Source organism: Rhinatrema bivittatum, chromosome 6 (genome assembly GCF_901001135.1).
Source record: "Rhinatrema bivittatum chromosome 6, aRhiBiv1.1, whole genome shotgun sequence".
Lineage (NCBI taxonomy): Eukaryota > Metazoa > Chordata > Amphibia > Gymnophiona > Rhinatrematidae > Rhinatrema > Rhinatrema bivittatum.
This window is the reverse complement of record NC_042620.1, coordinates 192,287,808-192,352,987: the sequence shown is the minus strand read 5'-3', so window position 1 is coordinate 192,352,987 and position 65,180 is coordinate 192,287,808. Positions and strand designations below refer to the sequence as shown.

The 65,180-nt window shown below is 43.1% G+C and overlaps 1 protein-coding gene across 3 annotated transcripts; it reads left to right on the top strand.

Annotated features, from left to right (window-relative positions):
- The first annotated feature begins 34,607 nt into the window (after positions 1-34,607).
- Positions 34,608-64,134, top strand: GPR1 (G protein-coupled receptor 1). Of its 3 annotated transcripts, none has more exons than XM_029606334.1 (4): positions 34,608-34,859; positions 46,396-46,530; positions 50,888-50,937; positions 58,369-64,134. In XM_029606334.1, the coding sequence occupies exon 4, from the start codon at positions 58,393-58,395 to the stop codon at positions 59,464-59,466; it is 1,074 nt and encodes a 357-aa protein (XP_029462194.1). In that variant the 5' UTR covers positions 34,608-34,859; positions 46,396-46,530; positions 50,888-50,937; positions 58,369-58,392; the 3' UTR covers positions 59,467-64,134. The 3 variants fall into 3 exon arrangements, with proteins under 3 accessions (XP_029462194.1, XP_029462196.1, XP_029462195.1); XM_029606336.1 differs by lacking the exon at positions 34,608-34,859 and adding an exon at positions 40,533-41,074 and having other exon boundaries at positions 46,400-46,530; XM_029606335.1 differs by lacking the exon at positions 34,608-34,859 and adding an exon at positions 40,533-41,074.
- The last annotated feature ends 1,046 nt before the right edge of the window (positions 64,135-65,180 follow it).

The following is a 65,180-nucleotide window of genomic DNA, read 5'->3' as shown; positions in this document are numbered from 1 at the left end:
GTGTGTGAGTGAAGGAGAGAGAGTGGAGTTAGCGTGTGCCTGTGTAAAGGAGAGGGAGTGGAGCCAGTGTGTGTGTGCGTGTGTGGAGGAGAGGGAATGGAATCATTGTGTGTTTATGGAGGAGAAGGAATGAAGCCAGTGTATGTGAGTATGGAAGAGAGGGAGTCAGCCAGTGTGAGGGTGCCCAAGAGAGAGTGAGCCAGTGTGTATGAGAGCTTGAGAGAGAGGGAGCCAGCCAGTTTTTATGTGTCTGAGAGCATATGTGAGTTTTGGAAGAGTGTTTATGTGTGTCAGTGTGAACATGAGGATGAATGAGTGTGAATATGAGGTAGGAGAAAGTTTGTGCATCTCCTCCCACTACTCCACACAATCAAAAGTTCCCAGGTATAGAGAGTGAGTGATATTTTTTTTTAATCCTTATTGAATTTAATTAATTGGGTGTTATTTGATCTGTGTGCAGTTTTGAAATATTGTATTAGTGTTTGGGAAATTTAAAAAAAACCAAACAAGTTTATTCTGTTTATTTGCTGTTTTGAAATATTCATTCTTTTTATTAGTATGGTTTCACTAATATGATTGATGCTTTATATTTCTTGATATTGTTTGATGTTTGCTGAGGAAGGATGATGCTTTAGTTTTTCCATACATGTACTACATACGGAGTCTGACTTGTTGCAGTTTCCAGTTCAGTTTATGTCTGTACTTTTCCATCTTTACTTTAAGGTCACTTTATTCTATATTTGGCAAGGGTTTGTCTTTGTTCTGCATTTGTGATTGAGGTTAAGTATTCTGCTAAAGTGTCATTTCAGTGTAGGGATCTGTAGAAGTTTGGTTTGTTCTGTTTTCCTTATCACAGGTATATTGGTGTTTTAGGGCCTGGTGTAATATTTACATTGTCACCTTTTCATAGGGTGGCAACTGTCTGAGTGCTGGCAGTTAGTGCTGTTTTGGAATGGGAGGTTTATTATATTGTAATTGTAATTTAGTTTGCTTATGGCTTTCTGAGGAACAAGTCCACACCCAACATGCGTTACAATAGTCCTAATACCAAATGTGTTCCAAGGGTCTATTGGGCTTTTATACAGGGTTTTCTGGTTCACACCACAGAATACACATAAATATAATATACATGCTGCTGTGATAATTTTATTTCAAAATACTGTACTTTTGAGTGTCCTTTTTCATGTAAATCTTTTATTATAAATACATAATTTGAAATTGTTTGTTGAGAGAGCCATGGTGGGGGGAAGGCTGGGCATAAAGCTGTAAGATTCACTTAGGATGCCTAATATCCTTGCATTGATCCTGAGTAGAAAAAGGATACAAATAAAAAAAAAAACCCCAATAAAACAGAATGAGGAAGGGCCAGCACTGTAATTGTTCCCACAGGGCTGCAAAAATGTTAGCACTGGCCCTGCACGGTAGCACCCTGTGGTGACGCGCTGGCTAGGTTCCCGTCCTTCTCCAGTGAAAAGAGATCCCACACAGTTGTGCCATGTGGTGATGCGTGGGGGAGAAAGGGGGTGCAGGGGAGGCATTTTCAGGGGTATGTTAGGGCAGGATCAGAAAATAGCGCGCATGGATTGTATTTTCAGATCTACATGCATTATTATAATTCTGCCCACAAGAAAAGCAGATGCAAAAGTCCATGGGCAATTTTTACCCACAGCAATTTTCCTTAGAAGTAGTGATAGATGAGTTAGCTCCAATAAAACAAATAGTCGTAAAAAGAAAAAAAGAATTCCCGCCCTGGTGTACACACGATCTACAGCTCCAAAAACTTGCTCTCTGTAAACTTGAGGTTCATTGGAGAACTAATTCAAATCAAGAGACATTGTCTGCTTCTAAAAGTCAATCAGACCAAGATAGCCTGGCTGTCAATACTGCAAAAAAAAAAAAAAAAAAATTACTTTGGCCCACATATCATGGCTTTCACAGAGGCAAACAATTCCCATGAATTGTTTGCCTCTGTGAAACGTTTTACTAACCATACCTCATCCGTAGGAGTATATCCCAGGCCTATAAATACTTTAAGCCTTGGTGAGACTTTTGCTACCTTCTTCTCTACTAAAGTGATAAAGATTTGTGATACCTTCTCAACTCTTGCTATCCCTAGCTCTGACATGTTTGGAATGGATGAGACAAAATGGGACCAATTTCAACCTGTAGCCCAAATTGAAATATTACAAATTATAGAAAAGATGCATTTGGCCCCTTCTACCCCTAATCCTTGCCCTACTGCCCTGTTAAAATCTATCCATGAAGATATCTTTGAAATCACAACCAAAATTATAAATGTATCCCTATCAGATGAGGATATCCCATCACTACTAGAGCATGCCTCAGTACACCCTATCTTAAAAAAATCAGTCAATTCCAAAGATCTCAACAATTATTGCCCCATTTCATCTCTTCCATTCCTGGCAAAAGTTGTAGATAATGCAGTACTTATTAAATGTACTGACGTTTTTGAAGACCATTACATTCTTGACCAACACCAGTTTGGATTCCGTAAATATCGTTGTACTGAATCCGTCCTCCTTTCCAGCCTCTACACAATCCGTCGTGGTCTCGACTCTAGTACAAAATACGTGTTAATTCTGTTTGACATATCTGCAGCTTTTAATACAGTTAACCACCATGATATTTTAATCTTCCATGTGATCAAGGCTGGAATAGGAAGTATAGTATTAACTTAGTTCAGATCATATCTTTACAATAGATCTCAACAGATCTCCTTACAGACTGAAAGATCCTCTTGGTACACCATATCCACTGGGGTTCTCCAAGGATCCACCCTTTCTTCAGCACTATTTAATCTATATGTGGCCCCATTATGTAGAATACTTGTCACTTTCAGTGTCTCATATAAATTGTACGCAGATGACATTCAGTTCTTTTTTCCTCTGAAGTCATCCTAGTCAGCCACCTTTCATTTTGCAACCACCTGTCTAGCTCCTGTTAGGAGCTGGCTGCAATACAACAGGCTATCACTTAACCTAATTAAAACTGAAATTTCTATTCTGAGATTTGCCATACAGAACACACCTCTGAGGGTCATGATATTATGAACACGCAAGCTGTATGCAATCTAGTTATTCTTGACCCTTCACTATCAATGCAATGCACACACACACACTATCAATGCGCACACACACACACACACACATAAAAATTGAATTACAATCATTTTTTGAAAAATTACACCTTTTGAGACATCTAAAGCCAGTATTGGTCCCTAGCAACTTTCATACAGGTCTTCAAGTATTAGTAATTACGAGATTTAATTATTGCAATTCGCTATACGTTGGTCTTCATGCCTCCACAATACGTCCCTTACAAGTAAAGCAGAATACGGCACTACATATCTTAATAGGTATGAATCCTAGTGACCACATAACCCCAGTCCTACAATCCCTTCATTAGCTTCTGGTACACTGGCGAATAACATATAAAACAGCAGTCATTGCACATAACCTACTAATGAATGAAAATGTGACTCTCAGAATTTATACCCCATCTCGATCCCTCCATTCTACTAATCAAAATCTATTGGATATTCCCTCTCCAAGAGAAGATCACCTGGAAGAGATGCGAGACAGGGCATTTTTCAATCACTGGCCTGAAAACATGCAATGCTCTTCCTCTCCACACTTGGAAATGCAAGATACAAAATCTTTTAAGAAGACACTAAAAACTCATCTCTTTAAAGAAACCTTTGAATTGTCTAACTAAACGGATGTGCAGCATTGCTGGACTTTGTTGGATTATCTATATACAGTTTTGTGTTATTGTTTTAGATTATGTTACTTATGTTTTTAATAATTATATGTGTTTCAGTATAACCCAACCTGAAGTTTGGAGGGCGCAGGTAAAAAATATCTTAAAATAAATAAAAAATTAAAAAACCTCACGGGCATTGCACTAAAGCAGACAATTTGAAAATTGCCCACAAAATGTAATCAAGTACTAATACAGATTTCCCCGTCTAGTTAATGATAACCCATTTGTGCCTGGATGTCTCCTTTATGTGAAACTGGAATGGCACTTGTAAAGATTATTTTGCCATAGAGATGATGTATGTAGTGGGTAGGAAAAATAGCAAGCACTTATTAAGGATATCCCCCTTTGATTTAAAGTAATATCATCCAGGATGCAGCTGTTCCCTGAGTTCCTGATTTTCATAATATATCAATTTTTAAGGTCCTTCCTGTATTACAGATACTTCCCGGTTCAGTACCTTAGAGTAATACAGTTAAAACATCCTTCAGCAGAGCACATATAAATTAGTACCATATATTTTTAGGTATGGCATAACATAATCCCACTAGTGCAAACACAACCTGGTCCTTCTCAAAGTATTCTTGCCAGAAAGCAGGGATAAGTTGTGCAGCAAAATTCACAGATTTGTAGGAATCTAACAGGGGCCATGATGCTAAATGCCAGGAACTGAATGAAGAACACCAATTAATTTCACAGAGGCCATCTTTATAATGTCCTACCATCCTGAAGTGGATTTAAACTGGTGCCCTAGATGGGAAAGGCTCTGTACCACTCTCTTGAGTCATCTGGTCCCATAGACGATGATACATAGCACTCCAACCCCTAACGCACATATACCATATATTAACAGAGGTGCCATTTCACTCAAAGAGGTTTGGGACTCCACTTGATGAGCAGCAGCAAAATATCATATTTCCCCCGAAATCTATTGTGATAAAGGAGGATATATTCAGCTACTATTCGCTGTGTTTTGAAACACTCAGTTATTTGGATGGGCCCAAAAAGATATTTGAAGCATGTAAGAGGCAGAGCCAATCTATGCTCTCCGTCAGTGGTTTCACTTCCACTTCTCACCCTGGCCCCAAAGAGTTAATCACTCACCTAGATACGCATTTATTCTGCTCCCCAAGATCTCTACTCTGAATACATTTTCTCTTGATTAGACTTAGCCAGCTAACTTGGGAGGTATATTCAATACTGAAACTGCACTATTGAACATAGCCAGCTAACTTTAGGACAGCACTTTGGCCCGACTAGACTTAGGCCTGGATTTTCTAAGGTCCGGCAGTTTCGGGGGGCGGGATGGTGAAGCAGAGGGGCGGGCCTGCGAAAGCCGGCAGCGATCGCACCTCCGCGGTGCAATCGCTGCTGGCTTTTGCACTCAATAGCACCATCGTAAAAAGTGGTGCTATTGGGCGAGAAACTGGCGGCGAAAAGGGCCCTTACCTTTTCGCCGTCAGCGACGTCTTCGCGGCATCCATCCTGGTGCTGCCCCGATTCCTCCCCTTTCGGTGCGGACGCCACCCAGAACCCGCCCCTAGCTAGGTATAGCACGCGAAAGGTCCCTTTTCGCGTGCGATCCCTTTTGAAAATGACCCCCTTAGTTGGCTAAGTCATCCGGCTAACTCTGAAAATTTGAGTTAGCCAGTTAGCTGGCTAACTCAACTCCTCCCAGTTACACCCCTGGAACACCCTTAACTTAGGCTTAGATTCACCAAAAAGCTATAAATATAGCGAAAATAGTGCTCGCAATAAAAAAAAAGGGGGCGTGGTTAGGCTAATTTCCCTATTCCAGCATTGCACAGGTAATTTCCGCAAACTACAATAAATTTATCACACCAGTGCTAATTTTCACATCACATGCTATTAATCCACTGCAGGCACATTACCAACCAAAAAGGTTTTTATCAGAGAGTGAGAGAGAGAAACCAATATGTAACTTTACTATTCATACCACTGTAAGAGGGGCACTTTTAACTCGCGGTGAGGTTTGGGGGGGGGGGGGGGGGCAGTTTTACACACACAGTCAGAGGTACGAACAGCAAAGCTGACATCACTGAAGCTAGGTAGAGAGTACAAATCAACTCCTCTTTTACCTTTCATTGCTCCAAATGACAGAAAATCTTCACTAATGTCAACTTTGCTGTTCGTACCTCTGACTGTGTATGTAAAACTGCCCCCCCCCCCCCAAACCTACCCCACCCTCCAAACCCCACCCCGAGTTAAAAGTGCCCCCTCTTACAGCGGCATAAATAGTAAAGTGTAATATACACACACACAATATTTATATAATGTTACTAGTGGACCAAACAATTTGATTCACTTCTCAAAACCTTTTTTACTAACAATGTCCGCAACCAGAAGTTCACTAGCCAACCCACTATATTTCAAACAGAAAAAGTGAAGGGGAAAAAACCTCAGACAGCGCACCTTATTAAATGTCAAAAACCTTTTAATGGTTCTTAAAGCCACTAGGCTGCCATCATAGGAAAAAACTTCTTAAAATGATCTTTTATCCAACTTAATCTTTATCTCTATCTTTTATAATCTGTATCTTTTATAATAAATCTTTCAAAAACAGACCATTGTAAACAGTACTTATCTCAAAGAGAAGATCAGTATCAACTCCTGGAGTCAGATCAAAAATGGATATAAACAGTAAAATTACATATTGGGCTCTCTCTCTCTCCGCCCCCTCCCCCCCCCCCCAGCTAAATCCTTTTGAATATGGGCCTCATAATTCTCATAATTTTTACTTTTATTTTCCTTTTATGGAAAATCAAGGGAGCTAGGTTATGCCATGTTCTTTCTTTTCGCTCCATGTGTATTGAGGGAGGGCAGTTTCCCTGCATCATTTGCCTGTGTAAATGACTTTGGGGGCAATTTTCATAAACCTACTGAGTAATTTACCCCAGTTTATTTTAGCCGGATATTCAGGCAAAACTGATCAGCAAATTTTCAGGCTGAACATCCAGCCAGCCACAATGTGCTGCTATTTGAGCAGTTAAATTTAGTCAGTTGGTTCTGAAAATCTGTGCTGACGAAATCCACCTGGGATTGCTTCTGGCCCTACCCCTTTTCTGACTGGCTAAATTTGTGTGCCATGTGATTTAATCTTGCAAGTCCTGAAGTTAACCAGATAAATCTGTGGAAAATCACCTCTTTGCACTATCTTCCTCATGACCCCTTGTGCTTGCATTTCTTTTCATATGGAAAATTGTACCTTCTTGTACTTTCTGGAAACCTGCTAAATATTTGAATGTTCCCATCATATTTCCCCTTTACCTTCTTTCTTCCAGTCAGTAAATTTTGAGTTCCTGAAATCTATCTGTGTATGGTTTCTGTTGCAAGCTCAGTATCATTTTGGTAGCCTTTCTCTGAACCACTTCCGTATTATCACTGTCTTTATGAAGGCACAGATTTCAGAACTGAACACAGTATTCAAGTGACCTGCACAAGGCCAATATTACCTCCATTTCTTTGCTGGTGATTCCTTTAAACACCCAAGAATGCTGCTAGTTTTCGCTTACAATGACTGGCAAACTTCAGGTCAGTGGCCATCCAAGATCATTACTCCTATATGCCTTTCCTCTTTAACAGTTGCCAGTTCTTGTTCTCCCAATTGATGCCTTATGGATTTTTGTGCCTCCGTGGCATGATTTCATACTGTTTTGCTCTGAATCACAGTTTCCAAACCCTTGACCATTCTTCCAGGTTTTTTTCCACCCCAGTGTTTTCTGCTCTGATACAGATTTCTGTATCATCTGCAACAAGTATATTTTTCCCTCAGAGCCCTCTGTCACATCGTTAATAATGATACTGAAAAGAACCAGCCCTAATTCCAAGCCCACTGCACACTTTATCTTCACCATAATGGGCTCTTCCAGTTAGGTTTCTTAAGCAGTTTCTCACCCAGTTAACAGCTTTCTGTCCCACTCCCATGCTAGCTGTTTTGCTTACCATTCTTCTGGAATAGTTTGCCTTACTGAAATCCAGGAAAAGCTCCTCCTCTGATCCACCACTTACCCAGTCTCATCAAAGAGACGTCTCATCAATCAGCTTGTCTGATAGGACCTTCCATTTGTGAAATCACATTACCTGGGATTCCTGTTGTATACTTGTTTCAATTTATTGTACTTTTTCTTTAGCAGCTTTCCATATCTTTGCCCACTATTGAAATTAGACCAAGTGGTCCATAATTATCTGCTTCCTCCTTCTTCCCACTTTTGTTGAATGGGTCTATGCCTGCCCTCTTCCTGGCCCTCGGAACCTCCCTTATCTCCAGAGGAACTGGAGGAAGGTGGACTCTGGGTCCTATTGCCTTATCTACTCTTATTTGCGTAAGTGCTTTAAGTATTTCCTCCTCTATAAAATGGATATGTAATCATTTCACAATCATTTATGTCCCTGTTTCCTGCCTTAAGCATTTAACCCTCCACCTCTTCTGTTAATGCTCAGTAAAAGAACTCATTTAGGATTTCTGTCTGCTGGTTTCCTCCTCTTATTAACTCCACTTGCTCCTTTTGAGTGCAGTTTTCAAAAGCCCAGGGAAATTAGCTGTCTGAAACGGTCTACCCTTTCTACAGGTAAAAGTATGAGCAGAGATCAACAATGTGGGTACTCTTACCGATGGAAAAAGTAGGCAGGCTCGCAGGCAGTATTAGGTCAGAAGAGATAATAAGCATATAGTTTTGGGGTTTCAAAACTACACATGATATTTTGAAGGAAACAGGCCCCCACAGACAAAACAGTGTGCGGGTAATTCTTCCCTACACAGTTTTCAAAGGTAAGATTATGAGTGCACGTTCCCTTTGAAAACAGCTGCAAAGCTCACAGGTAAAAGTACTCACAGACTTTGCCACTGTGCAAGCACGTTTGAAAATTGTCCCTTTAGTCTATACTATTTCCCCTTTTGGCTTTGTCTCCCTCATATATGTAAAGAAGGTTTTGTCACCTCCTTTATCGACTGGGAAAGTTTATCCCCTGCTTATGCATTTGCTAATCTAACTGCCTGTTGCAACCGCAACCTACAGGTCCTGATATGGGCGCGGCCGCTAGCTCATGGGAGAGCGTGAGCCCCTGAACCATGGCACGACTTAGAGAGGAGCCCAGATCCACACCGTGGGAGGTGAGCGCATGCAGCACGGGCGGAGCAGGAACAAAGCAGGACTGGAACTAAAGCAAGGAACTCGGAACAGGCACCAAGCAGGATCAGCCCTCCACTGGACCTACACACACCAAGGAGACCCAGCAACGCAATGCTGGTCTCAGGAGTAGCCCTCCGGCCACTCAAAAGCCCTTTCAGACCTGCCGCTTGGGAATGACAAGTGCGAGAGGCTAGACAGAGGCTGAGGGCAGGAACAAGACAAAGGCTTGGAACTTGGACGGACTCATACAAAGACTCAGGTTACTTGGAAGACTCAGATGAAGACTTGGAACTTGGAAGGACTCAGACTAGGATTCAGGTTACTTGGAAGACTCGGACAAGGATTCAGGTTACTCAGAAGATCTCAGGCAAGGTTTCAGGACTCAGGCGAAAGTACTGGGTGAGAACTGCATCGCAGCGCACCCTACACAGCCGCCCATGGTTGGTCGCATGCCACGCTGAGCGCAAAGCAGACTGCAGGCGAAGTAGTGGAACTTGAGACTGGAACATGTCGAAGATTCAGTACAGGCCTGCAACAGGGCACACCCTACACAGCCGCCTGTGGCTGATCACGGATCATGCTGAAGCGGAGCAGGTTCTGGCAGAGTCTTGGGCATGGATGGAAGCAGGCAAGGAACTCAGAAGACCGGGATTCAAGACTCAGGTTTCAAGACTCGGAATTTGGAACTCGGAACTCATAACATTAAAAACAAGGGTCTTCCGGAGATTTGTGCTGCAGACGAGAAGAAGGCCTTGTACCACGAAGCGCCTTATACAGCCCCCCATGGGCTGTTCACGGACCACGACGGTGGCACACCAGGAAAGGTGGAAGCAGGAAACTGGGAACTGGTTGCAGAAGTGAAGACGAAGGCATCAGGACCAGACATCAGGAACACGGAACATCTGGAACATCAGGACTCAGGAACGGAACCAAGGAACATCAGGACATGGAACAGGCAATGAAGGAGCTCCGACGAAGGATGAGACCAGGAACATCAGGACGAGGAGACCAGGAACATGGAACGAAGAGCCATCTAGACAAGGGAAGACCACAGAGAACCTTGACCCAAAGAGGAACACAGACAACTGTGGATTCTGGATCCAAAGCCCCCGAGGAACTGGAAGTGAGCCCGCTGGCCCTTTAAAATAGATTGAAGAGGCGTGTGCCGGCGCCTAGAGGAGGGCCCAGGGAGGAGCAGAACAATGGACAGCGGCGTCCCTGCCATGAAGAACAAAGAATATTGAAACCCAAAAGAAAGCAGAAATCTAGAATTCAACAATAGAGAAAATATTCTGCTATAATGGCTCTTGTTACATCACTTAATGAAGTTATAAATGACCATCATATAATGTCTCCAGTGTAAATGGCTATTTGGTAGAGCCTTTTAAAGCATAGGGACCTGGTATTTATGGTGCAGATGGCTCTTTTGATAAAGCCTTAAAGCACAATATCCAGCTTAATCATTGGTCAATTTTTGTTATTTTTTGTTACTGTCCTCGTTGTGGCTATCTTAGCTGTGGCTGCAAATATCTCAAGATAGTGCACAATTAAAGAACATATAATGTGCACTTATCTCTTTGTTATGGTCTTGAAGTTGATCCTCCAACTCTGCAGAGTTTCGGAGTAAAAAAAACTCCTTCAGGGAGCTTCAGGAAAACATAGTTATGTGTAGATGATACCAGCTTTAGTTAGCCCGTAAATCTCTTTGATGTGGTCAGCGTTGTGTCAGCTTTGAAATTCCTTTCAGAAAAAAATAAAATAAACTTTTTTTTTAAACTGCAATTATTAATTCCATTCCTTTTCCTGTTCTCAATGTGTCTGGGTCTGTTTTATCTACTCTGTGCTTTTCCATTAATTAATGTGGTTTTTGAGGAACTGCTATCTTCCTGTTGGTAGAGTAACTTCCATATTTAAAGATTTTTTTCTCCTTGTTTTTCTATTCTCCATTTCCTCTTTTTACATTGTCCTAGGTCCCCCATCAATATCAGTCTGCGTGACTAGTTCCTTTACAATTCATCCATCCTAATGAAAATTCTGTGCTGCTGTTCTTTCATCCATCAGGAATCTTTCATATGAATTACCCCTAAGTATTATGTCTCCACTGTGCATTTTCTATGCACAACTTAAACTGATAACTTAATTGTCTTTATTTGCATACAGAGAAGGCCACTTCTTCAACTCCAAAATAACAGGCCGATACAGTAAAGTGCGGCTGCGGTTACCCTGCTTCTAACCCGCTTTCTACTCACAATTTGGCCGCGTTAGTCCAACCCGCAATTCACTATCCCTTTTAACCTATCCTTACCGCTTCTTTAAATCAACAGGAAACCCTTTCCGCCCGCGGCATGTATATGAGATGTAAATGATCGGATTAGCTATTCCCTCCCTTACAGTAACGTGCGCCCCGATTATCGCTTTTTTAACCTGCAGTTTTGCCGCGTGTTTAACCTGCTAACTTACCGCCTACCCTTACCCCCTGCGTTAGTGTGGAGCGTCAGGTCAGAGAGACGAAATTTCACGGGCAAACGATCCCCTCACCCCCCGGGACAAGAGCCAGGATCGGGCAAACTTTCCCCCAGCCCCCGCTCACCTGCCCTGGTCGCGTCCATGGTGCCGGTCTCCCGTGCGGGCGCGCTGACAGCTCCGGAGCAGGAAGGAAGGACCTGTTGTTTCCAAGCATAACCTAAACTCTTGCCTGCCCAACCTAAAATCCAACGTGCCAGGAAAGCTACTCTTCAGATCGCGACTAATCCCATCCCCCAGCCCCCGCTCACCTGCCCTGGCCACGTCCATGGGTGCCGGTCTCCGGGGCAGCCCCAGTCCTCTCTCCCATCCTCCCGGGGGTAGCTGGCGGCGAGAGCGAGAGCAGCCCGGGGCGGATCTCGAGGCGGCTTCCAGCAGCCCCTGCTGGCGAGGGTGCATGAACGCACGCCGTGACCTGAGCACCCGGCTGGATGTCTGAGGTCACGGCGTGCACCCATAACAGTGATAACAGTGACCAGAGATAACAGTGACCAGTGCAGTATGGGCCACAGAAATAAAGACAGGTAAAATGAGGATTTTTCTGCAGGACTGGCCAGATGAGCTGAATTACACAGGCCAGATAGGATAGAGCTGACTGACCCAGGAACCCCTGCTTCAAGACAGAGCCAGCTCCACTGAATATAGCAGAAACACTGAGGGGCCGATGGACGTGGGTTAAATAGATGCTAATCCACCCCCTAATGCAATAGGGGGATTAGCGCCTATTTAATGCGCGTCCAATGTGGAGTGAATGTGAATGAGGCTATTACTCATTCACTCCAATGCAAAAAAATAAATGTGCATCTCAGATGCACATTTATAGCTCAGCTATTAACGCCTGCCTGGAGCAGGCGTTAATAACTGAGCACATTGAAAAAAAAGTACAGAAAAGCAGAAAAAACTGCTTTTCTGTACTTTTTTAAAAGTTAAAAAAAAAGAAAAAAACCCCTCTGCCAGCTGCTTTGAAGACCGACGCCGATAAACATGGGGTTGCATTAGCGCAAGCAACCCTAGCTCCTCCTTCCTAGTGCGACCCCCTAATTTGTTTATTGCATGGCGCCGCCTTGCTGGCGCCGTGCACACATTAAGAAAGCGGGCACTGAAAAGTCGGCGCCCGCTTTCTGCATGTAATATTGCATCGGCCCCTGAATGTGCAGGCTGGCCACCAGTTGACAGTATAACAGAAAACAAGTGTAAGGGACCACTTAGGTCCCTCACTAGCCAAATTGTCCCTAGCCTAGTTAAGATCCAGTAGTTTGCAGACTATCCCTCCAGGCACCTCCACAGAGGCTTGTCTTATAAAAGCCTGCTATACATGAGGAGAAGTGTGGCTTTAGAGATAGAGTTTTGAGAAAGTAAGAGTAGTTGCTGGAAGTAATTCCACATTCTAAGCCCTACAGCCTGGTACCAGGGGAGAGAGTCATAGTCTGGCTAAGCATCTCACGGTCTATCAGGAGGTGTCTGGAATGTGGCAAAGAGTTTTGAGAAGAGCTGTTCTTGAGAGCTGCTTGGGATCCTGCTCCTGCCCGAGAAGGTTTGTTACTCCTGCCTTGGAAGGTGAGGAAGGTCTGTGGCTCCTTTTGCCCAGCTAAGAAGGGACAGCAGTGACTTGGCAGAGAAGAGAGTAGTATTTTTGCAGAGAGCTTTGTTTTGTGTTTTGGGAGGAATGTTTTGCCCGCAGAGAAGGATTTTCTACCCTAGAAGCCCAGTTTACCATCAGAGAGAGGTAGGAGATCTCAGCCCCACTAGGAGCTCACTCTATATGACTCAAGAGTGTTGGGACTTTCTCTAGTGCTTGCCATCCAAAGGAACACTGACTCAGCCTGTAAAACTAAGAAAGAGGCAGTTTTGAAATGTTTATTCTTTTGTATGAAGATTATATGGAGAAGTTTTGTTGTGAATTGGATTGTAAGTATTTTTGGGTACAGCAAATTTTTGTTGGACACCCAACCAGAGTGTCCAGTATGTTTCTTTAGTGGTAAAGTGCCCTCGAGCAAGGACCCCAAGTGTGAGTACTGTGAGCCAAGGGAGATCGAAAGAAGTGAGAGACTGTATGTAGGTCCCCATCCCCTTGAGCCTAGGGCCCCAGAGGTTTATCCTCCTCCTTGTTGAAATGAACCCCGGAGCCAATGGACTGTGTTAGTGTAAAGGAGAAGGAGAGTTGGGAGTAAGAGTGGCCCCATGGACAAACGTGTGCCCCTACATTCTGAGAGGTCCCCAAAGAGGTTACACAAGAAACTATGCAGAATAAAGCATGAACGACAGCATTAGCAAGAGAAACAGGCTGCTATGAAAGCAGGACAACAGTGAACAAACAGAAAAACACCAATGGAGACAGGACATGAAGCAGCAGCTTTTTCCTCTTCTTGCCAATGGACAAAGTAAACAAGTGAAGGCTGGAATCTGAACATAAGGGCATGCCCCTTTGGTGCACAGCTTCAGGTCGAAGGATGGTCCTGCTTTATAGTGTGGACAGGAACCTTTGGTGATGTTACTCTTCCGCGACACTCTTCTTAGCAGACAATCAGGGCCCCTAGACTTACTGTCTCTCAATAGGTACCAACATTTCATTCTCTCTCCTTGCTAGAACTGGCAGGATGGCACTGCTTTATATTGATGACATCACTTTCCCACAATGTTCTTCTCAGCAGACAAGCAGGGCCCTCAATCTCACTGCCTCTCAACAGATACCAATGTTTTACTCGGTCTCACCCCAAGTCACCATACTTTATATCAACATATATATATATTATATATATATATATATATATATAAAACTCCCCTTTGTGCACCCCTTTGTGTTATTTGTTTAATATGCTCCTTGTTATACCTTTTGCTTAATTGTTAAGAACTTTGATTTTGATGATTTTATTTTTGTAATCTCTTAGCCTCAGGTACAAAAATTTTAGATTGTAAGCCCTTTTAGGGGATAGTGAATTACCTACTGTACCTTATTGTAAACCGATGTGATATCTCTTTTTGAAATGAACATCGGTATATAAAAATCATAAATAAATAAAATAAATAAGGTCATGGACTCTTTGCCAAGAAATGTTAAAGATCTGGCAGTGGGCAAGCAGGTACCAAGCTTCTTGCCCACCTACCTTCCAGGGATCCAACACTTTGGTGGATCATCTCAACAGAGTCTTCAGTTTGCACAAGTGGTCTCTACAGTAATCAATAGCTGACACTCTATTCAACTTGTAAGGTCCACCAACAGTCAACCTATTTACTTTGGAAAAGAACAAAAACTTGAAGAAACTTTGCTCAGTGAATTCAGATTAGATCAAGATGCATTCCATCTCAACTGGAACACGGATCTCACATATGCTTTCTACTGATACCTCTGATCGCCAAAACAGTGCAAAAGATGCTACAGGAACGAGCTTGACTGATCCTTATAGCTCCAGCATGGCCTAGACAGATGTGATTTCCATATTTCCTACAAATTTCCAGCAGTTTTCCCTTTTATCTAGAAGCAGATCTTGCATTGTTAACTCAAGACGAAGGAACTCTATTTCATCTGAAATTTCTTGATGGTATGGAGGTTGAACGCACAGTGATAGCTGATCTCTCTTTACCTAGAGAGACTGAGGACCTAATAGTTTGGGCTATGGATTCAAATGGAAAAGATTTTCCATATGGTGTTGTAAGGGATACTCTGATTCCTTACAAAAATGTTTTTCCCTTTTTGTACCAGCACTAGGGCCTGCAGTATTTTAGACCATTCCTAAAAGTTCCCTTCTCCCAAGGCTGGGATTGGTCAGCTTGGCCCTATAAATTGGGGCTGAGCACATGCAGAAAGCAGAGGGTGTTGGAACAGAGCAGGAGTTAGAAGGAGTGTTTTGGCTGTAGTCCCTTGCTAGGCCCTCCCTGGCCTGGAGAGATTGACTTTTTGGAAAATGATTTTTCTTGATACAATTTTTGAGACTTGATCCCAGTTTCGAGGGGACATGACCCACCCACACACACTGCCTGAGTGAAAGAGAGTCTGGGTGCATTACTCGCCCTGCACCCATGAAGTGGGGTGGCTTTTGCATCTGCCCAGAGACGTTTTGAGAGAATCAGTTTTGGAAACTTTTAGACTTTGCTATCCAAGGTCCTAGGAGTTTTGATTATCATTGGAGAGAATGAGACCTGGAATTTTTTTTCAGAAGCCCATGTTCAGTCACCCAGGAGTGTGGGTGTTGTATGTCCCTAGCCAATAGGCATTACTGGCTCAGAGACCAATGAAGTGAGAATAGGCACTGTGAACTTTTGTGTTTTGTGAAGATTCCTGCACTTTGGGGCAGATTTTAAAACCTGCACGCGGGCACAGATTTGTTCGCACAACCTGCTGCAAACAAATCTACGCCCGATTTTATAACATATGTGCGCTACCGCGCGCATGTTATAAAATCTAGGGTCGGCGCGCGCAAGGGGATGCACAATTGTGCAACTTGCGCGCGCCGAGCCATGCAGGCTGTCTCCGTTCCCTCCGAAGCCGCTCCGAAATCGGAGCGGCCTTGGAGGGAACTTTTCTACCACTCCCCCCCCCCACCTTCACCTCCCTTCCCCTATCTAACCCACCCCCCAGCCCTAACTAGGTCCCCCCTACCTTTATTTCAGAAGTTAGGCCTGCCCAAGGCAGGCGTAACTTGTGTGCATCGGCGCACCATCCCCGGCACAGGCCGCTGTACTGGAGGACTCGGGACCGACCCCGGACTGCCCCTGGACCCCCTGACCTGCTCCCTGGACCCACTCCCGGACCGCCACCATGCCCCCGGACCTGCCCCCTTCCCGCCCCTTTTTCAAAGCCCCGGGATATAAGCGCGTCCTGGGGCTTGTGCGCGCCACCAAGCCTACGCAAGATAGGCTCGGTGCATGCAGGGGCAGCTTGGGGAAGCTTTTCGGGGGTTACGAGCGTATGTTACGCACATAACCCTTTGAAAATCTGCCCCTTTATCTTTTGACTGGATTGTGCAGTTATTTTTGTTACAGTAAATTTTATTTGAACACCACCTACTGTGTCCTGCCTGCTTTTTATCCTGAAGGATGGTACCATCCCTGTGAGCCAACGGACAGTGAGTACTAACTGGAAGAGTAAAGAGACTGAAAATGGGTTCCATATCCCCCTGCATACTTTGGACCTGGGAGACTGAGCCTCCCCCCATTGAGAGAATCCATGTCCCAGGGATGAAAGGACTGGTGCCCAAGAACTGTGATTTAGCCTGGGGACTGAGTGTGTCTCCTGCATCAATTCAGCCTGAACACTGAAGTGGGGGCTACAGTGTCAGCAAAATGCCTTGGACCCATCAGCAATTACAGTCTGTTGTTTACTCTTCTTGAATGAATCTGACTTCACTAAATCTTCTGTAAGAGTACATCTCGGTGCCATAGTGGCCTACCATGTTTTGACTGACAATAAACCAATATCATCTCACCCACTGGTATTGAAATTTATGAAAGATATATGGCAAATTAAACCTCCAGTTCCATGGGACCTGAACATTGTCCTCTCTCAACTCATGAAACCACCTTTTGAATCATTAGAATCTGCTTCTCTTAAATTCTTGATATGGAAATTAGTGTTTCTTGTGGCAGTAACATCTGCCAGAAGAGTCAGTGAAATACAAGCGCTGGTTCCCTATCCGCCATACATGCAATTTATCAATAATCGAGTGGTACTCTGCAGTCACCCGAAGTTTCTTCCAGAAATTTCTCAGCTTTCAATATGTCCTTAGCCTACTATAAGAAAAGGACTCAGCTGCCAGACCTCTCCTCTTTGTATCTTATGTTCCTAAAGACTTATTTATTTATTTATTTTTAGATTTTTATATACCGGTGTTCCTATATGAAATAAAGATCACATCGGTTTACATTGAAACAGAACATGAAAATTGCCAAAAGGCATTACATAGAACAAGGTTATGAAACTTGGAACAGTGTACATAAGTTCAAAATTTAATGATAACGTTGTAACATTGATGACCAAAAGGTAAAGGAGGAAAAAAAAAAAAGACTTAAACAATTAAGTTGACAGGTCTTATTGAGCATAAAAATTATAACGTATAAGTGAGACTTGTCATAACAGTCACCAAGCGTACCTTGTCCAACTGGATAGTAGACTGTATTCAGCACTGCTATACAGCTGCAAGCCTGCAAATCATGGGCTCTGTCAAAGCTCATCAAGTTAGAGCTATGACCTCTTTCATTGATCACCTCTGAGAGGTGCCTCTCAAAGACATCTGCAAAGCTGCAACATGGTCATCTGTACACAGTTTTATGTCTCACTGCTGTCTAGACAATTTCTCAAGGACTGACAGTAAATTTGGACAAGCAGTTTTGTGTAACTTGTTCTCGCAGTAGTCTAACCTCCACTGTGAAGTCTGGGTTGCTTATTCAGTGAATGCTCTGCTGCAACCTTGGGACTCCCCACATGTAATGGCTAATTCATCCTGCTTATTTATGTAAAAAGCAAGTTTGCTTATTGTAAACAGTGTTTTATGTACATAGCAGGATGAATTAGCCATGCTAAATACCTTCTCAGCTCCCTGCAAAGTCGACTACCTGTCTAGGATTAGCTCTGATATCGACTGAGGAGGCTCACCAGGCAAGGTCTGCATGGGAATTCCCGCACATGGTCACTAGAACTCAAAGCTCTACTAGCTAGGAGAGACGAGTCCTTTCAGTGCCGCTGGATGATGTCATTCCACATGTCATGGGTAATTAAGAACATAAGAACATTAGAAATTGCCATGTTGGGTCAGACCAAGGGTCCATCAAGCCCAGCATCCTGTTTCCAACAGAGACCAAATCAGGCCACAAGAACCTGGCAATTACCCAAACACTAAGAAGATCCCATGCTACTGATGCAGTTAATAGCAGTGGCTAGTCCCTATCTCCAGAAAATACTATTTACAGTAAGCAAACTTGCTGTACCATTGCTATGAATATAGTATTGAATAAGCCAGATAGAGATCACCAGCTGCTCATTCTTAATTAATGTGGACTGTAAAACTTAAGCTGAGATATTGGCCCAAAAATTCAACATGAGAGATTAAGATTAAGTCATGGGAGTATTAATTCACATGGATCAGTCAGGTTTATAAAGAGTCATTATATCATAGATAATGGAAAGCTATTATGTACTATCCTGCACAAAGCGAAAAGAGGTGACCACAGCAATTTCATTAGATACTGAAAGGTTTTTGGTCAGAATGAATGGAAATATTTGTTTCTGGTTTTTAATTGACTTAGTTTTGGAAAACCTTTTGTGCAAAGGAAACTCGGTGTTACTTGTTATTCAAAGACATTTCAGGGATTTTGACACAACAAAATTGTTTCCTAAGAGCATGAATCAGAGAGAAACTGTTTAGACATCAGTGCAAAAATAGATGCTGTGGTAATATAAACAGTATTTATAGCTAAATAGTTTTAGTAAAAAAAAAAACTTTAATAAAATCATTATACTTTGGAAAAGAAATGCCTCTGTAAGCAGAGCAGATTTACTAGTTGGCAGAGTAGGCAATTCCCTATGGCCACCACCCCAGAGGGATCGCCACTCTGCATGTGTGTAGGGCCATTGGCAGGCGTGGGTGAGGTGGTGCCTGCACAATGCCAATGGAAATAAGCTCTAGTATCATTGAGGGGCCAGTGTATGTCATCGGAGGATAATGCCTTTGGGCCACCTGTGACTTTGGAGGAGAATCCTCCCTGGCTGTGACTTTGGGGGGGTGGGGGAGGGAAGGGAGGGCAGAGTGCACTTTTCTATTCGGCTGACTTAGGAAATTGCCTAGAGCACAGTAATTTTGACAGTGGCAGTGACAGTGGCACCTGAGGCTTTAGTAGACATGGGCACACAGCACTCTGCTGAATGACCGTACTGGCCAGTGTCCTGAATCTCAGGCAGTAGAGAACAGCCCTCTGCTTCCTGCTCCTGTCCCTCCCCTCCCCTCCCAGGCAGGGTACAAGGAACAGGCTAGAGTGGACAAAGCAGAGCAAAGAAGAGCCCCTCCCCTCCTGTTTTCCCCCCATACCTTCCTATGGTACATGGAACAAGAGGGGAGAAAGGTGAGGCTAAAGTGAGTAGGGCAAACAAACAACAGCTAGCTAATGCAAGCTGGACTAGACAAAAGTCAGTTTTTGTCTGCTAATTTGTGGTCACTGATTCTGTTGAGGGTTTTTCTGTGTTCTGTGTATGTGTGACCAAGAGGTGTTCTGCTAATGTGTAGTCTCTGTGTAGCTCTACAAATCACAGGAAAAGATCCGACTGATGAAAAACTCTATGAACAATACAAAGGATCCTCAAATTAAAAAAAAACCAAACTAGTGAAAGAATTCAATTTCTGAATGAATATCAAGTGATTGTTATTAATCTGCACTGATTGCACATAACATGTGACTTAGATCTTGGGTGTATACTGTTTTTTTAGATACATTTTCATATGCAATTTAAAGAACACATCTCTTAAAAATAGTAACTTTTCTTGAATGGTTCGTCTTGAATGCCGACACTGGCACAATATTTCAAATGAGTTGAAAATTTACACCAGAAGTCATTGTTGGCTGATAGCTCAACATTGGTCACACACAGAGATGTTTTCTTTTAATTTCATATAAAAAAATGTATCTAAAAAAAGTATAAATACATGACCATCTAAGCAACCAAACCAGGTGACCTATGATTAAAAAAACAGTATGCACGCAAGATCTAAGTCACATGATATGTGCAGTCAGTGCAGATTGATGACAATCACTTGATATACATTCAGAAATTGAATTCTTTCAACAGTTTTTTTTTATTTGAAGATCCTTTGTATAATTTCTGTGTAGTTCATCTTATTCTGTTTTCTCAATAGGAAGTCTATTGCTAATAATAACTTTGAATGTTTAGCCCACCTTTCCAATTAATGCTCAAGGCAGCTTACAACATTTTTAGAATTCAGGTACAATAAATCACTTCCCCAAAGAGCTTACAATGCAAGTGGGTAGCTGAAGCAATGGGAGATAAAGCAACTTTCTCAAGATAACAAGGACTGCCACTTGGGGGAAGTAGCTTCGCTGTTTCTCAGTCCATTGCTCCAACCACTAGTCCACTTTTTTCCTTGCTGGAATAGTAATGCTGTTCTATGGCCCAGTGTAATATTTGCAATTGTTGCTGTTTGAGTTCTGGAAGTTTGTGCTGTTTTGGTATGGCAGGCAGGGCTGGGGAACAGTTTTGGTATGGCAGGGCTGGGGAACAGTATTTTAAAAACAAAATTGGACATATGAGTTAGTTTCCCTTTTAACCATGAATATGTTTCCGCACTTTTAGGGTGCGCAATTTTTAAAAAGCCCTTTTACCCAGGTAAATTGGTATTTATCTGCATGAATGTTTTTTGACAATTGCCCTCCATATGTCCATTTATGTGTTTTTGCAGGATTGTTCTGAGAGGGGTGGGAGTGGGGTCGGCATGATTATGGAGTTTAATTATCAAAATCTTAGGTGTGGAGGGTGGTGACCTATAGGCCTGAAAGTTAGGTGTAAGGGTGAAGTTTCACCTAGGGTGCCTAATACCCTTGCATTGGCGCTGCACATGAGTAAAGAAAATGTGGTTGAACTTCAGTACACATTTTTTACTCACATCTTATTATATCAGGCTCTGAGAAAGCATAGTTTAAATGATTATCAAGAACTGAAATAGGAACTGTTAAGAGATTTGTTCGATATAGAATGTCCAGGCAGAACCAAACTATCACTATTCCATAAAATATTGGTATTCCTAGAAAAGGAACTGGATTGCAATAGTTTCGGGAGATATGGATGCAAGAGCTTCTAGTTTCTTTGGCATTAGGTAAATTTATTAAATATTTCAAACAGATTAACAGAAAGCCTCTTCAGGAGGTTCAGATGGAAAATCTGGACCTTCGTTCTTTTGTCTAGTTGGGCCACCTTGAAATCCACAGAAGCTATCGTCTGTATTTCATAAGGGCCATCATGCTATTGGGATAGTAAATTTACATTCTGAAGATGGTAATGGTACCAAGACATGGGTCTCCTGGCGGGAGGACCCGCTGAATAGTAGACTGATTATATTCCCAGGTTTGGGTATCTGGGGCCTTCTCCAAACATAGGCATGCAGCTTCTCCCAACCCTTCTTAACCATTCCTGCATCCAGATTACATAGTCAACCAGCTTCTGTCCTAGTGTTGGTTCCAGAGCTGTAGCCAGGCAATGTGGCACCTATGGCCAAGGGAAAAACTGCGCCCTCACCCATTACACAACACATGACACCACAAGCTGGGAGATTCTGTTCGAAAACTTTAGCCTTGCACCCCCTACCCCATCACACCCTCCTCACACACAATTACAAATTATGCATTTATAATAACAGATTTTACATGAAAAAGAACATTCAAAGCACAATTTTCTGATGGAAAAATATCACTTACAATATGTATATTATATTTTCATGCACTGCTGAAGTGCCAATCAGAAAATCCTGCAAAAAAGCAAAAGACACTTGAAATCTATTCAGTATTAGGCCTACTATAATGCGTCTTGGACATTGGCAAGACCCTCAAAGAGCCACTTAAACAACAACAACCCTACCTATGAAAGTTAATACTACAACAACTACATCAGGCCTAAAATAGTAATAAACCCTCTTTTAGGAAAACAGAACAATCTAAGCTGCTATAGATCCCTTCATAGAAACTACACACTAAGGGGTAGATTTTAAAAGGGTTACGCACATAAGTTATGCGCGTAACCCTTTCAAAACCCCCCTACGCGTGCTGAGCCTATTTTGCATAGGCTTGGCGGCGCGCGCAAGCCCCGGGACGCACGTAAGTCCCGGGGCTTTCCTGGAGGGGAGCGTGTCGGGGCGTGTCGCAGCGCCACGTCATTCGGGGGCGTTCCAGGGGCGTGGCCGCGGGCATGGTTCTGGCCCGGGGGCATTTCGGGGGCATGGCCGAGGCCTCCGAAATCGCTCTCGGGCAGGGGAATTGCACGGCGGCGGCCAGCCAGCGCGCGCGACTTACGCCTGCCTGGGGATGTAACTTTCGCAATAAAGGTAGGGGGGGTGTAGATAGGGCTGGGAGGGTGGGTTAGGTAGGGGAAGGGAGGGGAAGGTGGGGGGAGGCTGAAGGAAAGTTCCCTCCGAGGCCGCTCCAATTTCGGAGCGGCCTCGGAGGGAATGGGCAGCGCGTGCAGGGCTCGGCGTGCGCAAGGTGCACAAATGTGCGCCCCCTTGCACGCGCCGACCCCAGATTTTATAAGTTACGCGCGGCTACGTACGTATCTTATAAAATCCGGCATACTTTTGTTTGCGCTTGGTGCGCGAACAAAAGTATGCGCAGGCGTAGTTTTATAAAATCTATCCCTAAGGGATCAATTTTAAGCCTGCACGTGCACGTCCATGTATGTGCAGGCCATGTAATGGCCAATCACATTTTGATGAATGACTCCCCCAAATTCTGAATGCACTGCAAAAATGTAAAAAACAGAAACGTAACCATTCCTCATAAAACAAAATTAGTAAAACCATACCAATAAAAAAAAATAATTCAAAACAATTAATTAATAGAATAACATTCAATAATTAAAAACTCATATAAAAATCTTGCAAACATCAATAAAATATTTCAAAACAGTCACATCAAATAACACCCAACAATTAAAATAAGGATTTTAAAATATTCCCCATTATCCATTATCCATACCTTGGAACTTTTGATTTCCAAATGCCCTGAAATTGTCATGGATTAGCAGGCAGAGAATAACTGTGGTAATTGTGCACATACATGCTCCCTGTCATACACACACATACTCTTTCTCACTCTCCCACATACATGCTCTCACTCTCCCACACACAAACATACATGCTCTCTCTCACTTTCCCACACACAAACACACATGCTCTCTCTCACTTTCCCACACACAAGCACACATGCCCTCTCACTTTCCCACACACAAACACACATGCTCTCTCTCACTTTCCCACACACAAGCACACATGCTCTCTCACTTTCCCACACATAAGCACACATGCCCTCTCACTTTCCCACACACAAACACACATGCTCTCTCTCACTTTCCCACACACAAGCACACATGTTCTCTCTCACTCTCCCTCTCTCACACACAAGCACACATGCTCTCTTTCACTCACTTCCTCCTTGACTTAGCAAGCAGCAGCAGAGACTGCCAAGGGAACGACTTCCGGCCACGGGGCATTGGACTACTTTTGGCAGGGCACACTCCTCCTCCTCCTCCTCAGCAGTGTGGCCCTGCCGAAATCAATGGTATGGTAAGCACAGCCCCACCAGAATCAGCAGCGTTGCCAGCGGGGCTGCACTGCTTTTCCACTTCCTAAGGCCACACTAACCATGCTGTCGATTTTGATGGGGTCGCGCTGCTTTTTCTTTTGCTGTGTACCCGCCGGCCGCACTGCTATCCTTGGCACATGGCAGCAGTTGCTGCGCCTTTTGGTAGCGGCACCTATGACCATGATGATATTGGCCATAGACATGCTATAGCTCTGGTTGGTTCCTCCTCCTATATCTCCCTGCCTACATCTAAGATCCCCCTTGGTCTTCTCCCATATAGTTGTTTGAAGAGGGAAATATTAAGTGAGCTTTGTGGAATTTCTTAGACTACAAACAATATATAGGGCAACAGCAAGTTTCACTTCTTGCCATCTTCCACAATAAACTTCCTCAGCATCTGATTGAAGGTTTTGTTAAACTCCATCAGTTTATGGATGGTAGACTGAGGTCTGAAAGGTTTTCACTCCCAGTAAGGCATAAACTTGCTTCTTCACTCTAGACATGAATGGGGTCCCTTGATCTCCACGGGTAATCCAACCTGGAAGAAGACCTCTATCAAAGCAGTTGTTACTTTTGAGTTTTCATATTCCACAGATGTACAGCCTTTGGATACCTGGTGGCGTTGTCCAGGATGTCTAAAATATATTTATTTCTATAATTGAAACTTTCCAGTTATCCTATCAGACCCATAGCAATTTTTTCAAAGTATAGGCATTGGCACCAGGAGAGCTACTCAAATCCCAGCAGGTTTGTTTAGTTGGCATATAGGGCAGGGTTGACAAAAGTCATGGATTTGCTGGTGCAAGCTAGGCCAATGGAACTGGGCCAGAATTTTCTCTCAAGTTTTCGCTTCCCCTAGGTGGCCCCTTAGGAGGTAACTGTGGGCTAGTTGCAGCACTTGCTAGCGGTAGAGCTAGGGCACTAAGAGTTACTCAAAAGTATCACCCTCTAGATTCCCCTTTGCTATTCAGTTCACTAAGACTCTCCTCATTATGAAGACAGGAGGAGTTGGGTTAGGACCCAGAGATTAGCTTCCTATCTACCAATTGATTATGTTCTTGGGCAAACTTAAATGACTCATCTTCTCTTTGGGCATGCCTAAAGTTGCTCAGGTTATCCTCCTTGTCCTACTCTGGGGGAACAACTATGGAATCCTGAAGCGCCTGTGTATCCTCCTTTGCCTTGGAAATACTATCGCAACCTCTAAGTGATGTGGATAACTGAGTTTTCTCTTGCTGGGATTGTCGATGGGTTTTGGAAGTCTTAGGTTCCCTGACATATAAGTGTAGGTCTTCTAATGGGAAGACTCAGGGAATGACATCTCGTCATTGTCTAATCTGGCCAGACCAGTCGTAAGCCAGTTCCAAAAACTGGATAACATGAGCCAGGACAATGTGGTATAGGAGCCATGGAAGAACTAAATGTTAGCTTGTTTGGCTGGGGTCTTCAGCAAGACCTGGCTGCTTGGTTATTGTTGCTGGTTTCCATGAATAGACTTCTCATAGTTTATTTGTATTATCTTGATCAGCCCTCTCCAAATTAGTTTTTATAGTTTCTGAGTCTATCAGGGCTTGTGTATGGGAGCCATCCAGTTCTACTGGAACCACAAAGGTTGAGAACCCTGAGCAGGGAATGTCCACAAAATTGCAGAAATATGGGGGTCAACAGATTGACATCCATAGGTTTGTCCCATACCCATCTCTCTACAGCTGAAGCAGGGTTAGCGGGCCTGGATCCCATGACTATTGTAAGGAATTGGTCCTTTCCTGCTCTGAAACCCAAGGCAGATGTCTTTCAGACTGTGCCATCTGGGGTCCTGTAAAGGCTGTCTCTGTGGCATTTGCGGTTGCTCTGGCATCAACATGAGTTCATGTGTGTCGCTATTCCCCCTCGCCCTTTATTTTAAAATTTGGAAGAGAGACTGATGGAGCTTTCAGTATTTTTCTAGCTCTTCTTTGGACCATGTGCATCCTCTCCATGTCCTCATTGCCTGTCCTGTGGAGGTTGGTGTGCTACACAACATTTTTGTTACTATAAGTGTGCCTTGGGCATAAAAAGGTTGGGAAACACTACCATAAAATACTTTACAAAACAAAATACATAGCTCAGCTTAAGAACTCCCCATCACAGCCATATTTTGAGCTCAATGCTCTGTCTCAGGGGGTATTTATAACAAACATTTTAGGCTTTTCAGAGCTGCATAGCATATTGCCTAAAATTGACAGGAGCATTGCCTTTCTCACTAATCATTCAACTAGTTTCTTGATCTTTGTGTTCAATACAATTTGTTTTTGGGCCTTTGTCCACGATGGGGCATTGATTATGATGGCTTGAATGAAGTAGCCAAGGTTTTTAGATGTGTTTCATAAGTTAAACATGCCTATAGCATTTCCTGTACCTGTCTATCCATCTGTCCAATTGCATATGGGCAAACAAACAGAAAGGGACACATGGAAAGATGCAGCAAAGGTCACAAAAGTGCCTCTGCAAATCCAGAAAGGGATAATGAGGCTCTTGCATATTGTAATGAAGCTGATAATATATTAGGGATGGTAAGCTTCTGCTACTCACTTTCAAATGCATTTACTCTGCAGCTGCTCATTAACCTATATTCGCTTCTCTCTCCCTACACCCTTTCTCATAATCCATTCACTGAACAAGTTGCTTTTGTCTGGGCCTTTTTTCTCCACTGCCAAATCCTGACTCTGCATTTTCCACTTTAATATGCCATATGCCTGGAATAAACTTCCTGAGTCGGTGCATCATGCTCCCTCTCTCGCCATATTCAAATTCAGTCTAAAAAGTATCTTTCTGAAGCTGTTTTCAAATCATAACCACCTCTCTACAATAAATATACTTCCCATAGTCTTGTTACGTATGTTTGTCTTGACTAGATTGTAAGCTCCATGGAGCAGGAACTTCCCCTGTGTGCAGCTGTACAGCGCAGTCTATGTGTAGTAGCACTTTAGAAATGATAAATAGTAGTAGTAGAATTTCAAAGCCATTTCCATGGCTAAAACAGTGCCTTACCCACAGACATGAGAGTTTACAAAACTGCCCACCTGATATGTGAATAAAAGTCTGCTCATAGAGACTGTATTGTACATACTGTACCCCCACAGCGTGACGAGGCCTTCTTCTGGGAGGGATTTTGAATTACACACAGTTTTACATTTTAACCTAGAAACATAGAACATGATGGTAGATAATGATCATATAGCCCAGCCTCACCTCTCCCTCAGAGATCCTCTGTGCTTCTCCCATGTTTCCTCGAATCCTAACAACATCCTTCTCTCCCAACACTTTCTCCAGAATGTGTGTATTTTCTCTAAAAATAATAATAATAATAATAATAATCTGCACATAAACTAGCAGGTGTGATTGTGTAGATAGTTATGGTGGGGTAATTTTCAAAGGGAAAGTATGATATTTCAAGGATTGCTGAGCAGAGATGGGATCCACTTGTCGAAAAAGGGCCACAGCTTCTTTCAACACAGAATGGCAAACCTGCTAAGGAGGGCTTTCAACAAAAATCATTGGGGATGTTTGAAAAAAAAAAAAACCCCTAAGGTAAGTAAAACATTAAATACTCATATAGAAATGGGAAATAAGGGGATAAAAAAAAAATGCAATATTTGGAAAGCTGTGTACATTAATACTCATAGTGTGGGGAATAAAGTCCCAGGTATAGAGGCAGTCATGGAAGAAGCTGATTTAGATATAGTAACTGTCATGGAGACCTGATACATGGAAAACCATGACTGAGATACAGTTATATCCAGCTACAATCTATTAAGGAAGGGCCAGGTAGGAAGGAAAGGAGGTGGCGTGGCATTATATAGAAAGAACAGTATTAAAGCAACAGCATTGCTGGGCTTACAAGGTAAGAAGGAGGCACTGTGGGTTAATCTGGAAAGAGGGAATGGAACAACTATTTATATTGGAGTAATATACAGACCTCCATCACAGACAGAGGAGATGGAAAGAGGTTTACTGGAGGATATTCACAGGATTGCTGTGAAAGGGGAGGTGCTGCTGATAGGGGTTGTCAATCTTCCAGATGTTGATTGGGACATCCCAACTGCAGTATCTTCTAGAAGCAGGGAGATCCTACAATCTCTGCAAGGAGAACTGTTCTGTCAACTGGTAACAGAACCGACATGGGAGGGGGTGATAATGGATCTGGTGCTTACCAATGGTGACAGTATTTCTGATGCTGTAATGGAACCAGTAACTACTGGATGGAGTGGTTCAATATTAGGACGCAATAGATAAAGAGTCATTTAAGGTGAGGGTCCTAGACTTCAGGAAAACTAACTTTTTCAAAATGGGGGAGTACCTCAAGGAGTCATTATCTGGATGGGAAAATCTAGAGGAAGTAGAAGGGCAATGGGCAAAATTAAAAAGAGATATCATAAGGACAACTAATCTTTTTTTTAGGAATGTAAATAAAGGGAAGAGGAAAAAGAGATCCTTATAGTTTTCTAAAGAAGTAGTTGAAAAGGTAAGGGAGAAAAGGTTAGCATTCATAAACTACAAGAGGAAGAGGAAGGCAGAAAGAGGAAGGCAGGTGACAATAAATGGAAAATTAAGAGAAGCTGGGAAATTAGTCAGGAATGTGAAAATTCAAATAGAAAAAAAATAGCAAATACGGTAAAGAGGAATAACACTTTTTTTTTTTTTTAGATATGTTAGTGATAGAAGGAAATACAAAAGTAGCATTGTGAGATTCAAAGGTGAAAGGGAGGATTATATAGAGGCTGAGGAGATAAAAGCAAAATTGCTTAACAAATATTTTTGTTCAGTGCAAAAATCCAAGGGAAAAGTACAGTATTGGAAGTGAATTTCTACTGAGAACAAAGGAAGAGCGGCATCTGGAGGTAATTGTATCTGATGATCTTAAGGTACCCAAACAGGTGGATAAAGGAAAATTAGTTCTTACCTGTTAATTTTCGTTCCTGTAGTACCACGGATCAGTCCAGACCGTGGGTTGAGCCTCCTGTCCAGCAGATGGAGACAGACTAAAACTGAAAAGGGTATCCTATATCAGGACAGAGCCTACCCTGCAGCCCCTCAGTATAACCATTGTCAAAGCAGATAAGAACTAAGATAACCCTGAAAAGAGATCAAGCAAGTAAACAACATGCAAATGAGTAACAAACGAAACAATTATCAACAAGGAATGGACTCTGTAAAATAGCGCTCTTGCATATCCTTGGTCATCTATACAGATGCTTCCAGTGTCCGTAAGATAATGATAGGTGATATTCATCCAGAGACTTGTAGGAAAAGCTTCGAGCGGATGGCAGAAAGGAAAGAAACCAGGGAAGGGCGTCTGGACTGATCCGTGGTACTACAGGAATGAAAATTAACAGGTAAGAACTAATTTTCCTTTCCCTGTACGTACTCGGATCAGTCCAGACCGTGGGATGTACCAAAGCTTCCCTAGAACGGGTGGGACCGAGACAGGCCTGCTAGAAGAACCTGCCATCCAAAAGAACCAAAGGCCGGGGCATGCACATCTAGACGGTAATGCCGAGCAAAGGTTGACTTGCAGATAACGGATTAACACATGTTTCACATCAAGCCGACGAAGATCGCCCCCATCGGGACCCGCAACGTCCTCCGCAGAAAAAGCAGGAAGCTCCACCGACTGATTAACATGGAAGGAAGAAACGACCTTCGGCAAAAAGGAAGGAACAGTCTTGAGAGAGACTCCCGAATCCGAAAAAAATAGAAAGGGCTCCCGACAGGACAGCGCTTGAATCTCCGAGACCAAATGAGCGGAACAAATAGAAACTAAGAAAACCGCCTTATGTGTAAGATCCTTTAGGGTAGCCCGTCGGAGAGGTTCGAACAGAGCCCCACAGAGAGCCCGGAGGACTAAATTGAGATTCCAGGACGGACATGTGGGATGGACGGGAGGCCTCAAGTGTTTGGCGCCCTTCAAGAACCGAGCAACGTCCAGGTGAGATGCCAGGGTGTGCCCGTCAACTCGACCGAGAAGAGAACCGAGAGCGGACACCTGGACGCGTAATGAATTGAAGGAAAGACCTTTGGAGAGACCTTTCTGAAGAAAGGAAAGAACCACGGAGAGCAGTGCCGAACACGCCGAGACACCCAATTCAGAACAGGCATTCTCAAAGACTTTCCAAATGCAAACATAAGCCAAGGAAGTAGATGACTTACGCGTCTGCAGGAGAGTGATAATCACCTCCTCCTTATAGCCTTTACGTCTCAGATGTCTCCGTTCAAAAGCCAGGCCGCTAGACAAAAGCGATCTGCCTGGTCAAAAAATACGGGACCCTGTCGAAGCAGACGAGGAAGATGGCCGAGTCAAAGAGGGCCGTCCGACGCCAGGTTGACCAGATCCGCGAACCACGGCCTGCGGGGCCATTCCGGAGCTACCAGGATGACTGGCCCCTCGTGAAGTTCTATTCTTTGGAGCACTTTGCCCACGAGAGGCCACGGAGGAAATACATAGAGGAGGACGTCCGAGGGCCAGGGGAGAACTAGAGCATCCACTTCCTCCAAACAGTGCTCTCTCCAGCGACTGAAGAACCTGTTGGCTTTGGAATTGCCCAAGGTCGCCATGAGATCCAGGTGCAGGGGACCCCACCTGCTGATGATCAAGTCCAAGGCTTCGTCCGAGAGCTCCCACTCTCCCGGATCGAGACGCTGGTGACTGAGAAAATTGGCTTGCACATTCTCCTTGCCTGCTATGTGGGAGGCCGCCAGGCAATCCAGGTGACGCTCCCCCCAGGCAAGGAGCCGGCTGGCTTCCAGGGCCACCAGGCGACTCCGAGTGCCTCCCTGCCGGATGATATAGGCTACCATAGTGGAGTTGTCGGAGAGGACCCTCACAGCCTTGCCTCGAAGGAGGGGCAAAAACTCCTAGAGGGCCAAGCGAACTGCCTGGGCTTCCAGCCGATTGATGTGCCAACGGGATTGGACTGGGGACCAGTATCCCTGAGTGGTCTGGGACTGATAGACTGCTCCCCAGCCGAAGAGACTGGCATTCATAGTGACTATGATCCACTGTGGAGTCTGAAGAGGTATTCCCTTCAGAAGATGTGTGAGCGAAAGCCACCACTGTATGTCGGCAATGATAGAGTCCGAAAGCGGAAGAACCGTTTGAAACTGTTCCGACACCGGCTGCCAGCGGGATAGCAAAGCTCTCTGTAACGGTTGCATATGCGCAAAGACCCAGGGGACGAGGTCGATGGTGGAGGCCATAGTCCCCAGTACCTGGAGGTAGTCCCAAGCCATCGGGAGTGGAAGTGACAAGAGGTTGTGTACCTGGCCGATGAGCTTGAGCACCTGGGAACGGGGCAGAAACACTTTGCCGACCTGGGTATCGAACTGGGCCCCCAGGAACTCCAACACCTGAGAAAGTTGGAGATGGCTTTTGGGGAAGTTGACTATCCACCTGAGAGAGGTAAGAAGAGCTAGAACCCGGTCGACCGCCTGCCGGCAAAGAGCCTCCAATTTGGCACTCACGAGCCAATTGTCCAGATAAGGATGGACCAAGACTCGGTTTCCCGGCGGAGAGTCACTGCCACCACCGCCATGACCTTGGTGAAGGTGTGTGGCGCGGTTGCGAGCCTGAAAGGAAGCGCCCAGAACTGAAAATGCTGGCCCAGGATGTGGAAGCGAAGGACCTTCTGGTGGTCGGAGCGAATCAGAATGTGTAAGTACCCCTCCGTCAGGTTGAGAGAGGCTAAGTATTCGACGAGATGAACTGCCGCTATGTCCGCCCTCAGGGTCTCCATCCGGAAATGAGGCACCTTGAGGGCCTGGTTGACCCTCTTGAGATCTAAGATCGGGCGAAAGGAATCTTCCTTTTTGGGTACTATGAAGTAGATGGAATACTGGCCAGCGCCGAGCTCCTCCTCTGGGAGGAAGAGGAGCTCGGGACAATGGCTCCCAGCAGCTCTGGGACCGGGACAATGGCTCCCAGCAGCTGGAGCCTGGTAAGGGTTTGGGCTACCACATCCCGCTTGAGACATCCGCAAGGAGAGACTACATAAAGGTCCGGCAGATCTCAAGAAAACTCTAAAGCATAACCATCTCAGATAATCTCAAGAACCCACTGGTCCGATGTGATCTTGATCCATTCCTCGAAGAATCGGGAGAGGCGACCCCCTAGATTGGGAACGGAGGAGTGGGTCGACCGAATCTCATTGGGAAGCGGACTTTGGGGTGGAATGTTGGGAGGCCCCCTCACAGAAGGGGCAGCGACTTCGAAAGGGCTGAGACCAAGACTGAGACCTGGAAGGATAACCCCGAGAAGCAGCACCATGTCCTCTAGCCATATACTGACGATGGCCCCGAAACCGGGAATGGGAAGACACAAAAGCTCAGGATTGTTTTGGTCGGTCCTCCGGCAGCTTATGCACCTTGTTCTCACCCAAGCCCCCGGGACCACCCAAACCCGGACCGACGCGTGCGCGTCTGGAGCAGGAGAGATCGGAGGGTCCAACCACGGGAGCTTGGCTGGCAGGGTCCTGGGGAGGGATCCTCCTCCTCCTGCAAGCTGGCCAGATAGGATTTGTGCATGAGGAGCACAAATTCCAAAGAAAAACGAGGCCTAGACTTGCCGGAGGAGGGGGGGAGGGGGGGAGTGGAGTCAGGGGCCACGTCCTGGGGCCACACGGGGCTCAATTCGGGGGGAGAACCTGAAAAATTCGCATCTTCCCCACTGAGCAGCTCCAAATCAGGAGCTGCTGAAATTCCCAAGATGGCCGCCGTTCCCGCGGTTTGCCGACCCGGGAACAGCCTGGCCACGTGCTGAGAGGAACGACCCCGGGCTGGATTAGAGCGCGCTGCCTGGGAGGGACCTTCCCCCCCCCCCCCCCGGTAAGCACGAAGAACAGAGCCCTTCACGCGAAAAACGCATCGAGGGCTCTCCACAAGCCAGGCAGCACTGTGATCGCGGCATGCTCACTGAAGAGGAGTCGCGATCAGAAGGGGAAATCAGCTGATAGAGGACCCTTGCTGCTGGGAGGAGTGGAGGCAGTGGACTGAACCCTGCACGCTCCTCTAGTAACACCAGGCTGCCAGAGAATGAAATAACTCTGTCCCTGAAGGGAAGGTAAAAGGGCTTGTGGCAAATTTATTTATTTTTTTTTTAAACTGAAAGCAAGCAAAGAAACTTGAGCTAGCAGGGGAGAAACTCTCCCAATGGAAATAGGCAGCTAGGGAGGGGGGAGTAACTGGACCACCAGTTTCACCCCCACTAGGAGCACCGGGAACAGGGGCTTAGGCTATGAAGAACACAAGGGACCAAGCCCCCCTAAGCCCCGCAAGAGTGTGGAGACAGTGTTGTCTCCAAAATACAAAACAGAGCCAATTTCTTTTTTTTTTTTTTTAATTACCAGAAAACAACAACCAAATTCTTGCTTGATCCTCTTAAGGTAAGTACCCCAACTGTAGAAAGGCTACTAGCCAAGATCAGGGAACCGCAGGGTGAGTTGATCCATCTGCTGGAGACAGACAAATACTGAGGGGCTGCAGGGTAGGCTCTGTCCTGATATAGGATACCCTTTTCAGTTTTAGTCTGTCTCCATCTGCTGGACAGGAGGCTCAACCCTCGGTCTGGACTGATCCGGGTACCTACAGAGAAAGCCCCGTTAAAAGCCAGAAAGCTGCTTGGCTGCATAGGGGGAGGAATGATCCGCAGAAAAAGGGAGGTGATTTTGTCCCTGAATAGGTCTTTGGTGAAACCTCACTTGGAATACTGTATCCAATTCTGGAAACCGCACCCTCAAAAGGATATAAATAGGATGGAGTCAGTCCAGATGGTGGCCAATAAAATGGTCATTAGTCTCTGTTCTAAAGCATATGAGGATAGACTTAAAAGATTTACACATGTGTACCCCAGAGGAGAAGGGAGATATGATAGAGACATGCACAGGAGGTGAGCCTTTTCCAATGGAAAGGAAGCTCTAAAATGAGGGGTCATGAGATGAGGTTGAAAGTAGACTCAGAAGTAATCTTAGGAAATATTTTTTTACAGAGAGGGTGGTTGATGAGTGGAACAGCCTCCCAGAGGAAGTGGTAAAGACAAAAACAGTGTCTGAATTCAAGGAAGCATGGGATAAATACAGGGGATCTCTATGAAAGTGATGGTAATTATACTACTATATTAATTGGACAGATGGGCAGACTGGATGGGCCATACAATCTTTTTCTGCCGTCATATTTCTATGTTTCTATGAACGTACTTTCCCTTTACAAATTACTCCCTAAGAGATCACCCCACCCCGCATTTATCCCATGCTTTCATAGTAAAGGGAGGATAGCTGCCAATAAGATACACAAACACGGCACATAAAAGTAGAATATTGTTTTCATAAGGGAGGAAAGCAAGCAATAAGATGAGTGGCTGCAGATCAGGAAGAAGAGTTGACTGAATAGGTTGTCATTCTTTTTGGAAAGTATAACATGACTTGTGTATCTGTTTGCCTGGCTGGCAGATGTATGGTCAGTATTCTCAAGGGCTCTCAAATCCCACAACGACAATAAAAAAGAATCCCTCGGAATCTGTTGCAACGATGACAGCTTTTCACAGGACACAGTTATATTCATCAGCGACGTGAGCATTCGCAGTAAATAATAGTTCTTATTTTAGAGGAAGCAGAACTGAGTCCCTGTTATGAAAGATATTTGACTTTTGCTTGAATCCCTCCCCAAGAAATAGAAAGCGTTGATTTTTTTTTTGATTTTTTTTTTTTTTTGCAGATTATATATTTTGGAAGTAACTTTTGGAGCTAATTACAATTTTTTTGTAGAACATTCCTTTTCAGTGCTCTAAATACCAGACCACACCTCCTCAGTCACTGGATCCAGATGTTGTGAATGTCATCCAAAGACCGAGACAAAGTTCTTTGAAGGCACAGGCTGTAACGAGACGTGCTGAGCAGCAGAAGTTGTTATTATGCCTGCTGGAGGAAGAGGAAATTGTACGTTTTCCTGACGAAGCGATCGGGTCTATGTCAGAGGCTTAATCATCGTCAGAGGGACAATAAATCAGAGACCCAGAGCTGAAACTGCCCGACAGCACAGCAAAGGGACCTTTCAACTCACACGTTCCCAGGCAGGCACAGCAAAGAGGTGAGTACCAAGTTTTCATCTATAGTTTGTTCCATAAATAATACCTCCAACATCCCAAATTACAAAATATCATTTTTGTCAGCTCAGCTTCTGAGCAGAGGGCATTGGGGGCAATAAGCAAGAAGGAGTTACTGAAAGTAAAGCCTGTTGGGCAGCTCTCTAGTTAGTAACACAAGGGGCATGTCATTGCTTTCACATTTATCAGAGAACTGACGTTCATTCATGTGGGATTTATGCTGGAACTCTTTTTTTCAATGGCCATCTGTGTTGCTTTTCTTAAACTCTATATTCATTTAGAGGGAGGGTAGGGAGGGGGGGGGGAAGGTTTAAAAGCAAAAATATTGGTCCAGTGACATTGATTTTGCCTTTAACTCTTCTATTACTGGAAAAAGTAACTACTAGAATGCCCTGAATTAAATGAATTATGTTGATATGTTCCACTGAGAGTAGTTAAAATGTCTGGTGACAAAAAAGGGAAAATGACTCTATTAGTGGAAAAAAAAACAGTCTTAAAATGTGATGCAAAGCTACAGTAGGCAGCTGAGGGCACCAGACTGTGCTATAGCAGATAGTAAATGCTTGCTATTAGACCACATACATCTGATTTAATGCAGCACCCACCAACAGCCAGCATTGGTCCTCTAATGGTGCAAACCAAAGAAGTGCACCCATAGACCCAGGTTCCTTCCCAACCACCCACCCACCTTCTAACTTGTCCAACTGATGGTCTATCATCCTCTTGCATCTTTATTTATTTAGTGACTGTCCCTCATATTTACATGTTTATATTTTCAAAAAGGTTTCTTCCGTTCTGTTAGTGCAAAACTCTTTTGAAAATAGAATCTGAGGTATGGAGAGCTGAAGAACGGAAACACAATTAAATAGCTATGACCACAGCAATAGCCCATTTTTGTCCTAGTATTCTGTGCCAGATTGAGGTATTTACTACTACCACAGGCACTGTGGGTGCCTATCCCCTATGCACAGAATAGGATTAAGGAGTAGTTTTCCATAGCTCTGCTCTGACTACCCTTCTCCCCTCTTGTTCCCTGCATGCTGCTTGGGTGGGGAGGAGAGGGGCTGGAGCAGGACACAAAGGACTGTTCTCCGCTGATTGAGATTCAGTAGGACTGGGAGCAGTGACAGGGCCAGGCATAGGCACATGCCTAAGGCACCAAATTCTGTAGGCACCCAATAACGTGGGCGCTCCCCTGTCCTTCCCTGATTTCTGGAGAAAGAACCCCCCCGTCTATGGGCGCCATACTCTTAAATCTAGCCCTAAATGGGAAGTAGTACATTTTCAACTGGCCTGCTGCTCCTAGATTTTTACCACTTTTAGCACATCCTGGCCTGACAGTATGGAAGTCCTGACATTTTATGTTTTATGCACATATATATTCCCCTTTTCATTGCTTACAAGCCAGAAAAATTAGTTGAAAAAAAGAGAAACATATACGTTTGTGCAGCTCCTGAAAACCATTGTATTTGTTTAGAGCCCTCTGGCATAATGCCAGGCCATCTGCTCCTCTGTAAACCAATGGCTAGATTTTAAGATCAGCCAAAAAAAAAAAAGTGTGTGTGTTGGGGGGCGGGAGGCTAGAGGAAGGAAAGGGAATGAGAGGACAAGAGAAGAACCTCTGCAAACTTATTGTCTTAGGAAGTTACAAAATGGTGCATTTTATTGTAGTTTTTGGAAGTGGAAAAAAAAATTGCCTAGAAAATGTTCTACCCAAAGCGTGGCCGGACTTTGGCTCAATCCTTTAACTTAGCCCTCACAAGCCAAGGTCCCACAGCTGTCTTTGCACAGGTGTCTACTTGCAAACATATATCTGTTTAATTATTTCCCTTTCAGAAACTATAGGACATTAAAGCCTTGGGCAGAACATGCTATTGCAAACGGTGCACGCAAACTGAAAAGCAGGCTTTTATCACAATTATTTTGCCCTGTCTGGCCGATCTTAAAATCTGATCCGAAAAGTTTAATTTCCCCATGCACCACACAAAAATAAAGAAGAAAGAATATTGAACAGAGTGAGATATAATTTTACAGTACTCTGAGATAGGAAAAAAGAAAGAACATTGAAGAACCCTCAATGGAATCTCTTATATAGAATTTTTCTAGCAGCTAAGAATATAAGATTTGCCAACTTGGGTCAGACGAAAGGTTCATCCAGGAAGCCCAGCATGCATGCTGTCTCCAGAAATGACTAGCAGCAGGTGCTTAGAGGAAATGCTCCAGTCGCACGGTGGGGATTTCTCGCCTATCAACCTAATGCAGGACTCCAAGTGCCAGTTATAGGACTAGGGTTATTCCAATGGATTCGATTGTGCATGGGATTTGCTGCTCCTTTCTTTGTCAAAGTGACAGGCTGAAAATAGGAGAAGTACCATGTGAGCCTGACAAAATTACAATGAATTAAAACCTTTATAGAGCTAATGAATGTTTACTGCTGCAGCTTCTGGAGCTAGGCAGGTCTCTTCCTCAGGTGATGTACCACAGTTAGAGCAAATAAGAAGCTAGTGTTCAGAAGTGTTCAATTAAACTAATGAATGAGGGCAGAGCTTTCATGCAGCAGTGCAAGTAAATATTAATCTCACAAAGTGAAAATAAACCAAACCCAACAAACAGAATCCTCCCTGTGCATTCCAATCTTTTATTTTATCCCTGAGAAGATGCTACTGATTTAAGTATCTCCTCCAAAGGAGCTCAGCCCATTATTTTGAATGTAATAAATCAGAACCCCCATGCCAACATTACATAGAGAATTCTTCAATGGGAACTCAACCAAGCTTTAAAGTATGAAGTGTTTCTTGACTGCATTTCTTCTTCTTTTGATCTTCTAAGGTCCCTTTTTTGTAACCTATTATATTTTATTTCAAATGGTTTTTACATTTCTCTGTATTAAAAAGTGTGCATTTGTTTTGAATTCTCCATTTTCCTCTCATTAAAAGGTAGATTTTAAAATGAGTGCACGCGGTTCCCGGCATGCACACATGGACACGATCATTTTATAACGTGCGCGCATCGGCACACACATGTCATAAAATGTGATATCCATGCGCACATGTGCGCTGGATTTTCACGTCCATGGGCGCATGCGGGGGGCATAGAATTTTAGAAAAATACACACAGCGATGCAATCAGGCCTAGACCAGTTCCCTAACCCTATCCTTCCTCCCTCTTACTCTAACCTCCCCAACCCCTAAACCTACTCTAACCTTCCCTAAATTGTTTGTTTTTCTACTTACTGCTCTTCCGGAGCAGAAGTAAACTCTGCGCACCAGCCGGCTGCCAGTGCGCACTTCCCCAGGACAGCGTCTAATGGCGCTGTCCCGACCCACCCCGCCTGGCCTGCCCCTTTCAGACAGGTTGGCACTTCGGCACATATCGGGGGATATGCATGTGCCAGGCCCATTCTAAATTGCGTGTAGTGCAGGCAAGCCCCAGCCAGGCGCCTTAACCCCCACAATTTACGCATGCAGCCTTTTAAAAATCCGGTCTTCCCACCTTCCCTCCCCAGAACTGGTGCACTGCTTTGATCAGGAGATGAATTTGAGTCCTTTGCTGTAGCCTTGGCCACTCCTAATACCTGCTTTTATGACCATGCTCTCCATTTTTCTTTTTAAGAAACCCTTATTGCTTGAGTCCATCACTCACAAGTCCATACTGTATTTCTGCTTTACAAGACTCAGTGTGATGTCTGTACAGGGTTATGGTGAGGCTCAACACAGCAACACCTCTAGTTTACTTTGTTTCATGATGGTAGGAGCAGCAGAGTCTCAGGAACATCTGTATATTTTAAACACTGATATCCCCATGCAGTGGGCAGGGATATGAAGATGTTACCTTATGCAGAACTTCTGCTGTGTGCCCCAGTCATTCTGCCTGTCGTATCTTTCCTTTCTTAGATGTGGGCAGTGTGCTGCTCTAGCAGCATGGGGAAGGACGCACCCAAGAAATTAGGCAGATTCCCTTGTTTTCCTCTCCTCCTCCTCTACTCTTTGTGCCTGTTCTGATTTGTTTCCTAAAACCAGATAAACATTTAATCCAGATGATAGCTGAAATATAGGAAGTCTCAGGTCTACCTTTGCATCAAAAGCATTCTTCTTCTGCTCTCTGGAGACTTTTAAGAGTCAAGGGATCTGCTCTTGGTAGTAATTACTTCCAAGCAAAGTGGAGTGTGATCTCCCCGGTCAGTGATATGCTCACAGCTTCTTATCATGGGGGGGCCTGCCAACTCTGCTGCACTCACAGCAGGGGCCTTTGTTTTCATAAAATAACTGAACATGGGGCTCATAAGATCCCCCCATGATCCCACTGTAGCGCATTGCTGCTCCAGGTTCTGTGAAACCCTCCAATGTATTTATTCATATTTACAGCACTTCGTTCAGTGCTCTGTAGGTAGGATCCTTCGTTTTCAGTTGAAAGCGATTTTCACCCTAATTTTAGGCTGATTAAAGAGGAGCTCCAGAGCTGCAGATGCAGTTTAAGGCCTTCAGCAACTGCCGAAAGCCAGTGTGGGCCACAGCACCTGCAACGTTTCAAGTCCCCCCCCCCCCCCCCGGGGAAAGTGCTCGCCCTCCAGTGCTGCTGAAGTGGAATTTCACATTTTCAAGTCCTTCTCCCCCTCCCCCAGGCAGCCAGAGAGCCTACTGCTTGGTGCTGCCAATGCAGCATTTGAAAGAGGGCTATGCCCACCAGAAGCACTTCCCAGTAGACCCCCTGTCCCCGCACAAAAGCAGAAGTGCAGCACTGCAGAGTGCGGGACCCTCAGTAAGCTGCTGCCGAAGGGGAGAGGAGATATCTAGAGCCACCACTTGTAAGGATGAAGACTGTTGCAATGGGAGGGGGTGGGGGAAGAGAGATTCTTGAGTGTGTAGGGAGAAAAAGTTGCCTGCTAGGCAAGGGATGGGGTATAGATAGGGATGCTGCTGAGTGAGTGAATGGGAGAATCTGCTTAATATTACTTTCTTGTCCTGGCTTCTGTCCACCAACATAAAGTCCGATATTTATCCAGAAAAAGTCACATTTTTCCACTGATTTTCTCCTGTTTTTGCTCGTCATAATAAACCCTCATAAATTCCTGGAAAAAAATTTAAAAACCAAAAATGAAGGACACTATTTATGGGCCATAGATAGGGACCGTCGTTTTCATTTTTTATTTTATTTTTTCTAGGAATTTCAATGTTATATAAAAACATCAGTGGAAAAATGATTTTGTTATAACACACAGGAGAATAATCAGTGGAAAAGTCATGTTACCTCAGATTTTTTTTTTTGTTATAACCTTGACATTCCCAGGAAAAATAAAATAACTGAAAACTAAAATCCATAGCCATAGATTATGGCCAACATGGCCCTGCAGATTTTTTTTTTTACTGGAGCCCTAGCCTTCTGTGATATTCCTGAAGATTATACGGTAGTAGCAAAGATTAAGTGCTCATATGTAATTTAACAGAAATTCATTTTAACAGACGTATGCGTTCCAGACTGGAACCTCCCTTCAGAAGGTATATGTTTGGGTGTGTCACCTTTTCAATTACCTTATACATGTATTTGATTGGAACTGCTTGCCTTTGAGGATTTTATGGTTTGACTACCAGCCTCCTAAAGGATATAAAAGAAATAAATCCAGCCATGGCTTGTTCTGCAGCTTGTGCTGAGTATATGGACAGTGCTGTAATGAGGCTGCGAAGTCCTCAGAAGTAGTTATTGGGGCTCGGTGCTTTTTCAGTCTTCTGCTGCTAGGAGAGAGAATTTCAAAAGCTGTTACAGAAGAGGAGGATGCACTACTGTTGTCTCTCAAGCAGCCATCTACACCTTTGTCCAGATTAAAGCCCAAATCAGAAGCCTGTGGCTGGATGGAATCTAAACTTTTACTGATGGATTGCTGCGGCCTTCAAACTCAGGTGCTTTCAAAAGGCCATTAGATTCAAGCTACATTGGTCTCTCAGATCACTTCTGCTGGTAGGAAGTCATTTCCACCTACTCTGTGAAAGTAGCAGGGGAGGCCGGAGGAGAACAGTAGAATAGAAGAAGTGAAGTCTAAAAATAGTGCTAGCTGTCAGACAGATTAAAGGCATTTTGGGCTATAAATGTCCTGGATTTTGGAGAGAAACCTGAACTGTTTTGTAAAGACACTGCTGCATGTGTGATCTCTCAGTCCCAAACTTCTGGACCTTGTGCTTGACTCACTTTATAGAGCTACTCCAAGGTAAACCTCTCTTTATGCTATTTTTCTCACAACTAGACTATGGCAGTAGTGTTTACCTATTGATTTTAATACTGCCCTGAATCATTTTGGGGGGTAAAAATAAAAGCTATTTACTTATGAGAGTAAACTTAATAATCAGTTCTAGTCATGTCTTATTAAGAACTGTTCACTCCTGAATTATTCCTGAATTTGGCTTCAGAAAACTGGCGTGCTAACCAAACCTTATTACAATTAGATTTGGCTGGAAGTGCAGTTAGAGTATATATAACCTACTGGAAATGAGGAAGGGCTCAGACCCTGGTCTAATTATTTCCCGTGGTGGCTGAGTTTTGATTGCTTTGGGTCCTCTGTACAACCCTGCATGGGTTTTACCAAAAGGGACCTCCCCCCTCACATCCAGGACTCTCGATCCCCCACCTACAGTTTCACGAAATCTCCTCGGGAATGAAATAAAAAGAAGAATGTAAAAAAGGGAATTGTCTAGTAGATGTTGAACTTCTAGCTGAGTATATATTTCGGCTAATACTGCTGCCAGAAAACTTTCTGCTGCCCCTTTTTCTTGTTTACTTACCTTCATCCCTTTCCTTCTTACTCCCCTCCCACTGAAAAGCAAACAAAAAGGAAACCGCAGTGGCTGTTGGAAGCTCCCTTGACTTGCTTGGCCTCTAAAGCAGCGGTTCTCAGCCCAGACCTTGGGGCACATTTGCGTGCGCTGTCTCCAAACCTATTTTATGCATAATCACTGTGGCTATTTTCTGAAACCCAGACTAAACGGGTGCGCCCTGAAGATCACTGCTCTAAAGAGCAAAGGCTCTGTTCCAATCAGCTAACGTCTGGCTTGTAGAAGCAGATGTGGTTTTGGCTGCATCCACATGAACAAAAACAAACCAAAAAATAAAATTAGATTCAAGAAAAATGTGCAAGGTCTAGCAAAGCATGACTTTTTATATAGCAAAAAAAATAACATTCTGTAATTAAAGGCCAGTAACCGGCCATCCTATCCTAGGCTACACTTCTCTCCCAAACTTGAATGGAAGGTGAGAAATAGACACGGCCTCTGGACTGAAGACTAGCCAACTCCAGTATGCAAATGCTGTGACCAGGCCTGGTTTTCAGGAGATCCACAGTGACTATGTATAACATAAACTTGTAAACAATGGAGCCGGCGCACTGAAATATCTCACGTGGAATCCGCTGTCCAGTTTAGGGGCCAGAAGGGCAGGGGCATATAAGGGTCCTGGGGCCATTTCCTTTAACTTTCTACCACTCCGACACAGTCCAAGGACCCTGGGCCAAGGCTCTTTCCAATTGGGAGGCAGGACTAAATCCTCCAAGGCCCAAGATGGCTGGGGTGACTCTTTAGTTGTTGCCTGGCGGGGAGTGGGATTAACCAATTCTTGCTCAAACTTAGAGGATGTGATTGCCAACAAGTATGCTGGAGGCTCAGAGTGAGTGTCCAAAAATAAAATTTTACTGTTAGATTCTTAAATAGAAATTTGTCCCTGTTCGTATCTCTTCTTAATACAAAGTAGAATTTAGAGTTGCACAATTGTATCTGTGTAAGTGTCTCTCAAGTACTGGGCAGGGAAACTCTCACCCTCCATGGTTTGGCTAAGTAAGGTTCTCAGTTGGGCAGGGTATCCTTAGTTGGGTCAGAAAACCCCTTCCAACAATACTAATGACAAAAAGGATTACAGTCTTTGCACTGTCTCCACAAGCATCGCTTTCACAGGATGAAGACTCTGGTTGCGTGTCCTCAGAATAGAATTATAGGTCTTACTCACAAGTCTCCTCATTGGTTGTCTCAATAGGATTTTTCTTAGGAAAAGTCCAGTAGCAGGGACCACAGCAGCTCTCTACAGATATTCCCTCTTCAGGCAGGAAGGGAGGTCAAAAATTTCCTCCTGGGAACTCGGGGAAAAAATCTTCACGAAAATGTAGAAACTCTGGAATCCTCCTGCAACAGATCCCCTCTGATTCTGCCCCCTCTATGAAGACTGAAGTGTCGTGGAGTCTTCTCTACCCCCTGATTTAACCTAACTGGAAGATACTTTGAAATCCTCCAGCCAGGGGTACCAGGGCTCTCACAAGGAGTCCTCAAAAATAGAGGACTAGCACTGAAAAAGGCACTGGTCCCCATCTCAATAGGGTATTGGCCCAGTCTGTGAAATTCAGTACCCAAGCAAGGGGAACAATTCAAGAAAAACACTCCTATTCTTGCAATCGACCTAACCAAATTGCCACTGTGAAATGCTGCAGGCTGCTTTTATATACAGCAGGAGGAGCTATTCCAAATGGTGCATCCCTCCCTCCAGTTCTTTTTCTTTCCTAGCTGAAAGAGTTCAAGACTAGGGCTGTATTGTGATGATCCCAAAGGGTCATCGCACATGCATGCTCATTATGCATCTCCTGAAAAGCAGACCTGTTTGCGGCACTCCAGGACCAGAGTAGCCGACTGCTACTGAAAATCCTGTGCTCGCTGGGTCCATCTCACCTTCTGATTATTGCCTAGCAAATGAAGCTATGTGTCTAATTGTAATTTTCTAAAAAAAAACAACCCCCCTCCCCCCGAAAAAAACAGTATCGCCATGTGCAATAAGATAAAGGAAACAAGTTCTAAAAGGTCCCAGGTCAGTTACCTGGTAGAAAATCGCCATTTTTTTCCTTCCGTCTCAATTGGAACCAGTGCTGGAATTCTGGTGTCATGTACCTTCATTCCCAATTACTCAGGGAGTTTTCCTTCCCTGTTTTTAATAGACCCACCTTCCCACTGTTCCTAGTGCAATCACTGCAGCAACAGTCTTGAGGCCAGTAACTAAGCAGCATGGTCTCTAAATCTAGCCACCAGATGCCATCCTTAATAGTGACTATCACCGCCCTCCCCCGGGACTGTGAATGCTGCCTCTGAGGCATCCGCAGTCCCAGTCAACTTAGGGTATGACAGGCTCAGTCCAGGAATTCAACTGAGGACCCTCTGCACTGTCACTGAGCCACTGTGCTGGCCCACTAATGTAGGCTTTCCTTACTGTCAACTGTATCATGCATTACTTTTATTTGCTAGTATTGTTGCTTTAAAGACTTCAAAGAAACATAACCTCTCTCTCACCTTAAGTTAAAGCTTTGAAGGCATTAACTTGTACAAGACTCTGCTGCTTCCTGCAGGTTTAAACTACTCTCCAAGAAATGCTGACAGGTATTTCCGGAATGAACAACAAACTACAAAGACCACCCAAACCACAAAAATAGCAAAAGTACAAAAGGGTAGTGTATAGTGTTAGGTAGTAATAATAGTAGTAGCAGAGGGACCTGGCTTTGATTCCCAGTTGAAGTTTTCTGCTTCTTGATCTGGCTAGGGCTGGGGATGCTGAGGAGGTAGTGTCCAGTCAAAATGCACAGGCAGCACCTAGTGACCACCCTATTTGGTGCCGGTGAATGCAGAGTTCCATTAGGCACTCTGGTGTGTGACCTTCAGCCAAGGACTATCACTGTCATGAGTGAGCTAGGTAAATTGGGAGGAGATGTACAACAAAGGAAAAATCATCCTTGATAGATGCCAAATCTCAGCTCCACCTTCGAATGAACTGGAAGCCCAAAAGAATAAAGGAAAAGTACTTGTCGCCTTTCCACCACCAGCACCAAAAAAAGCAGTGGGACTTAACTCCGCATAAAATAAAGCATTAAGTAGCACCAACCAAAGAACTAAAAAAGGGGGCTATCGTATCAGATCAGAAGCGGGTATCTTAACATGATCTATGTCTTCTTTAAAAATCCCATCCCCTCCAAAACATATAAAACAGGGGTGAGCAAACTCAGGGTGGGGGACACACTGTCTGCTCAACTCAAGGAAGAAAAATTTGGCTGCACTGTCACATTTCAGTGTCACGGAGGCACTGCAAGCTCAAGAGGGAGGGAGCTGCCAGAACGTAGTGATATCATTGCAAAGCATGCCATGGCTTAGCCATGTGCCCGTAGGCTAGGGAAAGGAGCTACTTCTGCTGTGGTGGGCCCAGAGGGGAGCCACTTCTCTGCTACAAAACTGAACTGGGAGCAACCACTGCTTTTTTCAAAACACAGAAAGACCTGCCACCCCTAGGCCTGCTTACAGAAGCATTTGCTCTTGTGTGGATGCCTATACAAGATGAGTTCATTAATGCATTCATTAGAGCATTCTATTCTTTTTTTTATGACATTCTTTGTTGTAAAATCGCCTGAAGAAGCCCCCATTAGGCAAAACAAAATGTTGGTTGTTGTCTGGATATAGATCCACTTTTCTTCATTCCCCCTGCCATTGAAGCAGAGAGCTATGCTGGATATGCTTAAAGTATCTGTCTTTCTCCCCTGCCGTTGAAGCAGAGAGTTATGCTGGGTATGCGTAAAGTATCGGTCTTTCTCCCTTGCCATTGAAGCAGAGAGCTATGCTTGCTTATTGCGGCGGTTACTACCCCTAACTAAGCTAGATATTCATTTAGATGCAGTTCCAACACTGTTCTCTACATTAATGGTGGGGGTGGAAGGGAAATAGAACCAAAAGTTTACTAAGAGCCAAGACTAACAGTGCAAAGCTTACTGGGCAGACTGGATGGGCTGTTGGGTCTTCTTCTGCCGTCATTTCTATGTTTCTATGTTGATGGATGAGACCTGTTGGCAATATAAGAGGAATACCAAATCGTGAACAAATATTTTTTGGAATCAGTCCTACAGGGTTGTTTTATGATTAATTTTGTACATTTTTATGGGATGTGTGGATTTGTAGGGTTAAGTGAATGGGTTGCTTTTTAAGAGGTGCGGTAAGTATCTTGTGGTTTAAAATACTGTACATTGCATCTAATATACATTTTGTGGTTTGGATATTAATATGATTTAGTTAACTGCTATAGAAAGAAACAAGGTTTATTATATAGCAGTTGATTTTATTTGGAATCCTTAGTGCAAATTAACTATATATATATATAAAGCTATAGAGTGAAGGAACACGTACTGGGTTCAACCACTTTTATTTTATAGATAGTACCTCTAGGGTTGGCCCTTATATATTAAGGTTTGTTAGTGCCATCAATTGTTGTTTTCTCTCTCTCTCTCACAAGAGAGATACAAAGAAATCAGGTGATATGTAATTGAATAAGGTGCTCAACCATCAGACCAAAATACACCCCAAAGGAATAGGGGAAAAAGCACTTGTGTAAATAAACGTGTAAGCGGCTGACGGGTAAGGCTGGCAATCACACATCGCCGTTATTCTTGTGCAAATAGTCACCTCTCTCTTTTTTTAACCCTGCTCACATTCATATGGACATAGCTTAAACTTTATTTTGTTTTTCTAGGAAGTGTTTAAACCTTTTTTGGTTGTGATCCTCGATGCACAGTCGCCAGACAGAAGGGCGATCCCGCGCTCATTAATTCAAGTGTTTCCTATCAACGTGGAAATTCTCATATGTATGAGCAACATAGAATTCCAGGTAATCAAAGGGTGCTTTTGCAATGCCTCCACCGTTTTCATTTTTCCTTCCTTATCACTCGCATTTCGGATCAGGGCTTTTAGTATTTTTTATTTTACAGACGTTGATGGTAGCCATCCTGCAATTCTCCTTTAAGTGCAGTAATCGACCTATGGCTAGTGACAATATATTGATCACTTCCTGTGCTTCTTCTGTTTCTAAAGGGCACTGAGCTAAGTAAGTTCTGACTGTTTACACAGTTTTTCAGCATAGGGGCTCAGTGGGGTCTTTAGTTGGTATTTTGTTCATTGAGTATGCTGTACATTGTATTTTTGTTATTTCCCTATGTTTGGTCTGTTACACCCTTACAGTTAAGTTCTCCCCCCCCCTTTTTTTTTTTCTTTCCCTCCCTTGTTCTCTCATTCTGTTCTTCTCTTCTGTTGTTTTTTTTCCCTGTTTGTGTACTATTGGGTTTATATTTTCTTTGCAAATAAAATAAACATTATTGTACATGATACAACAATATTTATTTGCATAGAAAATGTTTAAAAAAAAAAATCAGTGTACACGCAAATGATGGAGTGGTCCTGGCAGTCCGTTTAGAAGGGCACGCCGACAGGCTTGCTGATGCGTGATCATAAGATTTATTAAACATGGAATGTAAAATCATATATGAACTCATACTGATAAAAAATTTAAAAAAAGTTTGAGTTATAAGCAGATAAGATTACTTCTTTTTGGAGTTTCCTTTTTTTGGGGTCTATGTTTGGTGGAGATTCCTAGCTCTTTGATTTATTCCGATATATATATATATATATATATATATATATATATATATATATATATATATATATTTGAGCTAACCATATTGTAACAATATTCTAATGCTACATGATTTTACTATGAGTAGGCATTTATAACACATTGTTATTGTCTTTCAAAAAATAAACAATTGCAATGTCTATATATACATTTTTTTAGTTAACCATACTGTAATGACATTATAATGCTTCATAATCTTGGAACGTGAGTAATTATCACATATTAAATTAGTGTTTGAGTATTATTTTATTTATTTATTTATTTATTTATTGATTAACTTTTTTATACCGCCATTCGTGGGTACATCATGGCGGTTTACAATATAACTGTTAAAGGTAGAAAATACAAAAAAACAGGGTGGGTGAGGTGGAGCAGGAGAGAAGCATAGGCAAAAGCAGCAGCAGGAAGAAAGGCAGGGAAGAAAGAAACTGATAGGAAAGCAGCAACTGGGGGCGAGAGGTGTAGAAGGTGGACCATAAAAACGGCCCAGGTAAAAACAATATTATGTACATGGTATACAAAAAATAATATTTACATGATTGAGCAAGACGGATACACATAGTGAGAGGTTATTGGCAATACATGAATGGAGGGAAATTGCTATACATGAAAGGTTAATGGCTATACTTAGTTATTGACTATACAAGGTTAAGGGCTATACATGAAAGGAGGGAATGGAGAGACGAAATAAAGATGACAGCAGGTGAACAACGGAGTACCAATACAGGAGTAGTATACAGACAGGGATATACCATATCTGATTGACAGACGTATGCATACACACAGGGACATGTGTGTGGTTGTTTGTGTTATATCTAGCAGTACTAAGGTGTTCTTTTATTTTATTCATTTTGTATAACATTAATAAAGATTTATTTTTAAATTGTTACCATATTTATTTACCTAAGTGCTCTTTTCCCATTCCTTTGGAGTGTATTTTGGCCATATATACATGTTATACAGTTACCTATCTTGGGAGGGCCCCCAACAGTTGCATGAATGGAAGGGAGCTACGACTGAAAATGTTTGCTCACCTCTGATATAAGTAACCCCAACATGCCCTGTCTTTTGCTACATAATATCTGTCTGTTGGGTTTTTTTTCATTCAGAAATGTGCTTTAATAAAGCACAATAGATTCGTGAAGCCCTTGAAACAAAAATGTTTGCCCAAGCCTCATTGATCACCATGACTTCCAGAGTTCTGAGAGCTCTTTCAGCCTCCATCCCATGAAAGAAGCACAAACTCCATATGAGAGTGACGGACCCAACAGCTGTGGGTCTTTGTTTCCTAAAGCTGCACTAAGAGTTCCATTTCTAATCAGATGGCTCAACCTCTGGGACAGTAAGCATTGGTAAACCTGTTTGAGGTTGTGGTGAAAGCCATCAGTGATGCTACCAAGAGTGTTCTGCACTATTTTGGCTGTAAAAATAAGAGAAAAATATATAACAATAATAAAAACAGTCTGCAACTCCACCATGGCTCTCTGCTTCAATGGCAGGAAGAAAAGGGGAATTGGATTTGAACAGCGACCAACGAGGGCTTCGACTTTTACAGTCTGGGGAAACAAGCATGGAGTAACTTGCTACCCTTAACCAATAAGCCGGATACTTTGATGCAATTCCAACATTGCGCTTTGCTTCAACAGAAAGGGGTAACGGGGAAAACAGACCAGTGAATCTGTTCTCCATCGCTGGCCTGCAGCTTCATTGGGGGAACTCCTCACAGAAAGCATTAAGAGTTGTTTTTACATGCAGGGAACTTACTTCATAAACCTGTAAAGAACTGGTGCAGTCCTATTTAAAATAATCCGGAGGACTGTTTGTTGTTTTTTTTTGTAAACAGGAAGCTCACGTCACAAGATTGTAATTAATGGCAATTGTGCCAAGGGTTCACTGATAATTTCTTCCAGTTTGCACTCTCGTTTTTGTTTGGCATTTATACATAATGTTGAAATACCAAAGATCACCAGAATCACAATGGAAATTGTTCTTGTTTTTTCTGTACTCTGTAATTTTATTTTCATAGAAACATAGAAATGGCGGCAGAAAAGGACCAAATGTTCTATCCAGTCTACCCAGCAAGCTTATGGTAGTATCTGCTGCGCTGTGCAGATTACCCCCATGCTTATCAGTTTCCCAGACTGTAAACGTCGAAGCTCTCTTTGGTTGCTATTTGAATCCAATTCCCCGTTACCCCGTTCTGTTGAAGCAGAGCACAATGTTGGAATTGCATCAAAGTATCTGGCTTATTGGTTAAGGGTAGTAACTGCCGCATCAGCAAGTTACTCCATGCTTGTTTCCCCAGACTCGTTGGTCGCTGGGCAGATCCAATTCCCCTTTTCTCCCTGCCACTGAAGCAGAGAGCCATGGTGGAGTTGCAGACTGTTTTTATTATTGTTATATATTTTTCTCTTATTTTTACAGCCAAAACAGTGCAAATGGAAATGGCCTGTTATAAGATTTCCCATCAGATATGCTGGCAAACTTACAATACATGGCCTTTATGCACATAAGTTAACCCACAGTGAGCAGAGACATTACCGGGGACAAGGCTGGGTTGAGTTTGCACGTATGTGCATACTTTTGCATTTTGAAAAGAATCGGGGTAATTTTCAAAAGAAAATGTAAATGGAACATACTATCACAGCAATTTTCGAAAGCCCATTTACTCGCATTAAGTGCACTTAATGTCTGTAAAATCTATCGCCAATTCAAAAGCATAAATTGTAGTAATTTTCAAAGCCTTTGAAAATTGATATATCTTAGGTACATACTTGATTTAACATTTATGTGGGTTGTTATAAAATTACCCCGCTTTAAATTTTACATTTCTGCAAATTGTCATGCCAAAGAATCAGAAATATTGCCATATATACCCTGGTAATTTTGATTGAAAACTAGTGGATCAGCTGTTCATGCACTAGTGCAGCCTAAAGGAGCCTTCTTTTAGAAAGAATGTAGTGCAATATTTGTAAACAGCATTTGTCTCCCACATCTGGAACTCACCGTAATCTTTAAAGAGGTGTCTTTAAAGCGTTTTTTTATGGGGGGAGGGGGGAGAATTTTCAGTTAGTCCACATCATTGCAAATAACGCTGGTGCTGTTAACCTTCATACTTCACGCTCATTTTTCCCTTTAGAAATTATGAGCTACAAAGTACACATGTTAAAAGCCCACTTCTACTTATGGGGGTGAAATAGTGCACATACAACTGAAAATCACCTGTACACGTGCTATTTTACTCCCCACCCGCCACCCCCAATCTAAATATGCCCACAGGAATGCTATGACAGCTGTGCATACTTCTTGCTACGTTTGAGGGGGCAATTTTCAGTCAGGTCATTTTACCTAGGTAAATGCCTTTTGAAAACTGCCCTCTGTGAGACAGGTATTACCTATTAAAGCATCGGCTGTGTCAGGCTTGTTTCTGTTTTGGTTCTATAAGATAAAATAGAAAACTGGGCAGGGGCATATGGTTGTGCTGCTGCTTTCACATGAAAGCTCCTTTTAGCCTTGTTTGATCAGTGTCATTTAATGTCTTGCTCTTATTTTTCAGGGAGTTAATTACAGGTAATTTTGGAAAACATAACAGGAACAGTCAACTCGGTGAGTCCTGCGTTTATCTAAATCTGGGCTTATTTACCCTTCTTAATGTGAAATGAATAAACTTTTCATGAAATTAAATGAGTAGGGCAAGCATGCAGAGGCATGGCTTTGGGAATGCTTTCCAATATACATTTGAAAAGTGCAGTTTGAAGGGCATGGGAGGTGTAGGTGGGTGGAGTTGTGTGTTTATGTGGCAGGAGATATATGTGTATGTGTGTGCATGGATGGATAGGGTATGTGGTTGGGTGCGTGGTAGCAGTAGAAATGTATGGATTGTGGGTTTATGGAGATTGTTGTGCGTTTGTGTGGGGATGGAGTTGTGGAGCTATGTGTGTGTGGCAGTTGAATGGGGATGTATGAGTAGGGGTGTAGATGTGTGTGGCTGTACAAAGGTATGGTATGTGTGAGTGTAGGGATGTGTGAGGTTGGGGGTTTGTGTGTATGATGTGAGAGGGGGTGTATGGGGAGTTGGGGTGAGTGTGTATGTTTTGTCTATGAGTGAGTGTGATGTGGGTTGTGGATTTTGGTGGGGATTGTAGATTTTGATGGGGATATATGGGTGAGAGTGTGAGGGGTAAAGAGTGTGTTTGTTTGGTGGGTGTATGTTTAGGAATGTATGGATATGTATGTGTGGGTTGTGAAAGTGTGGGGGAGGTGGCTTTCAAAGCATCTTTTGGTGCCATCCTTTTGCCAACTGCTTCAATTATCTTTTCCTATCTCTGTCTGCCAGTATTGCTATGTGCAAAAGTGCTGGAAGGGTGAGGGGAGGGAATTTGGAATGCAGTGGTGATCATCATTCTAACAGTTTTAATAGCTTCTAATAGTTTTCCATAAAATGCAAAGTGGATTCTTTTTGGAGGCTCAGTTCTCTGAAAATACTGACCCAGTGTTTCTGATTTTGTTTAATTCTTCCAAGATATTCTTCCTGTATGCCATACCTGGTGAATTTCCATCCCTTTTTGGGAGAATTATTGTGACTATAGATGGACAGACAGACATCCATCCCTTGTACATAATTCTTTGCATAATTCCAGAGGATGTGGTTACAGCAGTTAGTATAACTAGGTTTAAAAAAGGTTTGGATAAGTTCTTAGAGGAAAAATCTATTACAGTAATTAATAAGCAATAGTAGCTTGTGATCTGTCTAATGTTTGGGTACTTGCCAGGTACATGTGACTTGGATTGGCCACTGTTGGAAACAGGATACTGGGGTTGATGGACACTTGGTCTGACCCAGTATGGCATATCTTATGTTCTTATGTTCTCTGTGTGGGAAACCATGAAAAAATAGAAACAAAGGATAGAGATTGCTCATGTCCAGCCTTCTTCTGATTGCCAAACATGTACAGTATTTACATGGTAGTCAAGAAAAAAAGCAAAAATTCCCACTTTTCATCTATTGCTAGTTTAATGAACAAGTGTTCTTCTTAATCCCAAATATAGCAATCCTTAGATCAGCACTTGCCCTACAGCATGGGTCTCCCAAACCTTTCAAAAGAAGGGCCACATAGGACATTGCAAATCACTGAGAGGGCTGGGAGTGAAGAGATCTCCCTTGTAGTTTCCTGAGGGGTGGGCATCTCTTGAGGGTTTGCAGGGAGGTGATCCCCTTGTAGTTTTGCTGAGGGGGAGGTGTCATTGGAGTCTGGCCCTTTTGATGATTTGAAATGCTGGGAAGAGGTGAAACATGGATCAGGCTTCCTAGAAGAATGTCAGATAGAATATCACACTCCCAGGAACCCTTTAAGCCCCTCCACCCATCCCAGCGTATGCCCCCTTGGAGGGTGGGGATAGCGGTGTGTTTGTATGTGTATGGTGCACTCTCTCGTCCCATTCACACACCCCTCTACAATCTTGCTTCCTCTCTACTTTCCACCACTTTGACTCCTTTTCCCTTCACACACCACCTTCTCCCAACCTACTCACTCTACCCTACACTACCCACCCCTTCCCTATCTTCTCACTTACACACCCACTCTCATCTTCCTTCCCCCAAAGATATAATGGATCTTTTTTTTCTGGCAGCAGGGGTTGTGAACGCCACTGGCACTTCATCAGTCACTGTACCACCCGGAGGTTCTCCAACCCAGTGCTTGATTTATATATTTTATGCCCATAGGGGCAGATTTTAAAAGGGATACGCGTGTAACCCTTTTAAATCCCTCCTGCGTGCGCCAAGCCTATTTTGCATAGGCTTGGTGATGCGAGCAAGCCTCGGAACGCGCATATGTCCCAGGGCTTGAAAATGGGGGTGGGGAGTGGGCGGGGCAGGGCGGTCTGGGGGCGGGGCGGGGCCAGAGCCTCCAGGCACAGCGGCCATTTGCCGCTGTGCCCGGGATCGCAGGCCGGCCATTGGCTGGCACGCATAACCTACGCCTGTCCAGAGGCAGGAGCAACTTAGCAGATAGCACTAAGGGGGGGTGGAAGAGAACGGAGGAAGGATGCACAGCTTGGCACGTGCAAGGTGCACAAGTGTGCACCCCCTTGTGCGCGTCAACCCCTGATTTTATAACCTGCGCGCGCATGTTATAAAATCGGGCGTAGATTTAAAAATCTGGCCCATAGGCAGCAGGAGGGGTCGTCAAAGCCAATCCCTCATCATAGCAAAGTCCTGTCCCTTCCCTCTGAGCCGCAGCACTCCTCCACTCCAGCTCCTGCAGTAACCACAACATTTTAAAAGCAAATGTAGCACAGGACCTCCAGCCTCTTATCACACCCTCAAGGACCTGTGGTGCCCCTCCCTCTCTATCCACATGGGCTTCCTGTTATTACATTGCCTGCTCCCATGCCTCTATCCGCCACTCAGATGCAGGTCAGATAGCATCATGGGAGACTAGAAATGACAGCAGAAAAGGACCAAATGGTCCATCCAGACTGCCCAGCAAGCTGATGGCAGCATCAGCTGCACCATACAGGTCTCCCCCATAATGGTAGCATCAGAGAGTGGCATCTACCACGCCATACAAGTTACCCCCATACTTAGTTTCTCAAACCGTCAATGTCAGGGCCCCTTGGTGGCTGCTGCCTGAGTCCAATTCCCAATTACCTCTTGCTGTTGGAGTTGCATCACAAGTATAAGGCTTATTGGTTAAGCATAGTAATAGCCACATCAGCAAGTTACCCCCATGCTTATTTGTTTTCCCAGACCACAAAATTCAATGTCTATGTTGGTTGCTGTCTGAAACTAATTCCCCTTTTCCTCCTTTCCCCCTGCCATTAAAGCAGACAGCAAAAATGAAGTTGCATCAACAGTATTAAGGCTAGTAACCGCCACACCAGTAAGTTACTCCATGCGCTCTTTTCCTCATTTCCATCCTCTAGGGATCCACAGTGTTTAATCCATGCCCCTTTGAAATCTTTCACTGTTTTGTCTTCTCCACCTCCTCCAGAAGGGCTTTCCAGGTATCCCCACCCTCTCCGTGCAGAAATATTTCCTGACGTTGGTTCTGAGTTGTCCTCCCTGGAGTTTCATTTCATGACCCCTAGTTCTACCGATTTCTTTCCAAAGGAGAAGGTTTGACAATTGTGCATTAATAAAACCTTTCAGGTATTTGAAGATCTGTATCATATCTTCCCTGCACCTCCTGTCCTTCAACCTCTCATAAGTCATTTGCTGAAGACCCCCACCATTTTTGTTGCCCTTCTCTGGACCACCTCCATCCTGTCTCTGTTCTTTTGAGATGCCGTCTCCAGAACTGAACTCAATACTTCAGGAGAGGCCTCACCAAGGACCTGTACAAGGGGATTATCATCTCCTTCTTACTGGTTATTCCTCTCTCTATGCAGCCCAGCATTCTTCTGGCTTTAGCTATCGCCTTGTCACATTGCTTCACCATCTTTAGATCACCAGACACTATCATTCCAAGATTGCACTCTTGCTTCATGCACAATAGCCCTTCACCACCACCCCCCCCCCCCCCCCCATCACATATATCTCTTTTGGATTACCACACCCCATATGCATGACTCTGCCCTTCTTGGCATTGAATCCCAGCTGCCATATCTTTGACCACTGTTCAATCTTTTTTAAATCACATCTCATTCTCTCTACTCCTTCCGGCGTGTCCTCTTAGAATTATCTGCAAAGCAAAATGACAAACTTTACCTTCTATCCCTTCCACAATGTTGCTCACAAAGATATTGATCAGGGCAGGTCCCAACGCCAATGCCTGTGGCACACCTTCAGAGTAGGTTCCATTTACCATCACATGCCATCTTCTATCCATCAACCAATTTATAATCCACGCCACCACCTTGGCACTCATTCCCAAGCTTCTCATATTATTCACAAGCCTGCTAGCAGGGGTTGTGCATGAGTTTGTGAGGGTGACTATGTGTGACATGAAATGATTGAGAGTAAGGGATATATGATGTGTATGGGGGATGTGAACCAAATTAGAAAACAAACCTTGCTCTATACTAGGCTGAGAAAGTTTGGCAGGCAGGAAATACATGCTGCTTGGGCCAGATCCAGTTTGGGGACCCCATCCACCATGCTCTTGCATGAATTCCTTGAAAATGTGTGCTATCAATTCATCCCGCTAATAAAGGTTTAGACTTAGAAAAGAACAACTTTATACCAATTACTTTTCTTAATCAAGAAGTATTCTTGTAATTTTTGAATAAAATTTGATAAATTAAAAATTAAAAAAAAAAAAAAGAAGAAAAGAACAACTTTGCATGGATATGTAAGATGTTATATTTTTATTTTACTATAATTCAGTATTGTGTTCTCTCACTTTTTTTTTCATTCAGAGTATTTACAGTTAATTTTGTAGTTTCAATGCTCTTCCTTTTTAAATAAAAAAAACCAAATTATGTTGCTTTTTACTGATTCTCAGAAACTGAGATTGTCACCAGTGCCAAAGTAATTTCTGGTTATTTTCTTCAAATGAGAAATCTAATACATTTCAATTTCTATAATTCTTGTATTGTAAATGGTTCACTCCTCCCAAGCTGGTTAACCCAAAGTATTTATTTTGTCACGTTCATATGTAACAGTGTTTCTGACCAAGCAGGTCTGGTTTTCAGGATAACCACAACAAATATGCATGATCAGGGCCAGTGCAAGGGGATTAGGCCACCTTGTCATGCCCCCCCCCCGGTCATGTGAGCCATTTGGGGGTCACAAGTGGCAGCAAAGAGGAGTGCAGATTGCTGAATCTCCACTCCTCTTTGGGGCTGGCGCTCGTGGCCCCACATGGCTCGCACCCAGGAGCGGCTCAAAGCAATGTGCTGCCTGAGGCAGGGACCACATGCTGCCCCCTCAAATTTAAATAAAATACCCCCCCCCAAAAAAAAAAAACCTCAATCTGCCACTCCCGGGCCATTGGCTACCACTAACCAAAATGGCACCAGTGGCCTTTAGCCCCTACCATGTGACAGGGGCTACCGATGCCAAAATGCCATTGCTCCTACCATATAACAGGGGCCAGCCAATGGCACCGGTAGCCCCTGTCACATGGTAGGGGATAAGGCCACAGGAGCCATTTTGGTTAGTGGCAGTCAATAGCCCAGGAGCGGCAGATCGCTCTCAGGCCCCCCCCCCCCCCCCCCCCGGCCCACCAAGGTTTTTTGTGAGTCTTGGGGGTGGGGGGGGGGGGTCGGGGAAGGAGGCAGGGGCTGGGCAGAATTTTAAAGGGGTGCTTTTTGCTGCTTCAAAATTCTGCCGCCTGAAGCAGCCGCCTTACCCTTCCTCATAGAACCATCCCTGCTCGCGCCTCCTAATGGTCAGCACCCAAGGCCCAGGCCTAGTTCTCCTAGTGGTTCCGCTTGCCCTGTGCATGTTATATTTGCACATAGTGGAGAATCTGTGTTTCTTGCCAATGCCATGTTGTTTTGAACAATGAAAATGTTGCACATATTTTGGACTGAGCTATTGCAAGAGTGGAGGAGCAGCCTAGAAGTGGTTAGTGCAGTGGGCTACAAACCAGGGAAACCAGGGTTCAAATCCCACTGCCACTCCTTGGGCCAAGTCACTTTACCCTCTGCTGCCTGATTCACTAAGGCTTTTCTCCAAATCTAAGTCTATGGGGAAACAGCTTGATGAATCAGACCCTTAGATTGTAAGCTTTCTGGGGCTAGGGAAAAACCTACAGTATCTGAATGTAATTCACTTTGACATGCCAAAAAGCAGAATATAAAATGACCCCACCAGTTGTAAATATTTAAAGAAAACATTTGATTTACAATGGATTAAAAATGTTAAACTCAAATATGAGTGTTAGCTTTCTGTGGTACAAACCACCTACCAACAACACAGCGCTTGTAATATTTTCCTGCAGATGTTCAGTTTTGTAGGAAGTGACTCAGAAGGGTGATACCTTGACCAGGCTCCAGAACCCAATACGAAAAAACAAATGACCCAAAGCTGGTCACTCAACTGATGGAAAACAAGTCAAGGAAAATGCAAAACATTTACAAACCACATAAACATGGCTGTATCTTGTGTCACTTAGGCATGATGAGAGAGAAAACCAGCAAAGGATTTCACAACCTACCATCAAAATATAATATAAATAGCAGGTTACTTTGGGATGATTAGAAATTCAGATGGGATTAAAAGTCTCACCATGATATGGGAAGGCTGGCACCACTGGGACAGTTTTAGTTTTTCTGCATGAAGATTTTTTAGTTTTTATATTATGACATACAGATAGTACTTTTGTCCACAGCATTTCCCATTGCTACCAGACAATTATTATGCATTTACAACTTTAAAAGTGTAACATACACAACCTTTTTATTTGGATTTTGGTGGGTTCCTTGAATAGAGGAAATCGGAAATCACTGGCCTTTAGGATTTTTGTCTTATCTCTAACTTCTTTCGTTCCTCTGAGAACAATCCAAATGTTTCCAAGTGCCCCAGCTTAGACTAAATCACTAACGTTTTAATACATGCTCAGGAAAAGAAAGCAAAAAACAAAACAAAGTTGTGTGCACGGCTAAAGCTGCACTTACAATAGAAACAGACAAAGAATATTTCCCCCACCCAATGCATTTGATCTCAGAATAAATTCAGCATTATTCCATTTGTTCCTGGGCACTTTGGAGAGTCGATACAAATGTGTTCTTTTACATAAAGTTTCAAGTTAAACTTAATCCAACAGCAGAATGTTTGAACTCTTCATAGGGGCATTCGTATGGCTAATTGTTTTAGCCCTTTAACTAAAGCATTCATTGTTTTCCTCCCCTTGAGGCCAGCTATGGAGTTGTTCTGGATTCCCAAAATTACCACTAAGCTACCACATTGCCATTCAAATTTTAACATTTCCAAGATTAGAGTCTCTTTGGGAATTTCATTACTACTCTTAATGAATCTTTTCCACTTTCTTCCACTCTTCAGTCTTATACTTATTATTAACCCAAAAATAAATTTGTGACAGCAGAATATTTCCCTAATTTTTCATTTTTATTGATTTTTCTTTCCAGAAATTTCCAGTTCCACAAAACAAAATGGAAGATGTTGAGTTGATGAATTACTCTTATGATTACTTCGACAACTACTCCTATAACTACGAGTACTATGAACTGGAAGAGTTACCCCAGAATAAACCCCACCCTCATGTTCTACATGTGATTTCCATCATATTGTACAGTGCTGCCTTTATACTAGGGGTCCCAGGTAATGCCATAGTCATCTGGTTTACGGGATTTAAATGGGAAAAATCAGTCAGCACCCTCTGGTTTCTCAATTTAGCCATTGCAGATTTCATCTTTGTTCTCTTCCTGCCTTTCCACATTATTTATGTGGCATCAGACTTCCATTGGCCTTTTGGAAAATTGCTTTGCAAGGTGAACTCCTTTATTGCTATGCTGAACATGTTTGCTAGCATCTTCTTCTTGACCGTGATCAGTCTGGACCGATATGTGCATCTGATCCACCCCAGTTTCTCTCAGAGACACAGAACCCTAAGCAACAGCTTTGTCCTGAGTGCAGTAGTCTGGAATTCAGCTGCCATTGTTGCTGGACCTGCCTTATATTACAGGGACATAGCTACAAAAGCCAACCTCTCGACGGTGTGCTACAACAACTTCCACCCATCGGACCATGGCTCTGTGGTTCTGACACACAATATTCTCAGCTGGATCAGGTTTCTTTGCGGATACCTAGTCCCTCTGCTTACCATGATTATTTGTTACTCCCTCTTGATCATACAAGTGAAGAAGAGGACCGTCCTGACGTCCAGTAAGTTTTTCTGGACTGTCCTTGCTGTGGTTGTGGCTTTTTTCATCTGCTGGACTCCCTACCATATATTCAGCATCCTGGAGCTGGCAGTCCACCACAGTCAGCACCTACATCATTGGATGCGCTATGGCATGCCCCTCGCCACCAGCCTGGCTTTCATCAACAGCTGCCTGAACCCCATCCTCTACGTTCTCATCAGCAAAATGTTCAGGGTTCATTTCAGGAGCTCAATGGCTCAGTTATTAAAACAAACACTGCGAGAAATCAGCCAGTCAGCAACAGTCAGCGAGCAGCTCAAGGAGTCTGAAAGCAATGCAGATTTGTGTGAAACAGCTCAGTGATGGTCTCGGGAAGGAACATGGCCAACTACGTGAGTTAAATGGATGTGTCAGGATTTGGACCCTTGTTGCTTTTCTGCCACGCACAGACATGGCCATAGAGATCAATATAGTATTTTAAATCAAGAAAGTAGATAGCACATTTCTAGCAAAGCTGTTTAGTTCTATGTTCTTGTTTTAAAAAAAATATATATAATGATTTAACATTAAGCAACACATATGTATGTAAAAAAAACAAAACATAGGACAAAAGAAATCAGCAAGTCAATAATATACCTAGAAATGCATAGCACAGGGTGTAACTATATATATACTTGGAATTTTATCTATACAAATGTAAGAAGATTTAGAGAGTATTTATGTAAAAGTTAGGGAGATTATTATGCAGTACTTTATTTGAAAGAATTTAGTATGTAAATACTAGAAGTGATATCACAAAGCTTGTTTTACTTGTGTCACTATATAACTAGGTATCAGCCAAATTGGTAATTTAGTCATTTGTTACCTATAAATCCTAATAAATGAATTTAAGTTAAAGATCAACTGTCTTGACAAAATAAGATTTTTTTATCCACACAGATGAAAGCATCTCTCTATTTGAAGAGCATGTTTTAGACACAAGCAGTTCTCCATCAGTATGACATTAAAGCTGAGGTTACTATTACTGCTGGGAGCAGCCGCAGAGCAGTCAGTGATGTCAAGTCCTACTTTCCTATCCACAATGAAACAGAATGAGGTGACCTCTTAAGAGCTGCGGTTACTGACGCAAAATAACTACTTCCCGCAGCTGTAATATCCTCACTTGGCTCCATGTCACCTCTTGACAGCTGAACCAGTCCTGGTTTTATGCTCATTGCATGCATTAGGAGGTAGTTCCTACTCCGTTAATAAATGGAGTAAAACCGGGTCCTGCTCATGCTGTCGTAGGTGACATGGCATCATCTAAGAACCTGCACCTTCAAGGTATTATTGCTTCACTGGACAAGAAAAGTTAGAGCTGTCATCTGGCCAGGTAAGACTTCTTTTAATAGTTGTTCTCCTTAAAAGAAAGAGATTCCACTCCTATTTTCAAAGCCTTTGCTTAAAAAAACAGATTTATTTAAGAACAAAGAACTTGATTCACCCAATCTGAGACCAGAATGGTGGCCATAGTGAATAGCTATCCGAGAAGGTCAGCAAATACAAAACATTTCACTGTAAACTTGGGTCCAAATCTGCATGGGAAGCCAAATAGCAGAAAGCTGGGCAATGATTGCTTTATTTTACAATTTTAGGTCACCCTCCTCCAAGCCACAGAATGCATTAGCTGCTTTATTGCCCTATGCATAAATCTGATTATTCCTTTCTGGGCATGCAAAGTCACTCAGGTGCTGTTGGTCCCCTATAAAAAAAAACCAAAAACTGGTAGTGAAATGGCAGTGTGCATGTGGGAACTGTGCTATCAGTGGGAATGTTGACATAAGTAGGAACCAAGAGCAATAAGTAAAAACAAATGCCTACCTGCACTTCAGTCCTTACACCACATCATCTGCAACCGCTGAAACACTCAGCCTGGCTCCATATGATTCAATAGGGAAAACCCTAGCACTTACCCATGAAAAAATGCTTGTTACAAGGTCAGTATTACCCACAGTGACTTTGAAAGGTATAATGGCTCATGTACTTTACTCTTTACAAGCTATATTGCAAATCTCATCTCTATTATCACTGTATTTGATGAAGCGTTGTCCTGTCATAAAGAGGTAACACACCTTACTCGCATGGTTAAATACTTATTTCTATAAGAAGAGCACCATTCCACTTTTCCAAAACTAGCAAGGCAAAATAGCTCTGGAAATGTAAGGGCAGACTGAATTCTCTCTCATTATTGGAATTCTTATAGAAAAATTTGATATGATGGGTTAAATATGAAATATCATGGTTGGGGAGTGTTACTGGTGTAGAAATGAATGTATTACCCAGTTTGTGTTATTGTAAGCCCAGCTAAGATCATGAACAAATATTTTATATTACATATATGTAAGCAGAAGCCTCCTACGGTTGCAAGATTGGCGATATATAATTTTCAGTACAGGAGAAGAGGGTATTAGGAAGTACCAAATCTCATTCTTTATTATTATGCATGTAATTTGAAGGCTATAAAAGAGTAACAAACACTAATAGTGAAACTCTGTTGAAACATATCCATTATATTGAAAATTTAGGAGTACAAAAAGCAATCTAAACCCACTATACTGTTGATAAATTGGAATTACAGAATAGAATTAATGATAAATTACACTTAGCCAAGAAGTTTTTCTTCATTAATTCCAATCAGGTATAAACCACTATTTCTGCCAGGAAAGACTTTCATATTTAAGAGAAGGGACTTACATGTCTTGGGGATATTTGTAAAAATAAAAAGGTGTCAAGCCTTGAAGAATTGTTTTTTTGAACTTCCCATAATGAATTATTTTATCTATATTCATCTTGGAAACTGGCTAGATCAGAAAAATATAAGATTATTGTTAGAAGAATATACAGTTTTTGAAAAGTTGTGTTGGAAGAGTACAAATACAAAAGGCCTAATATCAGACTGTATAGGTTAATTATTTTGAAACCAAGCACTAAACCTAAAAACCAAATATCTCAGGAAAGAGATTTAAAGGCTAAACCTATCAGGCAAATGGAGCATTATTAATTGTAGGGTGGCCAAAGCATCAACTTTGTATCCATTCTCTGTTAATAATACCAAAGTTTGCAATCGGTCCTTTTTAAATTCCTCATTATTTTAATAAGATATTTCCAAAAGTTAGGAGTGATTGCTGGTGTGAATGTAGGCACATTATTTTACATCTGGTAGGAGTGCTTTAAAATCGAGACTTATTGAAAACAAGTTTAAAGAAATAATCCAGAAAATCACTAAAGTCACATTGGATTGGGGTCCTAAAATATTCCTTCTGAGAATCCTGGTCAAAGAGCAATATGCTTCAAATCATAAACTAATCATAGAACTACTGGTAACAGCATGATGGGAAGTGACAACTTCACGGAGGAAAAGTATCCATGTCAGATATAGATATATGATATAATGGAGAAACTTGCTGAAATTAAAATGAGAAATACCATAAGTTTATGTCTATATGGAAGACATCACATTCTCCTTCCTCCAAGTCTATATATTTTTGGTATAAGTAACAGATCAAACTGTGTAAGTATAGGGGATTCAGGAGATGGCTAACAGACATATTTGTTTTAGACAATGTCTCATGAGAAGGGGTTAATTTTGTAAAGAGTGGAGCAGGTCTTGTTTTCTTTTCTCTCTATTTGGGGCAAATATTCTAATGGCATATGTATAGAGCTGCAAGGCACTGATAGGGATAAAAATATATTAGTAAAGAGATAATGGAACATATGTCACATAGATATGGCTTAAACGTAAGACTGAACTAGACTGAAATAGTGTCAATACAAATTTTAGAAAGGAAAACACCTTCAACAGAGCAGCTCCTAAAAAAAAAAAGAGGATGACAAAGCACTGTCACAACAGGGCAACATCACCAAAGCTCTTCACATCTAAAAATCTCATCAGCTACGTCTGTCATAACTACCCTCATACCTGTCAGAGAGCTCTTAGCTGAAGTTTTGGGACACTCTGTGCTAACTCTCTGGGATGCCCTTCTTCATTTTCAGCTTCTTTGTATCTGTCTCTTCTGCCTGCACAGCTACCTGCTCTGACCAGGGAAGGCTATTCCGGACACAAACATTTTATATCATGGAGCACACTAGTTATTTACTTATTTGTGTGTTTATATTTATTTTCTGCCTTTACAACAGTAGGTCAAAGCAAATATAATAACATAAAAATATAAAATAAACAGGTAACCAAACCAGCCATCCTAAAATATTATAAAATATACTATAGAACAATAAGAAATATTCAGTAACCCAAAATTAATTACAAATGTGAATGACATAACAAAATAAAAAATTAATGAGAATTCAACCTAACAATAAGCCTAACAGACCTACAAACAACAACTTAATGTGGATTCCTTCTATCATGGCAGCTACTATATATCTTCTTAAGATTAAATAGCTACAAAAGCACAATAAATGCCTTGCTGACTTTTATTGGCAGAAGGGGTAGAAAGTTCCTTGTGTGGGGATCCAAGATGGCGGATCTGACAGGACACACTTGAAGTGGCTCCATGCAACATCTTTCCTTTTCACTAGAATGCCGCATTGGGTAAGGAAGCATTGCGCTAAAGAGTGCGACTTGACATCTTCTTTCCTTTTTCTTCACAAGTATTTGGTCCGATGGACACTCATCTGCTCCGGGAGGCTCCATCGCCAGGAGGAAGTTTGCAGCGGGGCTGTCGAGAGGAAGTAGAACTCGCCACTCTGCAGGAACTACAAACATCTCTGTCCCTGGCAGCTCGTAGGGCCCTGGAGAACCCGGCTGAGTCAAGACATGCGGAACAACTTTGCGGCATGGAGCAGGGCAGCATGTTGGAAAATGGTGCCCTGTGTTTGGAACCTGATAGTGGTGCTGGAACTGTACTGAAGTTCCTTGGGACCTCTGTCGGATATGGGGAGACTCGACAGTCGGAGAGTGGAACAGTGCCAATTTCTTTTTTTTGTATGAACACTTTTATTGGTGTACAACACAAAATAAATATTACATAACTGCATATTCTCAGCCTCGTTATTCACCACAGGTTTTGATGCCCCTTTCCCCCTCCCCTCCCTCCAAACTGCACATATACTCCTATTAATCACACGGATGTATGGAATCAGAAATGTGGTACAACAATGTTAACAGTATACAGGCTCCTGAGTACAATCAGTTTGTGGCAGCGACCTCTGACAGTCCTGTTTCTCGCCAGCGAAGGTAAGCATCCCACGTCGAGTGGAATTTGTTCAATGAGTGTTTTTCAGCCGTCAATTTATACATGGTACATACACAGTCTAACCTTCGCAGTATTAAGTGTATTGAGGGGCAAAGTGGTGCTTTCCACAATTTAGCTATTTCCAGTCTCGCAGCTGTACATGTTTGAAGAACAAATGGGGTGAATTTGAGCCATCCCTTCCATGTCAGCTACATTCAATAAAACCATTTCCATCGTAAGTTGTATTTTAGCATTTAAAATATTTGAAACCTTACCTTCAATCTGTTTCCACAAGGGATTTATACAATCTCCCGACCACCACATGTGAACATATGTGTGCCCAGGGTACCGCAACCTCTCCAACAATTACCATCAGAATGGGGAAGTATTTTCGTTAATCGTACTGGAGTTAAATACCATCTATACAATTGTGTGTAGCTATTTTTAACCAAGAGAGATAATATAGAAATCTTAGTGATTTGTTCAAATATCATGTCCCAATCACGTTGCGTAAAATCTCTGGAGAGGTCACTGGCCCATGCTTGTATGTGTGCCGGCTTATTGATAAGTTTCACATTAAGTAATTTGTATATCTCGGATATTAGGCCTTTAAGGGGTACAGGTGTCAAACAATAACCTTCGAATAGAGATCTCCCCTGAGAGAGAGCAGGTGTTACCTGGTTGCCCTTCCAAAAATGACGGATTTGAAGATATATTAAGTAGTCTGATGGCACTAGCCTGAATTTCTAGCATAAATAATCAAAAGACGCTATGTCTTCACACACCCCCCCCCCCCCCCCCATATATGCTCTGAGTGGTAGATACCCTGTTTTTTCCAGCCCAAGA

Excerpts from the sequence above, each read along its gene's own strand:
- GPR1 (XM_029606334.1), top strand. The coding sequence starts at position 58,393 with ATGGAAGATGTTGAGTTGATGAATTACTCTTATGATTACTTCGACAAC.